This window comes from Sycon ciliatum, chromosome 10, assembly GCF_964019385.1.
Source record: "Sycon ciliatum chromosome 10, ocSycCili1.1, whole genome shotgun sequence".
In the NCBI taxonomy this organism is placed as follows: Eukaryota; Metazoa; Porifera; class Calcarea; order Leucosolenida; family Sycettidae; genus Sycon; species Sycon ciliatum.
Genome location: NC_088652.1, coordinates 8,203,835 through 8,275,677, shown reverse-complemented (window position 1 = coordinate 8,275,677; position 71,843 = coordinate 8,203,835). Strand labels below are relative to the sequence as shown.

Below are 71,843 nucleotides of genomic sequence, written 5' to 3'. Positions count from 1 at the left end.
TGTGCAGATATAGACCAGCATTTGTACATAAATTTCCACAGTTGCTGTTATCCGCCGTCGAATAAGATACAGACACCCATCCTTTCTCCAAAGGAAGTGTTGTCCCACTCACCGTGTTTACAAACTCCGATCCTAATCCATTGCTGGCGGACTTAATCTGAGCCTGGATGGATTTATTCACCAGAGCCGCGAGGAGTGAGGCGCCGTTATCACTCAGCATGTCACCTGGCGATGTGGCAGAAAACTGCTGCAGCTTTGTAGCAAAACTTCGGACTTCATCTGGACTCACTGCACTGTCAATCGCCTACAAGGAAATGTTGAAGAAAAGGAACATTCTGGTAGTAGTATAAGAGTAGAGGCGTATATTGACAGCATTTGCTATGTATAGAATGAAGGCCGCAGACATCACCACGCTACTTGTTCGAAATGTTGGTGTATCAACAATAAAATCCAGAATAGGTTTTTTGAACATGAAACTCACAGCTACAGAAAGATGTTTGGCTTGTGTGGCATGTTCGACCCTAGCCTGGGAAAGGAGAACTGCTTGCAGCAAAGAACCTAGACCTACTGGAGTTGCACAGTTTGTATAGATTTTTGGATCAGATTGTAGCATGCCTGAAGTGGGATTGTAACATCGCATGTAAGTTGTTTGTCAATATGTTGTATCGCACCAAACATCGTCTACGTGTTTTTCAGGGGAGTGAGAGATAAAGAGATAGAGAGAGATAGGGAGAGAGGGAGAGAGAGAGAGACTGAAAGAGAGAGAGAGAGGCAGACAGTGATAGATAGATAGAGGGAGAGATAGAGATAGAGATAGAGATAGAGAGCGAGAGAGAGAGAGAGAGAGAGAGAGAGAGAGAGAGAGAAAGGAGAAAGAGAGAGAGAGAGAGAGAGAGGAGAAAGAGAGAGAGAGAGAGAGAGAGAGAGAGAGAGAGAGGGAGGGAGAGAGGGAGGGAGGGAGAGAGGGAGAGAGGGAGGGAGGGAGAGAGGGAGGGAGGGAGAAAGAGATACAGAGAGAGGAGAGATAATATACTTTGAAGTATATAATTATATAGAGAGAGACAGAGGGAGAGAGAAGAGGGAAAGAAGAGAAAGAGGAGAGTGGGAGAGATGGTGCTCTAATACTGGCTAATTGCTGGAATTCTTACCATTTTTAGGGAAGTGAGGTTCGAGTCTCGTTGCTTGCCCACTTCCTTCTCTACGAGCGAAGATACGACAAAGATCGAAGAAGTAAAGACAGTGATGATCGCCACTTCGGAACAGAAGCCAACTGGTCATCTGTTATCATGCTAATTGGTTGGTAAACAATTTTTCCAAGACTAACATTCAACCACATCCATGAGCAGGAATAGCGAATGTGGTACGGATACGGCTGGAGGCACTATCGCGGACATGGAAATCCGGTCGCACGTCTGGTGGCCCTAGGACGCTGGCCATGCAGCCGTGGGTAAGCAGTACACGCTACGCCGCTGGTCGCTTCGGCCTCAACATGACTGCGCACACTGTATGCAACGTTCTGTACGCGCTGAGGGCGCCAGCCTCGGTCAATCGACTGGATTTCCATGTCCGTGACAATAGAGGGCATGAATCCGGCGAATAGGGGTCTTGAAAAATAAATCTAGCAGAGCTGATTCTGAATAACCTGTTACGAGAACCCTTACCAGTACAGGTTGGCAGCGAGGCTGTCCAGTCACGTGACCATCTTCCACTCTCATTGCATGTAGATACTGCCACGTAAGTATCCTTTCCCTGCCCAGTCACGTGATAACCATCGTCACATGTCAATGTGATGTTGGAGAATGGAGTGGCAGAATCTAGTGGCGATGATACGCCTGGACTGTTTAGCGGAGCTGCTGCTCTCGTCACGTGTAGTCGACCGTGGCCTACACCATTCGGCATGAATGCTTTTAAAGGGCATCCTGGAATCGGCTGCGTGGGCAGAGGATCTGTGCGCCAATGAGAATGAAAGGGCAGCATCATCAACAGACAGTGTGGTACGGTGAATGCTTCAGGGCTTCCTGGGGAGACAATTGGTCTACACGTCATGCCATTGTTTCACCTGTGCCTGAAGTAATAGAGAAAATGAGCATGTTCGGAAATCTTTGAAGTTGAGCCGTTGGGCATCCCATTTTGTCAGTGATTTGATCAAAAGAACTGGTTTCCTGCCGCGCGTATCACCAAGGTAGCGACATCGAAGAGTAACGGTGGGGAAAGGCCTAATGGGAAATTCCTCTCGTTTCTGTGTTTTGTGTACTTGTCCAACAATTTTCCATCATCAATAGCAGATCGCATCACCCGTATCATGTTCGAATAACGATTGTTCGGAACGCTGTTTCTGTGTGTGCACCACCGACCAAAAACCAAGTACATGTACTAATAGATCGTAGACGGAATATTAATTTTTGACAACGACATGCTATGGTTAAGATGGTGTTGTTCCTTTCTTGCATCCTTTCTCTGCGCGCTGCTATGTACATGTACGTGTGGGATGCTTTTTGGAGGAGATCCATAGTATGTGTGTGCGTTTGTGTGTGCGGGGGGGGGGGGGGTACACATCCTTACCTCCAATGCAGCTCATATTCTGGGATGACCATGTGCCGTTCCCCCCGCACTCTACCGACAAGCCAGTTCTTGGGTTGTAGTCCTCAGGGAAAGGCTCACTCTTGCAGTGAAAACTGACGATTTCCAGATACCTACCCCCTGTGATATGCAGCGTTGAGCCTTTGAAGGAGTGATCGGTGTTGCTGCGTATAGTGATGTTACCCGATTGAACGTTGTATATGGGAGGTAGAGCGGGACATCTTATTGCTGCAGGAACAGAAGGCCAGAAAATGACATGTGGAATCATATGGATTCTTTATCACTCATCCTGACCAGTGTCACAGGGAATGCAACCATCTGGGGGATGATGCATTGCGTAATTATGACGCACGTTTTAGTGAGGTAATGATGATGCACGGGCAACCAGCATAATAGCTCTATACTTGATGATGTAAAATCATGTCACATCGGTTCTTGGTTGCACTTTTGGAGCTGGGATTTGACGAGCAGGGGCATAATGGGTTGATGTGAGACCACCAGTGGGACGAGGAAGACATTATGCTATATCACTTCATGTCTTGTATGTTGTTCCACAAAAACTAAAGAAACAAAATATATTACCAATTAGTGAATAGGATAGCAATGAAACATATCAATGGACCGTATGCGGGTTAAAACAAAATGGCGTCACGATTTATTGAAAGTGGTATAGTTGGTGGTACAAGTGTTCAAACCCATTTGAACTTCATACTGTTCGTCTTCTTTTTGACATGCTCTCTTTCCATCGTCCTTAGCTTTTGTTTGTTGAGAGCTGTTTTGGCTTTCTCCTATACCTCTGGGGGATGCCAAGTGATGGTTTTGAGAGGCTGGTGATGGCTGTGAGCGAGAGTTTGCCGATCGGCGTCGTCCTCGCTATAGTGATGAAAATACTAGTTACTGCGCACCTGGCAGATATCAAAACACGTCGGAGCGTCCAGGAGCAAAGGTCTAAACAGTGAACATAATAATTATCTCCAGTGACATACTGTAGCGGCTAGCCTCCAATAGGTAGCTGGCACTAGTCGCTACTGCTTGTTTGACAGGTGCCGCCAGAACCCCTGTTGTGTCATGCTATAGACAGGGGCGTGCTCGGCCCCCCAACTAGGGGGGTGCACAGGAGCCGAGGGGAGCCCCCCCCCGGCCATTTTCTGCAATTTGTTTGCAACCTTTCTTGAATTTGGGGGGTGCACGTGCCCCCGTGCCCATCGCCGAGCACGCGCCTGATAGATGCACATGCCCTATTCTGAGGCATACTGAGGTACTTTGATTTTGTTGACTGCTTGTAGACAGCATCCAATAGTAGTACTCGTAGACCTTGGCTCTTTGTAGGTCAACCACCATCGCATGGATCGATCGGTGACTATGCACTTGGAGGTTGGAATAGCCCGCGCTGAGTAGATCTTGCCATGGCCCGGGGAGTGAACTCGCTTACTCGACTATCCCGGTTTTAGTTAACCAGCATGAGTGGTGCAATTTGTCCATACCATGTTGCGAGCTCACAGTTGTTTGGGCAGGTTTTGAGCTGCACCACGAAACAAAGCGAAATAACGGCGTGACTGTAGAGCAAGGAAGCGGCGAGACGGCACTTCCAGGACGAGACAGGCAGTAGAGATGTGTTCACAGCACGAGCAACCTCTCAAACCCTGCCGGTACTCCACAGTTACAAGAAAATGTCGGACTGGACGACGCGCCAATGCAAACCTGCTACATCCAACCAGGCAGATAGCTGCCAAACCAGCCCAATGTCGACCCACTGCATACTGGCATGTCAATGTCAAACAGATCCTGCAGGAGAAGACTGGGATGATATTGGCGTCCAGTGTACGGACACCAGTCACATTTCCTGCGTCTTTTGCAGCATACAGGATAGACTCATCACTGTAAAGTCCACTACTTCGTTATTTTTATTTGTAGAATACATGACAGGCGTATTCAGTGTGCCCCACAGGACTGCGAGATGCTGCAGAAGACCAGGTTCGACCTTTCTGAACCGCCATTCACCGACGGTGGGCTACACGATGCTGGAGGAACTAGATTCCAGTGAAAACCCAAGATTCCTTTGCTCCTGGACGCTCCGACGTGTTGTGATATCTGCCAGGTGCGCAGTAACTAGTATTTTCATCGCTATAGCGAGGACGACGCCGATCGGCAAACTCTCGCTCACAGCCATCACCAGCCTCTCAAAACAATCACTTGGCATCCCCCAGAGGTATAGGAGAAAGCCAAAACAGCTCTCAACAAACAAAAGCTAGGACGATGGAAAGAGAGCATGTCAAAAAGAAGACGAACAGTATGAAGTTCAAATGGATTTGAACACTCGTACAGCCAACTATACCACTTTCAATAAATCGTGACGCCATTTTGTTTTAACATGAATATCGCGGATTGTGCACTCATAACCATGTATAAACAATTAAAATGAAACAATTCCAGAACGTTTTCGTGTTTTCGTGTGACATTCATCTACTGCTACCATTCTCAGATACACTGCAAAGGTTAACACTACACGCGTTATGCATAACCGCTAGCTGTGCTGCTTTCTCACGCTTCTTTTCATATTACTCTAGCTATATAACTGGTTGTTTTAGTGATTCTTACTATGTGACGATGTTCCACTGATGATGGTCACACGAAAAGTTCTGGAATTGTTTCATTTTAATTGTTTATACATGGTTATGAGTGCACAATTGATATTTTTCATTGCTATTTTACGACTGTTGTCTCCTCGTCGGTTATTTTTAAATGAATAGGAATCCACCAATTAAACCTGAGGATAAAGCGTCAGAAATGTAGGATACCTAGGCATCACCTTACCAGGAGTACAAATAATTTCCCAAACCTGACATTTACTTTAGATCGAAACCTCCTAGAAATGTACCTAACAGCATTCATACACAGCCATTGTCAGTTTGATTTGAGGTGCAAAGTATCCAACAGTGCTAATACTCCAGGTGAGCGCTTGGCCTATGGCTTAACTGCATAGTCCTGAAATTTCTGACCAATTTGAAGGGAAGGTACGTAGAGGCTGAGCAACGGGCTGAAAAACAATATTTAATGCGAGGCATCTAAACTAGAGAGAACCTTACCAGTACAGTTTGGCAGAGAGGCTGTCCAGTCAGGTGACCAACTTCCACTCTCATTGCATGTAGATACTGCTACGTACGTATCCTTTCCCTGCCCAGTCACGTGATACCCAACATCGCATGTAAACGTGATGTTGGAGAATGGCTTGGCAGAACCTGGCCGTGATGATACGTCTGGGCTGCTCAGCGGAGCTGCTTGGTCCGTCAAGTGTAATCGACTCCGACGGTGTGACGACGGAGTGAAAGCCAGCATGAATGCTTGAACAGGACAGCTAGGAGGTGACGGAGTAGTAGGTGGTTCTTACGTGCAAACATCCGAATGAAAGCCAAACACAGTGTTATTGCATGACCCGACACAAGCTCCAATGGCACACACAATAACTAGTAGTGTATGCGCCTAGGGACACTGATCGCGGGACCCTTGTGATCAACTAACAATATTTTAATATAGTGTAGCGTTGCCATGGAAAAGGAGTACTGTATTACCATTCTTTGAACAGGTTTCAGTGGAGGTAAAAAATAAATTAACGCAGTGAAAGGAGTGAGTAGACCATTGCTCCGCTGTATCTGTTCAAGTCGCACATTGCACCTCTTCGCAGTGTCATTGTGTGAATTTAGACTAGTGTGCTGTGTGTGTGTGTTTCGCTTGGTCACTTTCTGTTCCTTGCACTATTTTGCGGCCTCCCACCTTGCTACTGCCTTTATCACACCTGTAGTAACTTTCTTTTCTGCAACCATGAGCTACTTCTGTTATTCTCTACCATCTACCAGAAGTAGGCACTGATCAATTCTGGATTTAAATGGTTCTGTCAAAACGAATCGGTGTCCGTTGGCTGTGGATTGGTTGTGTGTTTATCATTAACTGATATATATTGTCTCCGACTAGAATGTAAATAATTATAGATGGAAGTTGGTGTGCGTTGTCAACTCATTTCTCCTGAACTGTAGTGAAGGTGTAGTGAATGTTCAGAGAGGTGCATTCACACGTTTGGTCTTCAGTACCAATGGCCTCTGGGAATGTCTGCGAGCCTGAAAGAATTTACATGTAGCTGCATGATTGTCATGCATCATTCTGTCGGGCTTGCAATATTCATTGGTCATGAATCATTAAAGATGCAATACCTCTTTAGTTCTGGTCAGGTGGATTGTCACCTGTTTCCGCGGTTGCCAGGCCTCATATTCGCGTAGGCGATCCAGGGCTTTATCATTCCTGGATGAGTGCCGTCTACATTCTTTGTAGACACGCCTCCCGGTTAATATCGACCTACTTTAAAAGTAGGGATTATCTGGAATTTTAGCCGGTTTTTCAGTTGTGTTCTGGAAAAATAATGACCTGCTTTGATAGTAGTGACTACGATTCACCAACAATAGCCTATGAGCATTCGTCGACTTTGGATTATTCTATTCCTCTTTTCGAATAACGTTATCATTGATTTTCAATAAAGTTTTTTGAGTCAAATTTCTCCTGAACTATTCTGCAAAGTATCTCACCGCCGTTGCAGCTGGGACTGTGCGAACTCCACGTGCCATTCTCCAGGCAGTCGACTCTCAAGCCATCTCTAGGTACATAGCCTGCAGGGAACGGTTTGTCCTGGCAACGAAACTCGACAATGTCTCCATATCCGGCGGCTGTGATGTGCAGCGTTGAACCGTTGAAATGATACTCGGTGCGAGCGCCTACGCTGATTGCACCCGATATCACATTGCTTATTGGTGGTAGCGACGGACACGTGTTGGCTGGTAGAACAGAAAGACAGACATGAACAGATGGACCAATATGGCGTTAAGTTCCGCCGTTATCCTCCATGCTTGCCGTGAAGCGCAACTGACATTGCTGATAGGTACGATAGTTCTCCTTGATCTCAATCGATGCTCTGAATACATTCAGAATTGTTAGTGCAAGCTATGTTGATAAATCCCTGCAAAAAGAGCTCAATGCCGCGAGGGCATTGCCAAAAACGCGTTAGCAATAGAACTAGGCTGAAGTAAGTTGTAACTCGGAGTTTCATGGCTATCCGCCAATCCTAGAAGTATTTTAGTATAGTTCTATTGCTAACTTGTATCTTCGTTAGTAGGGCCTACTGCAGTGTCCGAGTGTTAGCTGCTGTCGTGCGATTCCTATAGATCAGGGAGTACACTTTACCTTTACTATTTTAAATTTTATTTTAATTTGTTTACCTAGCTACAACGGCTTTTTTGAATGGCACTTTATCAAGCTACATGTACTTTGTGAATTGGAATTGCAAGCTGCGAGGTAGGAGATCGAGGTTATAATATAATTATTAGCATCGAACCTCAGGCTGCGTTTATACGACAACGATTGACAACAATATGTAGCAGGTACTGTAAATTCTGTAATACATGTAGTTTTCCTCACTGTTTATTTCTATTGCATGATTTGCATCAGGAGATCCCCTCGACAGGCCATAGCCTCTGGGAGATCCTTTAAATAAAAGATTATCACTAAAACAACGATGTGAGTTTACACGGCAACGTTGTACGACGGAAGAGGAACGATATCTCTGTGTTTACTACTATCGTTTACACGACCACGCTCGAAAATGATACCTAAACGGAACGAACTGGAACCGCAATCCAAAGTGTTTTGAAAGTTTTCAAAACGTTTTCGGTCTGGCGTAAACTGTGAAAACAGTGAAAACGATTTGAAACGGAGCGCGCCCATGGAAACTATTCCGCGCTGGACTATATTTCGCGGAAAATATCCAACCCTTGCGCCGGCCATCTCCAACTAACGTGTTACTTCCCGCCCTTGCGCCAAGCCAGCATGTGCTTAAACTCCAGCCTGATCGCCCTTTTTCCGTTTTCGTGTAAACGTTTCAAAACGATTTGCCGTTCTCGTGTAACCGTTTGAAAACGACTCCAGGCCAGCGCGTTTTCGTGCCCGTTTCCTTTCGTTTCTTTTCGTTTCCGTGTGAACGCAGCCTACGTCTCAACACATGCAGCGAATGTTGCACAATAAGCGGATACACTCATAAAAAGAAGGAACAAAAAGTCGTTTTCGCTGTGCAATATGTGTATATAGGTGGAACATACATGTACATATATGGTGTAGCATTTCTGAATTGATTGGTTTTTTTTACTTTTATAGAGTGGCTGATTTCGTGGAGGTCAGGAGATGGTCGATTTAGTGAGGTAATCGAACACCCCATCATCCAACCCTACGCCCGCCCAGCCTATTCTGCAATCTACCCTGCACGCCACCCCAGCCCGAACCTCCCCGCCCTACCTCCACCCATCCCTCACCGAAAACAACGAATACCGTACTCGCGCGATTAGTGCCCAACAATTTTTTCAATGTCCATCACAGATGGGGCATTATTTCTTTTTAAGTCGCCACCCTTACCATAACAGAAGGCAAAGAAAAACGGAGCCTACAATTTACTGTGAACTATCACGACTCAACAGAAAGTGCAACAAGAACTATCTTGATCGTGAAACCACCAGTTCAATGATATAGGCAAGAACATTACCAAAAGAACTCACTTGCACATGCGCTTGGTTACAAGCCCGGGGGCTATTCAAGAGAGGGCATTTTTTCACAGGATCTCAGAGACTGAGGCACTATTCGAGATAGGGCTCTAATCGCGCGAGTACAGTACTCTTTCCTGCCCCACATTAACTGTATGCTTATGTACAATAGTAATGCAATAATTATTGATAATACATACATGTATGAGGCATGCTTTGCCAGCTAGTTGTAGTGAACAACATTTCTTCTGGACATGGGATTAACATCTTTCCTTTTTCTCGGCTGTCTCTCTTTCTGGTGAACCCCAGTTATGGTGTTTTCTGTCGGACCCATGCATTGTGCTGTTGAGGTGTCGAACTAAAAATAGGTAAGTCATAATATTTCTCAATCTGCCGACAGCATGCTGTTTCGTTCTTTGTGAACTCCTCAGCGCAGCACAGAGAAAATGAGGCCGAACCTGATAGCAATGAAAATAACATTTTCAAAGCCAGATTTAAATCAGGCCCGAACGTACCTTGCCAGAGTGCTCAAACTGACAAGTCAGTGAGCTCTGCGTAATGCAAACAGCAAAGGCACTACCCCACATGAGAGTGCTCAACTACTGCAAGAGCAGGAGCGAAACTACTCAATCTGCTCATAATATTATGAGATGCAATCGTGTTTCATGGAGCAGTCCTGTACTAATGTACCAGTACTGCCTTTAGTTCACACCCATACATCTCCTTACTTACCTGAACATGTTGGCAAAGAACCAGCAGAGTCTCCTAACCAAGTACCATCTTCCATGCACCGCATCACAGCCATTCTGGCGGCTCCTCCTCTTCCAGTCACGTGATACCCGTGTTCACATGATACAGTTAATGTGAACGGGTACCAGGCGCGTGCCTGGCCATCTTGTGGAGAGGGGTTATATTCCTTCCTCAGGATTTTGCGTCCATTCGTAACCCGTCCAAGGTACGGAGTAAGCGTACAGTATATTCTCTGTCCTGCACAATCAAAAATTAAACAGATCACAAATCCAAGCATTACTCAGAGTTCAGCAGTGTCATTACCTTGAATTGAATCTTTGAATCTTTTAAAAGCACTCTAGTACTATACTACTGATACACCATATTTTTAAAAACCCTCGTTTGCCACACATTATCATGAGTATGACGTAGTATGCAGCTTCCATTTCTTCAATCAAGGTTTTCCACCCGCTTACCAAGGGTACCCTGCAAAATTAATAGACTTGTCTGTTGGGATTGCCCTTCTTGCTTACATGATCATAACTACATCAACAGCACAATAAATCAGTAAGTGTGATGAACTTCCTATACCTACACTGACACAAAGGCACACAATGAAACCCGTGGGCAAATGCCATTGTGACTCAGAGTTTCATGACTCAACCCATCATCAGACAGTTTTTACGCCGCTCTGCCTGAATCAGGTGTTGAGCACTTTCGCAGAACCTAAGAATACTGCCTCTGTGTATACCTATATTGAGTATTTAACAATTGGTACACGGTCATGATTATGCTGTTTCGTGGAAAATAAATGAATGAAGTAGTTCTTTCCTACCAAATAGTAGAAACAAACACATTTTGAGAATTGTGGCCGCCAACATCTTTTCCACAACTCAGAGTTGTATTGAGAACAGAATGATACGCATTCAACAGGTCCTGTACGTAGTAAAGAAAAGTACAAGTACTGTTCCACTACAGATACTAATAGTCTTCTAATGTGGGATTTTTGCTAGTGTCGGCAGCTTTACATTAATTTTGTTTTCCTCGTTGTGTCGTGTGTCGGCTTGCAGTGCGAGATACACTATTAGGCCTGGGTGAATCTTCCAGTAGCAAGTAGCTTCAGGCTTCTGGACTGGAGAAAGGACATCAGGGCATCAGAAAAGTGTCCTTATTCGCGAACTGTGCTTATACTCGAAGTCTCAATATATGTATACAGATACATGTAGATGGGATTTTGCTCTGGGCAAGGGAATTCTGTCGTTATTCACGAGTTTTCGTTATATCCGCAGTCGTTATTCGCGACTTTTCGTTATATCCGCAGTCCTTATTCGCGAGTTTTCGTTATATCCGCAGTCGCTATTCGCGAGTTTTCGTTATATCCGCAGTCGTTATTCGCGAGTTTTCGTTATATCCGCAGTCGTTATTCGCGAGTTTTCGTTATATCCGCAGTCGTTATTCGCGAGTTTTCGTTATATCCGCAGTCGTTATTCGCGAGTTTTCGTTATATCCGCAGTCGTTAGTCGCGAGTTTTCATTATATCCGCAGTCGTTATTCGCGAAGTTGACTGTAGTAAATGTTTTCATATTGACGTAATCCTTAGCTGTGCTGCGGGATGATGGCCGATTACATGTTGCAGAGCAATTCCATTATACCTTACAGAATGCGGGTACACTCAGGCTGCACACCTGACTCCTCAATGACAGCCTAAAGCCATGCTACAGTACATCCGAAGAATCTTTTCATTTCGTTCTGTTCAGCATTCGCTGACAGCCACAAGCGAATACTATAGCAGTAGTCGTGTCTTTAATTCGCACAGCTGACCTGGACACGAAAGTGCATCATTATTATTCTTGCCAAGTGTCAACGACCGATTATGGAGCGAATCCCGACAGTGCCCAGGGGCAGGTTTACACTAGTTCATCCACGGCAAGTTCCCAGTGCCCCACCCCTAGTATATGTCAATACAACAGTGATCATACTGGTCGAGGATTAAGAAAAAATAACAAATGCAACCTGCCAATCTAGCCAGGCAGCAAGATGAAATCAAGAGGCCTACCTGACGCAAGTTGCACAGCAATGTACGCCATAACAAGAACGAAAATGACACGGCAGTAGATAGCCATACTGGGTGGCCTCTTCCTTGACCTGGTTAGTAGACAATCTGACAGTGGACACAACGTGGAATTTGCCTTCTCAAAATGGTTCGCTATAACACCAGCGCGTCCCTGACCTCACAAGGAATTGTGGATGAACGCGTTACGGATTTTCTGCTTTTTGACGGTTGATATTTTAGTAAGAGAGCGAGTCCTAGACCACACTCCACTACACTGTAGTCACGCGACAATGTCATTGCCACTCGTTTGGAAGAACCGGATGTGTGTTTGCTTGACGTCGACAAGTGTTTCCCCCTGTTTTTCGTGTAAACTGGTCGGTCTTGTTTTAGGCCAGTGCAGCACGTTGTATTGCCAGCATACATGTATGCCTAATGTTAGGATGTTTGGAGAATCACACTAGGAGTACGTAAAAGGCATGGGTAATCCAAGCCCAAGGAAACGGATGCCTATCGGGAAATCTACAAACTTTCCAAATGATGAGAGGTCTGCTGCTGTCTGTTTTTTTTATTTTCCGAGGGAAATACCCCCACACACAGAAGCACATCCTCACATGTCATGCCCATCTTAGAAATGTTGGAGCTGGCACCTTCTCCACCGACTCGACTCCACAGTTGATGGTCTCACAACTATCATCCGGAGAACACGGGAAATCCATCGAACCTTCCACTCGGAAATCCTGCAAGAAAGTACCTCTCCCTGATCAACACACAGTGACTCCGAGATGATTCGTCGCTCATCAGTTGCCGGTAAGTTTGTTATTTTATTTTATAATATATTTTTTATTTACATGAATATGTACTTGTACATGTACATGACTGCTTTCTTTTTTTACTGATGATGGCAATTTTGCCAGATGAAAAACCAACAAAACAAACTGATACCGGTTAGCTTAAATATACCCAAGAAGATTGTGCCTGAAGAGCACCACTTTTAAACTGCTGTCCAGGCCCGAAAACGAACATAGTCAATTCGACGAGAAGCGGTGTGGTCAACCAATACTTTATCTCGGACTTAGTGAGAAATACAGGTCGGAATGTCCATGTCACTAACAAGCAAGAAACTTGAACCGCGTACTTGTAAGTAAATATTGCCGCCATAAGTCAAAAAGACCACTTCCAGAAAATGGCTTCGGATCTGGTGGTGGAGTAACCAGCGGAGACATTTGCTTGCGTGCCCACGGGAGGGGACTCTTCAGGGACGGTCGTTGTGGTGCACGCTGCTTTCAGGACTCGTATTCTTCATTATCTTCAGTTTCCTCTTATATTCATCCCTGTTGGCTGCTTGCAAGAAACATTGTCCGTTATCAGTATATCTAGCAGTAGAGAATGTTAGCAATTTGTGATTGGACAACTCATGTTTCTCGCCTGCTTTTTGTCTTGCAATGTTGCGCACTGTGTGTGGTTTGGGATCTTGTGCTGTCTGTACATGTCGCTTCTTTCCTTTACCAGTTTCACACCCTGCTCAGTATAATGCGCCTATTTTCTACTGAATAAATCATTGACCATACCGTGTCAACCAAATTATGCTATTCAGTATCCCCTTCTCTGGCGAGCGTTTTTGCAGACGAAACAGCTGCTGGAAGGAACTTAAGTATCGGTTCTCGTACCCATTCGCTATTGGAATGTTTGCTGCGTGTAGTGGCTTCTGAAGGCATGGTGGTGACAGTTGATGATAACACAATTTGCCCTGCTCTTCGCGCTTCAAGGATGTCGATCGGTGTACGCTCCAGTTTACCAGTTTACCAGCAAACACGACTTCAGGCCCCAACGTAAAAGTATCCCCCTACGTCACACCCAGGGTGTGATGAAAGCAATTGAGTTAAACCCCTTTCCGGGTTTATGACGAGTATACTCGTTATGCAGACCATAATGACGAGTATACTCGCGCTATACATGTACCTTTTGTACAGGCCACGTACCGTACGCACTGATAGATCACTGTACAAACAGCGATAACTCTAGAACGGATTATCGCATCGCAAAGATCTGTAGGTCATTGGAACGGTCTTGGAAAGGACTTTCCAGAGGTGTTTTCGGTGTGGCCATAGCTCAACAAAAGATTGAGCGGGGATAAATTGAACGCGCGACTTCGATGTGATCTTTTTTCTTACTTTCTGTCTGGCGATATTTTTGCGACTTTCAAATCATTCAAATCACTATTATCTCCACATCACCATGTTTTTATTTTTGTTCATGTTTTTTCACTCCATTGTTGTGACTTCCTCTTGGGAACGGATACGAGAATAATAATAATAATAATAATAGCTCTGGTTGCTGACCGCCCTTGGGCTTGCAACTCGCTTCAATATTCTTTCAATTTTAGCCCCTTTCTCTCGCTCTCTCTCTCTCTCACTCTCTCTCTCTCTCTTCATTGTGTAATCCGTATTGTCTTTCCTAGTTCCCAAGTCTGTGTCCTAAGCGTATGCCACCTCGTCGAAAATGGAGCAGTATTGATAACCGAGAAGCCCTGGAGTGCCACTTCAAAGCCATCTGGCCAGATAAGCTCGGATACAGGAAACGGCAGCTTGCTAATTGGACAGAGCGGCGACCAAACTATGCTATAACCGAGCAGTCTTGCTGGCCAGATATCCCTTATCAGCCGAAAGTATCTCTCTCTGGTCGAACAAGAAGCCATTGCTCAGCAGCTCGTGGAGCGAGGGGAGCTTCCTAGCGCGTTTCTACAACGTTACCACGCAACGAATCACCAGGGAGAACCGGAGCCCTGCGGGTCCAGCGCTGCTGGCGCTACTGGCACTACGCGCACTGATGACGCCCAGGCGGATCCTCGAGCCGCTGACACTAGTAGTAGTACTGGTGCTGGTGCTGGTGCTGGTGCTGGTGCTGGTGCTGGTGCTGTCAGTGATGTACATGTGCCTCCACCCAACTAACTTGGACGGTGAGTCAACTGTCACTGGATCAACGTGTTAACACGTTCCTGCCTTGCATGCTGATGCACTTGGCGCTGCGGACGGTGGATGTGGTGGTGTGTCGTGCACTGCGGAGAGCCCTTGCACAGACTGCAGAGCACAGACTAATCGTAGCTTATCTGCTTGCCTAGCTAATGCATGTAGTGCTGGTATCATTGACTCTAATGACAAACAGCTCGTGTGGGCGGTCAAGCATATCTGTGTATGTATCAAGGCTGCTGGGGTGGAAGACACTTGTAGGGTCCTTGGTGGGCTGGTAGCCAGTGTACAGCGTTTGGGTGTTGATGAGAGGCCAAAGCTTGCAGTCCCCAGGAAAATCCCATACCTCCGTCTTTCAGCTACTGTCGCGAAAATCAACTGTGGCATCCGTCAGCTGGTTGCTGCTAGTGAGTTTGACCTGTCCATAGAGTTCTTGAATCATGTTGCGTATGCTGCTGCTGTTCTCACCCTACTGGTTTGTGGTATCCCGCCGGTTCCGGCAGCGCGCATGAGTTCGCCGCAGCCGGAGGTTCCGGGTTGGCAACGCCGGTTACAGCGAAAGGTTGACGCCCTTCGGAAGGATGTCTCTAGACTGACAAGCTACCTGGCATCTGACAACCCGCAAATGTACGAGCGCTACCCTGTGGGAACTCGGCACGCTGCTGCTTCACTTCTAGGAACAAAGAAATTGGAACTTCTGGCCCTTGCGGGTCGAATGCGCAGATACAAAGCTGATATGAAACGAAAGCAGGAGAATCAGTTATTTCGCTACAATGAACGTCAATTCTATCGTAACCTGTGTGCCAAGAAGGATAGTGACCCCGAGACCCGTCCATGTATGGATCAATTGGAGCAGTTCTGGAGAGACATTATGGTCTCACCCTTACCCTGTGCGTCGTCAGGCCTGGATCCAGCGTGAAGGCACGTACGCAGAGGCCATCCATGCCCAGGAATCTGCTGTCATTACTGCTGACCTTATGTCTGCTGCGACCTCCAAGATGCCACACTGGCGTGCTCCTGGTTGTGACCAGATCCCGCCATTCTGGATTAAAAAATTTACTGCTCTCCATCCAGCTCTACTTCGAAATTTCCAGCTGCTTCTGGATGGTGAGCTGGATGCCCCAGCATGGTTTTCACTGGGCCAGACGGTCATGATCCCAAAGAAAGGAGACCTAACCCAGCCGCAGAATTGGCGACCAATCACCTGTCTGCCAGCCATGTACAAGCTATTCACCTCCGTGATTGGTGAGTTGATGTGGATCCATATCCAGACCAATGACATTCTGGCCCATGAACAAACTGACTGTACTCGTAACCGAGGAGGCTGCACTGACCAGCTGCTGATCAATGCTATGATTACCCAGGATGCTAGGCGTCATCACCGCACCTTGGCAATGGCTTGGTTGGATTTTAGGAAAGCGTTCGACAGCCTATCGCAGGAGTGGCTAGTCGAAGTCACACGTCTGTACAAATTCCACCCCAAGATCACTTCACTCTTGTCTGTGCTCTCATCGCAGTGGCGTGCCCGGCTGCGCTTGGGAGCTGACATGAGTGAGGCAATACCGATCCGGCGAGGCATTTTCCAAGGTGACTCGTTATCCCCTCTGCTCTTCTGTCTTGGATTGAATCCAATATCAGGTGAACTCAGCAGAAGTGGCTTTGGATATGCGTGCGGACTTCAGCGGACAACAACCGTATCCCACTTATGGTACATGGATGATGTGAAGCTGATGGCCGCAACCAGTAAGCAGTTTAACTCAATGATCAACATAGTATCGTGCGTTGGGAAATCCATTGGAATGGAGCTTTCTCCAGCAAAGTGTGCTAAGCTTGTGTGCCCACATGGTGCTGTTGATCCAGATCAGCCAGCAACTGTCACAGTAGATCAAGCCTCCAGCATTGCCTCCTTGGCGGACGGCTCCGTGTATGCCTACCTTGGCATAAGGGAGTGTTTTGGCATGGCGGAACAGTCTGTTAAGGTGGCCACCACCAAAGAGTTCAGGAGGCGATTGCGGCTGGTGACCCACACATCTCTCAACGCCTGCTACCTCTCTCGTGCTATTAACTCTTATGTCATCCCAGTGCTGTCGTATGGCTTGTGTATTGTGCCATGGACGAAGGATGCTATTGCAACCTTCGACAGGAATGTCCGAAGTGCGCTCCGCGCAGTGGGAGCACACCACCCACGATCTTCCACCATCCGCTTTCACCTGCCGAGATCTGAGGGCGGCCGAGGGATTGTATCCGTTGAGCACCTGTTGGAGAGGAAATACATCCGCCTGTCTAGGTATCTCCAGGCGCACTCTGACCTGCCGCTGATTGCTGCGCTGCATGCTCATCATGAAAATCTTCCGCCTACAAAGTCGATCATCTCCCGGGCGGCCACGGCAATGGAGCACTTCAACATCCTGGACATCGGAGGTGCAACAACTGACGTTGTTAAATCTGCTATCAGAACCTCCACCCAAGCTTCTCTGCGGCAGAAGCCCCTGCATGGTCGCTATTGGCAGAGGAGTGGCGGAGTATTGGACATGCCTCTCTCATTCAACTTCTTTTAAAAGTCTCCAACATTGCGTCCATCCACTGAGTCATCCGTATTTGCTGCTCAGGATCAGGTGGTTAATACCAGGAACTACCAAAGATCGGTTATTGGCGACACTTCCGTGGTGGACGTGTGCCGTTTGTGTGGAGGTCCGGGGGAGACTGTTGACCATATTTTGGCATGCTGCCCCGTGTTGGCACGGACGGCATACATTACTCGCCATAATCGTCTTGCCGCTATAGTCCATCGGGCACTCTGTCATCGCTACAGACTGGTATCTCCTGCTCCCCCTGGCCACTTGCCACACTACGTCGAGGATAGTGAAGGCCGTAAGTTAATGTGGGAAATGCCAATCCCTACAGATAGGATGGTTGGAGCGAATCGGCCGGATCTTGTGTGGGACGATGGCAAGTCAGTCCAACTTATTGATGTCAGTGTGCCACTGGATCATAGAGTAACACTAAAACATGCTGAAAAGAGAGCGAAGTACTTGCCCCTCGCAGCGGAAATGGGGCAGATTTGGCAGCGAGAGGCAGTGTCCGTAGTGCCCATCATAGTTGGTGCTCTTGGTGGCCTGACGAAGGAAGCGGCTACCTCAATTAAGCAGCTATGTGGAGAAGAGCGGCACCTTCATGAACTGCAGCAGGCTGCTATCCTTGGCTCGATGGCCATTCTAAGATCTGTTTTGGGTGCAGCATAGGGCTCTTCGCTGTCCCTGGTGGGCTTTTTATGCTCTGTATGTTATTGTATTCGTTTTATTTTGTAATTGAAACACTGTGGTATTTCTGTGGGTATTCGTATTTGATCTTTCTGTGGGTGCGCATTGGAGGTTGTGCCCAGTGATGAGCTTTGCCGGCCTGAATTTTTCGCCAACTTCTGATGCTCCCCTTTCTGCAATACCTGTTGCCATGATACCTCTGAGCTTTAATGCCTGTGATGGTACATGCGCCTTTCTCCCTTCCTCTCTCTCTACCTTACTTTTTTCCATATATTATTCCGTGCTGCTTACCTTTGGCTATGATAAGTCCGGTGAGTTAGTGTAATACCTCCAATTTTTATTTTTATTTTCAATTTGGAGTGGAATAAAGACTCATAATAATAAGAAAAGGGTTTGCTCCCCACACCGGAGCTCGCGCTATTCCGCCGACTTTACTTGACACTTGACTGACTCACGACTGCCATCCAGAGCACACGAGAAGTCCATCGAACCTTCGACTCGGCAAACCTGCAAGAAAGCACCACTCCCTGCTCAATACACAGTGTTTCGGGGAATTCACCCCTCATCAGTTGAGCTTGAGTAGGCTGAGGAAGATTGTGCCTGAAGAGCACCACTTATATAGTGCTCTCCAGGCACGACCATCACCAGGGATACAAACTTACAGAGACGCTCCGTTTTCAGCGCGATAAACACCTCGTGAGCACCAGATAGCAGCATGAGTCAGTGTCGCTCCTGGACGGTGAGACAGACGTCGAGGCCTACTCAAGCTCAACTGATGAGGGGTGAATTCCCCGAAACACTGTGTATTGAGCAGGGAGTGGTGCTTTCTTGCAGGTTTGCCGAGTCGAAGGTTCGATGGACTTCTCGTGTGCTCTGGATGGCAGTCGTGTGTCAGTCAAGTGTCAAGTAAAGTCGGCGGAATAGCGCGAGCTCCGGTGTGGGGAGCAAACCCTTTTCTTACAAATCATCGCCGAGGTCGCAACCACTACTTCGTATTGTTGTGCCCAGCGCGGGCTTGCGACTAGTTGGTTTGGAGGTGACAGCGTTGCGAATGACCGAGGGTCCTCGACATCTGTCTCACTGTCCAGGAGCGACACTGACTCACGCTGCTATCTGGTGCTCACGAGGTGTTTATCGCGCTGAAAACGGAGCGTCTCTGTAAGTTTGTATCCCTGGTGATGGTCGTGCCTGGAGAGCACTATATAAGTGGTGCTCTTCGGGCACAATCTTCCTCAGCCTACTCAAGCTCAACTGATGAGGGGTGAATTCCCCGAAACACTGTGTATTGAGCAGGGAGTGGTGCTTTCTTGCAGGTTTGCCGAGTCGAAGGTTCGATGGACTTCTCGTGTGCTCTGGATGGCAGTCGTGAGTCAGTCAAGTGTCAAGTAAAGTCGGCGGAATAGCGCGAGCTCCGGTGTGGGGAGCGAACCCTTTTCTTACAAATCATCGCCGAGGTCGCAACCACTACTTCGTAATAATAATAATAATAATAATAATAAATCATTCAAGGGGATTTCCCAATGATAATTATGTGAAAGGCAGCATGCCGTATGAGTACATCATTTGAATCGCTTGAATCTGACGAGCTCGATGCAGTTTGAATCGTAGTTCTACGTTGAGTATGAGCCCCAAACCGAAGGAAATTGTTGAGCGTGGTCTTGATGCCAAACTGGCGCACAGTAGGGACACTGTTGGCGAGGCTAGGGGCGTCATTGAGGTGCTGTGTGCTCTGAAAGTACGTGGAAGATGACGATCCGGAAAGGAGCTATCCAGTAAGCCATAAGTTGTGAAAATCCGTTGAGAAACAAAAGCGTTGTGACAATTTGTTTGTTGCTATGTCCACAATTGTACTGATGCACTGAATTTCAGTGCCTAGACGTAGTAATGCACTGTGTGACCCTGAAAGGACAACGACTAGAGCTCCCTATTTTGATACTGAATTAGAGGTCGTTGCGTGCACTATTTATCTAACTTTCTAATGTTCAGGGTTGGATTTACAAATATCCTGCAAAAAACATTCCGGAATGTTCTTTGGGACGATATTAACTATTACAGTACTTGTAACAGCTTTTGCGGGGTAATGGCGTTCCTACGGATGTTGAAACATCAGTCTAAATGAATTTCAAGCGAGCCGTGACAGCTTTGGATTCTAGTTGTTCTCGCATAATAGTATTCCGGCTTTCCGCATCATGTAAGATTCTTGCGAATAGAATACGATTCAATAGTCCTATGCCTGCGTGAAGTCCATATTAATTGTACACCGTTTCTGCACTGTTGTTCAATTCCTCAACACGTTCATAAAAGGCACTTTGAAGGAATTGTAGCAATACAGTAAACCCTGTGACTGACGACCACCCCCTGGGGACAGAGAAAGCGGTCTTCAGTGGCAGGTGGGCATTTTGTTAGAGGTTTGCAACGCACACCCATACATGTACATGGATGAATGTGACACCGTCCGTGACTGGCGAAGTGGGCTGTAGCACCAGGCTGGTCGCTAGTCACGATGGTCTTGAGTCACAGGCTTTACTGTACATGTACATGTACATCACGTGATGTACATGGCTACTTGAAAAACACGTGATGTACATGTACATGTACATCACGTGATTTTCAAGTAGCCATATACATGTTACTTCCAACCGCGCTGCGAACGCCAAGAAAAAGAAGTACCGTCAGGCCTCGGAGTACCTCTGTGGGTCGTTCACACCACTGGTTTGTTCCACGGATGGGGTGCTGCATCCCGAATACGCCAGCTATCAGAAGCGACTTGCTGGTCGCCTCACCCTCAAGTGGGACAAGCCATTTTCAATCATCATGGCTTGGGTGCGAATTCGCACCCAATTTGCAGTTTTCCATGCAGTCAACCTCCAGCTACGCGGGTCCAGAAGGCGCCTGACAGGCCTGTCGACGCAGGATGGTGCTGGGGTAGGCGTCGGCCATTCAGAACTGAATTTCGTCCGTTTTACGTGGAATTTTTGGAGTTTTCCAATGTATTGTAGTTGAATACGATTATACCAATAATCTACGTGGAGATAATAATTTTAATATAGCTATGAATAGGATGAAGGCCGCAGACATCACGCAACTACGTTACTTGTTCGACACAAACAAACAAGGCCGGTCCTGGAAGCTTGTTCGACATGTATTTACTGTGTATTTTATAACAAAAATATTATTGAAAACCCATAATCGATTTTCTTGTTCCTATCATCAGTGGGAAAAATACGGAACTAAGGATACAACCAAAGAAACTGAAGTTAAGTACTGTAAATAGAAATGTGTTAGAAATAACAACAAAATACAACTTAAAATCTTGTAGGACGCATCACGCAGCTTCATAAGTAAAAAATGGGTTGTGAGCAACACTGGCTCACACTCAAGTCACTGCTTTTCACCAGAAAAATATTATATTTCAACGTTTCGGTCATGAAATAACCATCATCAGGAATGAAGTGGGCACACCGGTTAGGATGGGTTAATAAATGAGGAGCGCTGCAAACTGATAACAAATCACACCTGCATGCACTATGACGAGAGAGAGAACAAAAGGACAAAACATCACCAAAAAAAACAGGTGTAGAAATAACGCAATACGCGACAACTCTAAATATGGCACAGGTACAGGCAACAAACAGAATGTACATGTGCACTAGGTGCGTGCAGACATGTATTGCAGGCGCTAGCAACAACAGTAGCAGTAACAGTTCACTAGTGCAAGGGTGCAAAACCACCACTATCCAGGAAGAGCGAGTATCAGGGCCAGAAATAATGACAAGGCTTCACCAGAGACTTCACAGGAGGTCCCACCCTGCGTTATTGTTTATGCTGGGGCTCGTGTCGCCAATTTGTATTGCTTCGCGTATTCTCCTCCTGGCCCGATCCTAGCGCCAACCTAGCGCCCCCGTTTGCGATTATCTTCATGCAGGACCTCGAAACCTCGCTGTTGCTAAACTCGCCTGGTGCTCCCGTACTCTACAAGCGTTATATTGATGACATCACCATGCTGTGGACACTGGGGGCCGCGCTTCTCAACCAGCTGATTGCATTCTTCAATACCGCCAATGCGAGCATCAAGTTCAAGTTTCAATCTTCGGAGGAAACTGGGTCGGTTGACTTTATGGACACGACTATTCATGTCTCCTCCAAGGGTGCAATATCATTCGAGCTGTTCCGCAAAGCTTGCCACAGTGGCCTCGTCTCAGACTTCAACTCGTGCGTTCCGCAACAGCAAAAACTCGCCATCGCGTCTTCGGAATTCCTCCGCGCGGCCCGCCTTTCCTCTGATCCTGCAGCCCGCCAGCGAAGTGAGCAAAAGGTTATTGAAACAGTAAAATTCAACAACTTTCCTGACAAAGTTATCGCGACTGCTCATGAACGAGCCAGACGTCCTGCTAAACAAAAGAAAGACTATCGATCCACGTTGAAGTTACCATTCAAAACGGATGCCATCCACTACAGGGTCCACCGTCTTCTAAACAAATACAATCTAAATGTACAGATAATCTACAAGAATGCAAGGCTTTCCAACAGCGTCACTAAGTCCAGCCTCACTGGACCTTGCTGCCGTAAGTGAGTGGATCCCGCTGCCCCGAGGCGACGAGGAAGGCCTAAAGCCGCCTGCGTTGCATGCCAATCGAGCGAGGTAGAATGCACAAGTCGCAACGTGGTTTATCGTCAGACCTGCAAGTGCTCGGAGAAGTATGTTGGAGAGACCGGCCGTAGTGTAGCAACGCGAACAAAAGAACACAATGATAACTCACGCAACAAGACGTCTGGAAAAGCCCTGGGCGAGCACTACCGACTTAACCATGGCGGCGAGGTACTGCCGCTTGGCGAGTCGGCATTCACAGAGGTTCGCGTCCTTGCCACTGAGTCGGATCGGGCCAGAAGGAGAATACGCGAAGCAATACAAATTCGCGACACGAGCCCCAGCATAAACAATAACGCAGGGTGGGACCTCCTGTGAAGTCTCTGGTGAAGCCTTGTCATTATTTCTGGCCCTGATACTCGCTCTTCCTGGATAGTGGTGGTTTTGCACCCCTTGCACTAGTGAACTGTTACTGCTACTGTTGTTGCTAGCGCCTGCAATACATGTCTGCACGCACCTAGTGCACATGTACATTCTGTTTGTTGCCTGTACCTGTTCCATATTTAGAGTTGTCGCGTATCGCGTTATTTCTACACCTGTTTTTTTTGGTGATGTTTTGTCCTTTTGTTCTCTCTCTCGTCATAGTGCATGCAGGTGTGATTAGGTATCAGTTTGCAGCGCTCCTCATTTATTAACCCATCCTAACCGGTGTGCCCACTTCATTCCTGATGATGGTTATTTCATGACCGAAACGTTGAAATATAATATTTTTCTGGTGAAAAGCAGTGATTTGAGTGTGAGCCAGTGTTGCTCACAACCCAATTTTTAACAAAATACAAGTGCAATAAAACCACTAGAGGAAACGCAAAAAGGTAACAATATTACGTCACCAAAGACGAGAAGGCGCTAAACGAAGTGTCAACCTACGAATACAACTTCAGTGCAACAACGTGCTCCTTCTGCTTACACAAAACAGGCTTATGAATACGTATACAGACTTTCAACTGTTGGACATAACGCGCACGACACAGTACAGAAAAATGAGAGTCATCATACACACTAAGACAGTCAGGACGAGATAACAAGTGTAGATACACAGCTGACTTCTTACGATCAACACATTCATCCGCCTCATCTCGCTCCTTCCCACCCGACTCCTCCTCGTCCATCTCATCATCCTATTCCTCGTTCTGCTCGTCATCCTCACGATCATCATCACTACCATCCTCTGCCTCGTCCTCTGTTTCCTCACCAACCGTTTCGTCATCCAATTGCTCTTCTTGCTCTTCTATCCTCTGATCACCTGTCTCATCCTCCGTGTCTGTACACTTGTCTCCCATTTGCTAGCTGCTCGTCCCGTGAGCGGAGTTGTTCCTCCAGCTCCGCTTCACTCACTGACTCATGATCCTGCTCGACCTTAAAAAAAAAAAAACAAAAAAAAACACCTTTTTTTCTAAATACCGAGTGGTAGGCAAATTGAGCGCTCTGACATGGACAGGCCAGCTGTCCATTTCCAGTGTCCAAAGACTGTGAAGCATCTGGACGTAGCAAAGGCAATTCAAGCCTGCAGTCTCTCGCTTGGAGATGTCATCCAGATCGACCTGCACGGCCGGCCCGGGTCTTGTGTTCTGACCCTGCGTGATTTCGCCACCAGGGACAAGCTCGTCGCAGCAAATCTGCAGTTGGAGGGTAAGAGCATTGACGTGCTACCGGGAGATGGCACAGTATCCGCTACCCGTGTTTACATTTATGGTTGCGAACCCGCATTGCATCTGGGCCACATAGAGTCGGCTTTGGGGGAATTTGGCGAAATTGTCGGCAATATTGATTGCGAATTTGTCACCGTTGAGAAATTCAAAATTCTCACGGGGGTACGACGGGTGCTAATGATCCTGAAGAAAGGTGTACCCTGCAAGCTAAGCATTCAGAAAAGGTCGTCTTTGTGGTCCACTTTCACGACAATAACACACACAGAAGTCTCTGCTGTGAGCACGGTGGCTCGGCAATGGCTTTATTTATTGATATTATATCCTCTTCTTGATTTTTTTTTTTTTTTAATAATTGGATGCATAGAGATAAGAAAAATAAGCACAAGATACTGCTGCTAGTCGCACAGCAAAGCACACAGAAACGACAAGATGTTGCAATGAATGTAACAACACCCGTCCAAGCTAAAGGACCTACATCCCTGCCCCAGGACGGTATCTTGAAAAAACCCACACACTCACCACACGGTCATCATCCAGCTTCAGTTCAATCACAATACAGTAGTATTCTTCCCATGCAGATTCAATTGAACTCCCCTGGCACTAGCTATACAATCTGAAGCTGTACGTAACCATACAAAGGCCCGCGACGCACACACCACCCCTACGTTTTTTAAACTAAAAAAGAAATGCAGTCGTAACTGCCACAGCCACATGGCCAATAAGAAAGCCGATAAGATTATATCGATAAACACACACCCAGAAGTCAGGGGTGGGAGGGTGGGATACAAACTGCACCAACGAAAAGCCACTGCGAAGTGACAGGAATGCGGTCAAGCACAACATTTTTGCTGACGCAAAAAGTTGCAGGGAAATCCCAAAATCAGTGCGATTTTACATGAGCCCCAAATGTTCAAGTTACCCACAAAGACACAAGCTTTCCAACTCTCTTTGGCCGTTGGAAAGCGTACCGTCTTCGTGGTCCACTTTCACGACAATAACACACACAGAAGTCTCTGCTGTGAGCACGGTGGCTCGGCAATGGCGACAGAAAAGGATAGCCTGGGTGCAACATACTCCGTGTTACCTGTCAAGCTGTGTCCTCCGGTTCGGCGGCATAGCGCTTGCCTAGATTCCAAATGTTTGGCAATATGAGCGATGGATTCGGCCAGCAAGGCAGACTGCACTATCCATGTTCCTGAACACCACTCTCGTTAACTTCCTCCTCGCGCAGCATCTATAGAAACAGCTCTCAGCCCAGGTATACGTCATAGAGTCACAGAGACGTAAAGGCCATGGTAAATGGCAAGTATGTGTCTCGCCATACAATGGCTGGCCCAGCTGCTGATGTGATTGTACCAAGAACGTCTTTATGTAGGCCCACGCCCCTACTGTATGGTCAGGGCATCGACTCGGTAGGTACCAAATGGCCCCCTGAACCCAGCCATTCTTCGTGCCCTTCAGACCACTGCGATAACCACACAACTAAGTGCAAGGTTAAGACGAGATATGGCACCTCCGTGCCCCAAGCCTCCACCTGTGAAAACACACAAGTTACAGAAGAGAAGCACAAACACCACACACAACTGCAGGCCAAAGGAGGTACTGTATTTCTCACCCATCTTGTATGAGCTCAGCACAGGAGACTATGGTAAGATCATACCATCCCCCTTTCATGCCACGCAGGAGTTTTCTCACAGTGCAAATTCACATTGTCACTCCAGTCCAATACTATCCCCACCTCATTTATATACTAGTATAGTTATACTTTCTCAACTCTCTGAGACTGCCTACAAAAATAATGATTGTTTATCTGGGCGTTCTCTAGCCCAAGTTTCAGAAAATGCAGTGCCATGCCGACAGTGTCTTTTAGGCATGATTCTCTCTCATTCATTGCCTGCAGTCATTCACACCTGCCAAACTGTGCTGCTTCCGCAATCTCTCTCTCTCTCTCTCTCTCTCTCGTGCTCTCTCTCTCTCTCTCTCTCTCTCTCTCTCTCTCTCTCGCTCTCACTCATTGCCCAAAGGCATTCGCACCCACCAAACTGTGCCACTTCGGCATTAGCTCACTCACTCATTGCCCGAAGGCATTCACACCCACCAAACTGTGCCACTTCGGCATTAGCTCTCTCACTCATTGCCCGAAGGCATTCACACCCACCAAACTGTGCCACTTCGGCATTAGCTCTCTCACTCATTGCCCGAAGGCATTCACACCCACCAAACTGTGCCACTTCGGCATTAGCTCTCTCACTCCTTGCCCGAAGGCATTCACACCCACCAAACTGTGCCACTTCGGCATTAGCTCTCTCACTCATTGCCCGAAGGCATTCACACCCACCAAACTGTGCCACTTCGGCATTAGCTCTCTCACTCATTGCCCGAAGGCACTCGCACCCACCAAACTGTGCCACTTCGGCAACCTGTGCCACTTCGGCATTAGCTCTCTCACTCATTGCCCGAAGGCATTCACACCCACCAAACTGTGCCACTTCGGCATTAGCTCTCTCACTCATTGCCCGAAGGCATTCACACCCACCAAACTGTGCCACTTCGGCAACCTGTGCCACTTCGGCATTAGCTCTCTCACTCATTGCCCGAAGGCCTTCACACCCACCAAACTGTGCCACTTCGGCATTAGCTCTCTCACTCATTGCCCGAAGGCATCAACACCCACTAAACTGTGCCACTTTGGCATTAGCTCTCTCACTCATTGCCCAAAGGCATTCACACCCACCAAACTGTGCCACTTTGGCATTAGCTCTCTCACTCATTGCCTAAAGGCATTCACACCCTTCACACTTCTGAGCCACACTGGAGCTCTCTTACACTTCACTGACAAGGAAAAGGGGTAAGAATAGGGTACCAGATATCCGGTAATCGCCTACACAACTATTGCACACTTTTCAGTGTTTGTTTCATTCAGGCTCCTTATCCCTTATTCATTCTTCCGTAGGTAGCCGTATACCTTATAATAGTTGTGTTTTTTCATGTCCATGGATCATAGTGATGTTACATCATGGATTTGGCGTAGGGCAAAGCACCGAGAATTACGAGTAACTATAACCCTCACACAGAAGCTGCACGACCCACCAGACCCCTACATCATATTCATCTGCTTGTAAGAAGCTTGTTGCATGGCCTAACCACTCATTCAATGCAAATTGAATACCTTATGCCAAAAATAGATATTGTTTATCATCAAGTACACTTGCCTGATGGATAATTCAGCCGAGGTGGTATCTGAGGGAATTGACATGCCCTTGGCACATGAATGGCTATCCTGCATCGCACTTGTCAGATTGCCGCTGTGGGTGATACCGGACTTTTCTTGATGCCTAGCCGCTGCCCAAAACTCGGCTAGCCTCCTCTGCTGCAATACCGCTACTAAGGCAGCCACATCAAATCCATCCACTTCCGCGCCACTCCAATACTGCAGCATCTCGGCCATCATGGTTTGATCATTCTTCACGGCCTCCAGACTTAGATGGATGCCGGCTCTCGCACTACACCCAAATCTCTTGCTGCTCATGGAGGGGTTGCTTGCAGACCAGTCGGGGTGTTGCTGTTACTTACTGGACCCCAGAATAATTGTGAAAACCTCTCCACTCGTTCATGTGGCCGCAGAGCCCACGCAGGGGCAGCACTGTCCGGTATATCCATCATTACCGTGATGTGAGAAAAACTCGCTGGCAAGTTGCAGCAACATGTGCGACTGAAGGCAATACACGACATACGTATATACAGGTACCGACCGACCGACAGTAGTCGACATATACGGCGGACCGCCAGCAGGAAATTAGTGGCTGACTGGCTGCTAAGGGCAAATATGGGTGACCCGCAATATACTGTCTTCTGAACAATGTGCAAGTGATTACTTATAGGTCACAGACTGTCTAAGTCTGTCTGTCATACGTCCCATTGACCAACAGCAACATTCCAATTTGGCAGACCTGCAGCAGGTGACACGATGGTTGGCTGACGGGCAGAACTGGACGAATCATTCGACAGATTCCCCGCAGATGATACTGTATGTGATGGACCAGAAGTAGCAGCCATGGCCAAATTTGGCAGACTCGCAGCAGTTGACACTGGGTTTGACTGACCAGATCAGAGGCAGCAACGAAGTAAAATTGTAGTTGGCTGAACAGCGTTAAAGGACACATTTGGCCGCCTCTCTGTAGATCACCCTATATTTGGATGAACAGCCGTAAGAGGCCGTACACGACATGCTTGGCCAGCAGTTGATGTCGACGTCGAGGACTCTGGCTGTCCAGCAGATGGAAAAACCGGCCGAAGCAAAAAACTATCCTGCCTACGGCTACGGCCCAACAGGGTGAATATTTGACTTGGCAACAGCTAAGCAACAAATCGTTCAATCACGTCTTCCCTCTGACCACCAGCATCGATTTTCTTTCCTGCTGTAAATCTACAGTTGAAGCCCTGTTCCCGTCGAGAGAACACTCTTCCATGATCATGATAGACCCAAAAAATTCACACAACTCCAAAATACAAACTGCACCAACGAAAAGCCACTGCGAAGTGACAGGAATGCGGTCAAGCACAACATTTTTGCTGACGCAAAAAGTTGCAGGGAAATCCCAAAATCAGTGCGATTTTACATGAGCCCCAAATGTTCAAGTTACCCACAAAGACACAAGCTTTCCAACTCTCTTTGGCCGTTGGAAAGCGTACCGTACCGTACACATCACCGCGACCAGATACAGACGTGCTTTCGCTGTGGTGTATCTGGCCACCAAGCACGTGACTGTCCTGCACGCCCAAATGCTGCACGTACACGTACGCATCACACTTCGTACTCCACTGTCGTACAGGGCCAGGCTGCGGACCGTATGGCGGATGACAGTCCGGATGTACTCGTTCATGTACAAGAACCCACTGGCGCTGAACCAAATCCAGGAGCTGCGATAGCAGGCGAAGCAACAGATAGCAACTGCCCATGTCCACCAAAAGGTTCAACCACACTAGAGGGCTCGAACCAACAACACCAGCAGCAGCACTGCGACAAGCGACCACCAAAGGTCTCTAAGATACCTGTACGGCAGGCAGCTTATTCTGTACCAGTCGCCACGCCAACAACCCTGCCAGCAGAAGAGGCTACACGTGGAGTGCCGGCATTTCCGCTCTCTCGTGGGAAGGGGTGTCACTCTTCACCTGATGACGAAGGATTCATCCGCGCATCAGGCAAGCACACATTCAGCGCAAGAGTCCTGGCATTCGACCCCCAAGTCGCATGGGCAAATGAGGCATCTGCAAAAGAGATGCACCGCCTTGCCCAACGTGTGAGGAGTCGGCGAGGAAGCCAATAACCGGTAAACTTCTGCTTGTAATCTCGATTCTATGCTAGTCCTCGTCATGATTGTTCTTTTTCTTACTAATTACTACTTTTCACTGCTATATCGTCTTTAAATCCACACGCTCAGGTATTCTCTCCACGAGCTGCCACCATCAGTTTTCCGGTGAGCACCCAGGATACCCGAACGCTTAAACTAGGTTTTTTGAATGTCTGTAGCTTGCGCTACAAAGTAGATGAAGTAACGGCACTCCTCCGGGTGCAGGACTTTGATATTTTTTGGATTGGCCGAAACCTGGCTGGATAGCACTATTGGTGACGGAGAAGTAGCTATTCCTGGATACAGCCTCACAAGGACCGATCGCAGTGGCAGGCGAGGGGGCGGCACGTGTATCTATTACAAATCCACCCTGCCAATCAAACCACGCCCAGATCTAAGCGTAAGCGGCTTAGAGCTGGTGTGGGTTTACGTACAGATACATCGACAGCATCACCGTGTCGGCTGCGCCTACAGGCCCCCTGACACATCCGTGGAGTTTTGGACTGATTTAGAAAGTGCCATGCATAGTGCTGGCTCTTCAGCCACGTCTTTAACGGTGTTGGGGGATTTCAATGTGGACTTGTCCGCTAATCACCCCAATCATCAGCGAACCCATCTACAGAGCCTGTGCTGCACGTTCGACTTAACCAACTGCGTGGATGCAGTGACGCGCATCACTCCAAGTACGCCGAAAGGCACCCTTATTGACCTTGTCCTCACGGACAGGAAGATGGTATCCAGCTGCAGGGTGATACCTTGTCTGATCAGTGATCACAGCGCTGTGCTCGCCAACCTGAACATTTCAGTTCCTCGTGCAGAGACTCAATCGAAGCAGGCCAGGCGGATTCGGAATATAAGTATCCCTGAGTTCAGAATCGCTCTGGAGCAAGAACTTCAGCATTTCCCTTCCCTTCCACAGTCGTCAAGCGTGGATGATACGTGGCATGATTGGCACTCGCGCTTTATGACTGTCCTGGACAGGTATGCTCCAATGAAGACTGTACCACCGCGCCGCAAGCCTCTACCTCCATGGTCCGACCGTGAGACGTATCAACTCATCAGGATACGGAATAGGCTGCACACGCGCTGGCTCCGGAACCCCGAAGATATGGCACTTCACAGTGCATTCAAACTGGCTCGGACGCAGGCATCTAACGCGATTCGGCGCAAACGAAACTCGTATTTTCATCAGACATGTCAATCTGCAAACCCTCGTAAGCTCTGGCAGCTCATCAACAGCCTTACAGGCCGTACCCGAGCACAACCGGATCCTACATGCGACGTTGAAGAGGTCGGCAATACGTTCCATCAAGTTGTGACCGACGCCAATAGACCTCCCATATTGGCAGAACCTCAGGGGCCATTGAGAGGGGAAGTCCTTTCGGATTTTCGAGGGCCTGATGCAGGTTCCGTTTACGAACTGCTCCGTAAAGTCGACGCCAGAAAAGCAACCGGTAGTGACGGGGTCCCAGGATCGTTGCTGCTCGCCACTGCCGACATCATCGCACCAAGCCTCACCCAACTTTTCAACATGTCCCTGAAATCGGGTATCGTTCCTCGGGCCTTCAAGCTAGCAGAGGTTCGCCCCCTCTTCAAATCGGGAGATCCTGCTTCCCCTGGGAATTATAGACCAGTATCTCTACTACCCATTATTTCGAAAATCCTCGAGCGGATTGTACAAAACCAGTTACAAGGTCAGCTTTCCCGTGTTCATGCGCTGCCTGACACGCAGTTTGCGTACCGGCATGGCTACTCAACAGAAGATGCATTGGTTGTCCTGACGGACACGCTCCTGGAGGCCCGCGATCGACGCCAGGTATCGGGAGTGTGCTTTCTCGATCTCTCCAAGGCATTTGACAAAGTCATTCATGAGCGTCTCATTCAGGACCTGTTTGCTTTAGGAGTGACAGGCAGACCCCTTCGCTGGCTCATCAGCTACCTCAGTGAGCGGACACAGCGAGTTTGTTTCGGGGCCAGCAGCAGCACAATCACCTCTTGCAGCTGCGGTGTGCCCCAGGGATCGGTGCTTGGCCCGTTGCTCTTTAACGTGTACACAAGAGATGTTCCTCAAGTAGCCCAATCCGCAGCCACGATCCAGTTCGCCGATGACGTCGCAGTATATTGTAGCGCTGACACGACTCCGGCTGTTGCCAGTACGCTCTCCACCGCAGTCTCCTCCTTGGCTGCATGGCTGGAAGAGCGAGGACTGATTCTGAATGAGAAGAAGAGTCAAGTTCTCACAGTCTTTCCTGGTAGAGACGCTGGACCCCGGGTCACAGTCCTCTGTCGCAGCCAAGCTCTGCCGACAGTCACCAGCGCGAAGTACCTTGGCGTCATCATTGACGAGGGGCTGAACTTTCAGCAACACCTGAAAGCCATTACAGCAAAGGTGTCCCGCAAAGTAGGTGCCCTCTGGCGGACTCGGAGATGCTTGAGCCTGGCGGCCCGAGTCACCTACTTGAAGTCCGTGGTGATGCCGGATCTGACCTACGCATCAAGTTGTTTCTTGTTCTGTCTAACTGCCCAGCAAGCAACGGATCTCCAGACGCTGGAGAACAAAGCGGTTCGTGCAGTTTTTGGCGCTCGGCCATACGACTCTGCTCAACCTCTGCTCCAACGGGTGGAACTCTACCGAATCTCAGAGTTGCACAAGCAAAAGGCGCTATTGCTCACCTGGCGATGCATCCACGGCATTGCGGGGAACCGGCTCTGTGGACTGATTTCAAGGTCACCAGATCGGCGTACCCGCTTGCAGAAGGACATCGGAGCGCACATACCACCCGCCGCAAGCCGCGCTGGTCAGGCTAGGTTCTCTGTTGCCGCTCCCAAGCTGTGGAACGCACTACCCAGCGACATCCGCACCATCCCCCAACGCAGTGTGTTCAAGATGTCAGTCATCCCACATACGCTCGCTCCATGAAACGTATCACCCATTATTCCAGTCACTGTTGCTGTCGCATCCACTCGTATGTCGCATCCACTCGTCGTCCACGTCCACTGATGTCGACCGAGGTAGTTCTCTTGCTACTGTGTAATAGTGACATGTACCCAGCTAATGTCTCTGCTTCGTTCAGGGAATTCAGAATAGGAAGTCTGCTGTACCACCCGCTCTTTTCTTTTTACTTTTAAAAGTGATTATTTGTAACATGGAAATTTGTTCCTTGGCTAACCATCTGAGTTCTTAAAGCTATTATTCATTTTCTGCTGCCCCCGGTTATTTCTTTTATTAGTATTATTTTCTTTGCCTTCGCTTTCTTGTTATTGGGCAACTTGCCCGTTAGAATCTGCGAAGTAAAATAAACAACAACAACAACAAACAACAACCTTCTTTCTGTTGGTATTGTCCACAACGCGCGGTCCTTGGCCGCTTGTGGCATAAGTATCTGTGGAGTAGTTTGCTGTTGCCCTCCGAGGTCTCTGGATTAATGTGGGAGCCGTGGCAATTCGTGTGAGAGTTGGTGATCCCAGCGCGGGTGTAGGTGGGTCCACTGCAGCCCCCGCCACAAGAAGAGCCGTTGGCGGTTCTGGTGGTGGCAAGGGCAACGGTGGTGCTGCTGGAGTTGGTAACTTGGGCAGCCTAGCCCTCTCACACAGTACCGCATTTTGTGTTGGCTCAGTCTGTACCACTGGCACAGGGGGTGGGTTCTTGCGCGGTCGGCCACGTTTCGGCCGCTTGGATTTAGCTGCATCCGGCTGAATATACGTAATCTTGTTACCTTTTTGCGTTTCTTCTAGTGGTTTTATTGCACTTGTATTTTGTTGTTATTTCTAACACATTTCTATTTACAGTACTTAACTTCAGTTTCTTTGGTTGTATCCTTAGTTCCGTATTTTTCCCACTGATGATAGGAACAAGAAAATCGATTATGGGTTTTCAATAATATTTTTGTTATAAAATACACAGTAAATACATGTCGAACAAGTAACGTAGTTGCGTGATGTCTGCGGCCTTCATCCTATTCATAGCTATATTAGAATACAATTATATTTTATCTTTCATGGCATCTCTATTTTTTCACGTCTACATGACTTTATCTTGTCCGCAAAAGAGGCCGTTACCCGCAAAACTAAATGTACATGTACAATCTCCCTTGCCATTGCCATTCTCCTCATCAACCAGGGAGGGGTGGAGGACACCGAAGTCGAAGTCCTTAGTATCAGTACTCAACCCCATGCTGCATGTATGTACATTTACCTTTGATATTCATGTTCTTTCCATGATTTTTGTACTTTTTTTAAGTGACTGGATGTGCATGTACATGTATATTTGAAGAGTAACTCGAAGAATGCGGGAACGTGTGACTGTGCCCGGCTGATCCCATTTCACAGAGGTAGCCACTTCTTCACCGCTCTGTACGGTGCATTATTGGATTGATTTTTATTTCACGGATCCTCCAGAGGCAAATAGATGCCTATCGAAGGGAGTCTCCTATTAAAGTAAGTATGCCGAATGTATGTTCGTAAGGGAGAAGAGGTAGAAGAAACATTAGAATATAGATTACAAAACAAGTAAATTCAGTACTTCGGGTAGTACATTGCATGCTAATCATAATGAGAATTAGAAAGGCAGCATTGCGGACTACTATAACTGACATATACACAAACTATTGAAACTATCATAGATTTGGTTAGCCTAGACACAAAAGTCAGGAATATCTTTCAAAGAAAACATAGAATGCGAATGATACCGACGAACAGCAATATTAAATTTCGCTGTTGTAGAGAGTGAACGAATATCTTCAGGAAGTTTGTTCCAGGCAACACTCAAAGAAAAATCCAGCATTCCCTCACTAGTGGGACCATTGTTATTAAACTAAGGCCTGTTTTGGACTTCCCACACTAAATAACGAAAACAAAACAAGCAAACACTACATTGTATTGTTGAAGAATCATACATTAATATTATTAATGGACTTTTTGGCTTTACAGATGATTTTGTTGGCTCGCCTTGTACTTTTATACTTCAGTACACAACATTGGATATTCTGTTACGGCCGCATCATACATATTATTATCGTTGTTATCAAGCACGTAGAAGGAGTTGGCCTCCAATGCAAGCTAGGAATGCCTACAGAACTCAAGTAGATGCTCATTCAACTACTTGTCAATTTTAACTACATTGTAAGTGCTGAGTAAAGTGTAAGGCACTAAGGGGAACTGCTACATGGCACTGCTACTGTCGAAGACGTGATAAAAGTCGTGAACACCGGGCTGTGAGAGCACTTCTAAGTCCTATTGTAGTGTCTGCCAGCCTGCTCGTGTCTGAGGCACTTTGGGCTTACAACAGAAAGTGATACAGGCTGTCAGCACTAGCGGGAGGAAAACAAGCTCTTGGGCTTAGACTCTTCACTTCATAATTCCACACAGCAATGAGAAAGAATGATGGGTTTATATAGGCCAGAGGGAGAGAGCAGCTGGGAGCGAGTGCAAAAGATTACTAGGAAGACAACTGTTGAAAGATCTAAGGAAAAGCCATTTGAATGTGTGTGAGCTAGGGCTGAACAATAACATGGATTCGGGGAAGAAAGCTGTTGGATGCCTAGAACTGGGAAGGTATCTCGCAAGGGATCAAGAGGGTCAGTGATGGGGAATGGACTATGCAGGAATCAATGTAATGTATTAGTACAGCATGAACGCAATAGGTCATGCGGCCGTACCGGTCTTGCAAGCAGGGCTATCTAGTCCTAAGTGGTTGCGCGTGAGAAGCACTTAGCTAGAATGTTCCTGTAACTACTGGTAGAGACTTGGCTGTGTGATCACTGACAGTCAGGGATACTACACTATTACACAACCCTCGAACGCTTACACGTACGAAAATCGAACATACATGTATCTCAGGCGACGCATTTATCAAGCCTCGCCTCGCCTACACCTACATGTACATGTATTTGAATCCAACGTTAGGCTTCCGGCAGTGATGCTCAATGAAATCCGATCGTGTTAGTCAAGTACGCATGGAGCGCTGTGCAGGTCTCTACCTGTACCACACACCTGAGGAAACTAGGATGTGCGTTTCTGGCCATCCAGGACGGATTTCACTGCGCTGCCTTTTGTGTTTCTCTCTTCTCGTCCTCTCTAAATTTTGATATTTTTACCGAAAGAAACGTTGACCCAAATCAGGATGCTCATGAGGGCCTTGCGGAACAAAGACGAGCTAGTGTAGCGCGGCTCAACTTTCTTCAGAGACAGAGCTTTATATATGTTCCAAGACCAGGAGAGTTCAGGTTACATATTCATGTAGAAACCAGCAACGGTTTAGACCAATCAGGAGACAGAGAGATGGCACGGATTCGGCCAATCAGAAGACATGTAATTGTAAAGGAAGAAAGTATAAAAAAAGGAAAGCTTCTCAAAAGGGTAGGTTCGAACCTCACTTGCAACGAAAACGTACTTGTAGTTATTAAAATACTGTACAGGCTTTAAGGTACCAGACTGGTCGTAAAATCCCTGAATATCGAATTTGTAAATTCATATCGGGTGCTACATCAGTTGAAAGAGCATGAATAGCTGCAAAATCTCTGGATTTTTGGCTCGATCTGACCAGCCGTTCAAGAGTTATGGCCGAAAATGTGCCTTTCCAAGGAAAGATATTAATTTTTTGTTGCACGCTGTCATTTTTGGCAGCACTGTATTTGAATGTGAGCGGACCGTGCGCAGTCATGTACATGTGAATGCTGTCACGGAATCAAGACCAGCCGGCAGTGACCTGGTTTACATGTACATTGCGCAAAGCAGGCTAGTGTGACTGACTATAATTATGCACTGTTCTCAACCAGTGATTTGCCACCACACCTCTTGATACACTCCGCCCCTCAGACACACACAGCAAGCCAGCTAGCAGAATGCGTAGGCACTGGACACTACCATCTGCTTGCAAGTACATTGAGATGACGAATGTGTGTAGAGATCACGTGAGAACGTAATGAAGGGAGGTAGCGACTATGTAGAAAAAGAGGCAAGTAGGCGACAGATAGAGAAAGACAAGATGGTACAGTAGTTGGCCTGGGTGATACCACAATGGTGTCTATCATTCACAACGCAACACTCATCGGCGAGAAGCTAGCACCAAGCTGGAGTACAAAGCACGCAGTGAAACATTATGCGTCGTTCTGCAAAAGGAACCGTACAAAACTCTAACCCGGTTCCTGAACGGAACGTTTACATGCATGTAGCTCAGCACTCGGTTTCTGAACCGTAGCACACGACTACATGTACATGTCAGTACAAATTAGAAGTTTGTTTAGGCAGTGAATACAGACTTTAGAGAGAAAAATATTTTCGAACTCGTGCAGACCAGGCAGCAACACTGCTAAGACGGCGGCTATTACCGCCAGCTTATGCAAGCACAGTAGTTAACATGTTAGAATTTATTTCATCCTAAACTCGCAGATAGAATGGCGTTCCTCCTGGCAGCTAATGTCGTTCAACAGGCCTGTGCTAGCTGTAATTTCCACACAGTCTTCGCCGCTCGGGCCCACGTTGTTTGGTTCACCCACATCAAAGTTATTGATCACAGCATACTGGTCGCGGCTATCAACAAATTTCCCCTCCGTTTTCATGTCGTTATATTGCAAGAAGCATCTTCCTGTTACCAATGGACGGAGGAAATTCTCCAGGGCGATGAATTCCTGCATATTCCGCGGGCTGGCTAGATCTCCGCGGAACCGTTGGCAGTTGACACGGGCATCCTGCCTGTTCAATGGGTGCTTCACGAACAGGTACGTAACCGCGCCATTTTCTTGGCGCTCGCAGCAGTGTACCTCTGGAGAATTTAGAACTTCCTCCCACAACACCGCGGTGTGGTTAGCATTTCCGAACCGTCGTGCCTCCGCCTGCCGAAGTGCAAGATTAATCTCATCTTCTTCCAGGGAGTCCAAGAATTCTTCGGCATGGCGCTTGCTTTTCTTGGAAGTCATTTCGGCGGCCAGAGTCAAACAGACCAGGTACAATACACACGCCAAAGAAAGACGAATCATGTTGCCAGCCGTAGTTCAACGTTGCAAATCGTGATGGCAAACTCTTATTTGCGTCGCAGGTTTCAAATAAGCGTCACACGCGGGTAGAACAGGGGCTGACTTGGTTTCTTTCTGTCACCACAGTGGCGTTCAGCTCCCCTTTTATATTCTCCGTAGGTTTCCGTTGGAGATTGCCCAGCTCAACGCTGTTCTAGCACAAAGTGCGGGTCTATTGTCTGGTCGGCTATGCAATATGCATTACTTGAGTGACCATGCAATGTGAAACACAACTGTGACGAGCTCCATGTTGCCTACATGAGATGATAGTGCAACGTCTTGGTTCCAAAGAACACTAGTGGCGAGCCGCGTGCAAGGCTCACTGGCAATACTGCAGTATCAAGTCAAGTGGGCATTTTGGGACGGAGGAGGAGCCGAGACATTTTCAGTAAGAGCTACTATTCGAATCAACCTTTACATTAACATAATATAATTATACAAGTACTTTGGAGCAACTACGTATTATGCCGCACGTACATGTATATGGAACAGTGGAGACACACGATCAAGGTTAACGGAGGGGAATACAACGTATTAGTCCAATATGCCAGCCAATAGTTTTCAAAAGGCATTTTCCACGGGGAGGACTGATAGCGATACTATGTATGATGTTGATGACGTCATTGTGAATCACAGTACCCACCATGACTCTGGTCGAATGCCATGGTAACCAGCTTCTTCATCCAAACATCCAACTGTTTCAATAGCGCGTTTAGTCTCATTGCGATCTCCAACAGACAGAGCGTATCCAGGACTTTAGAGCTTTCTGACAGGTCGCTTTTCAATAAGCTTCACGCATGAATGCTGGTTCAATAACAACACCAGAACATGTTTATGTTGCCTTGTTTCCGACAGACCAGAAGAGGATAGTAGAGCGCCATGCTGCATGATTGCACGCGTACTCTGTTATCTAACTCGGATGGTGAGCCAAATAAAGTAATGGTGAAAAAGGAGAAGGACAAAATGTTACGAGTTATGACTAACTGTCCACCAACGTCACCAGATCTTATACAGTCTGCGAGTACGACAAAATGGCACAAAACTGACAAGGAGTACTGACACATTCGGCGACCTGACACCTAGCTCCAACACTCCTCCAAGGCACAAACCAACAACCTTCCAACTTGGAAGGCTTAGGTTAGTCATAACTCATAACATTTTGTCCTTCTCCTTTTTCACCATACTCTTTTATCTCCTTTCCCATACATGTATTTCCCATTTGCTCTATCCTTTAGACGGTCTGCTACGTATTATTATTGGACACGTACAGAATATCATGTAAGTGCTTGCCTCTCGGTAGTGCAGGAGCACTTCCACGTCATATTGAAAGCCATGGGATTCGGGTTAAAGTTACCGCCATTAGCAAAATTTAATTGTTCAAAAAGGTAGTTTGACGTTAAATTTAATCTCAAGCTACAGTGCTGGGAACTGAAATCCGATCCCCTGAGCAGTGCGATCACATCGCAAAGACCCAACGAAAAACTAAACTACGAAATGGAGACCGCTAGAATGTGAACGCATCACTAGCAGGGGTCTGATTTCACTTGCGAGCGCTGTACGTACATGTACATGTACTACAGTAGAGTTTCGATATGTCGCTGGATTTATACAACTTTGCTTATCTCTACCTTTCCCACAATTATTTGGTATTTTGTTTTTTTCCTACAAGTAGTGAATCCATTGTTATTACTTGTAGCAAGTAGGCGTATTGACTCCTAGTATTACAAATATATAACAAAACCCAATACAAATTTGCACAACTCTCCTTCTATACCGTGTCTAGACCCAGACTTTCTCATTATGACAGTGCACAACATGCATAGAGCCACTGGCAAATGATCGTCACACTATTGTTGCAGCGTGAGGCTAGGATTAGGCACTGGTGGATTATGCCGGCAGAAAAATTGGCAGAATTCAGTACTTTTTCTGGTAAGTTTCATGCATGTTTGGTATGTGGATAAAGAAATGGAGCAGAATTCGATGAATTGCCCGCCATAAGGTTTGTATGGTTCTGCCAATTTTACTGCTTTTCTTATACTGGTATGTAGGAATTCCCCAACAGAGAACAGATGCTGCTGTAGGTTTTACTAACCTTTACACCGATTTTCGTGGTAGAAACGTATTGAAATGTGACCATTCAGCAGAATAAAGTCATGTTCAGTACATCCTCGGTTTTTGATATCGCAACACAATGATGGTGATGAGGAATTGAAACAATTTTTTGGTTTTTAGCGGACTAGCTAGTTCAAAATGCATACAGTAACGGCCATGCTGAGTACTGTGATCTACAATGACCTCTTTAACCTCATTCACAGTATCATTAAACATTTTCTTACTGAAGGAATCGCTTATTTAAACTGATGACCGACCTATTGGAACAATACGTTGTATTCGTATCGGATGACCCCATTATGGTATCTCTACAGTACGGCTTCAAACGTGCACAGAATAACTGTCGCCTCAATGAAGATGTCAACAAAAGGCAGATTCTACGTAGGAATGGACTCGCTGGAAATGCTCTCCGCATTCTGGCTCCTCCTGCACCGTAAAAAGACCACTTGACCTGACACAGCAGTATTATGAGTGAATGCTACACATGGCTCGGAACTGGGACCCTCGGGTCCCATGCAATGTATTGCCATCACAGGAAAGGAACACAGAGCTCGTTACAGTGTTTTTAGCTGAAGCTGAAGGGTTTTTTAGCTGAAACATGCCGTCCAAGCCACCTGATGGCTCTTTCTTCAACACAAAACGGGTACTTGTTTGATACTCGGGCATTGTGAGTGGAGTTTTCAGTTCTGCACGTCCCCTGAACGTGTTCTACATATCCAACTAGACAATTTGGAGATCAGATGCCAACACTTTTTCTACAACAGCGTGAAGCCGTGTACTGTTGCCAATTGAATCCTGTCATTGATATAAAAGGGGAGTGGAAAGCCGATGTATAAGTAGTTCGGTCACAATTCTGATTTCGTTTTATAACTCTCATCTACACACTACGACAGCATTGTTAGCCCACTAATCTGCGACGTCGATCCAGCCAGTGCGGGAAACATGATTCGTCTTACTTTGGCGTGTGTACTGTGCCTGGTCTGCATGACTCTGGCTGCCGAGATCACCTCGAAGAAAAAGAGCAAGCGCTTTGCTGAACTGTTCTTGGACTCCCTGGATAAAGATGAGATTGATCAGGCGCGCCAGCAGGCGGAGGCACGACGTGCAGCCATCGGCCATACTATTGCGAAGAAAGTCAACAGCACATTAAATGCGATGCAGAGGCGCGAGCCAAGAACAGATCAAATGACGCTGGAATGCTGCAGAAGCCAAGAGAGCGGACTTCTTATCTACCGCTACGAGATTCGCCGTTTGACCCAGCAAGCGGCCCGCGTCAACTGCCTACGAAACGGCGGAGATCTGGCCGCTCCCCGCAACATGCAAGAATACCTCGCCTTGGCGAAGCTCTTCCTGCCATTCGCTGAAAAGGGTGGTGTCTTCTTGCAGTACAACGATAAGAGAGCGGAGGGAACATTTGTCGACAGCCGTGGAAATGCCCCTTGGATCAGTAACTTTGAGGAGGGTGAGCCGAATGACGCTGGTGGTGACGAAGACTGTGTGGAAATGAACGGGCGCACAGGGGAGTTCAACGACGTTGGCTGCAAGGAGGATCGTCATTCTGTCTGCGAGTTCAGGATTAAGTAAATCCTAAAATTATAACTCCTGTACATGCATTATGTTGCTAGTACTAGCTGTGGTGGTAGCAGCTATGCTGCCTTGTCTGCACGAGTTTGAAAGTATCGTTCTCTCCCCGAGGTCTGTATTCACTGGCTAAACAAACTGGTAATCTGGGCTTACATGTACGGATGTGCTATGGATCGTAAACCGAGTGCTGAGGTATGTGAATATTCTACTCAGGTAGAGTGTTACAGGTTTCTTCCGATCTTACTGCAGAACGACGCATACTGTTTCACTGCATGCTTAGTACTCCAGCTTGGTTGCAGCTTTTGTCCATGAGTTTTACCTTCTGAGCTATAGGAACCCAGGCCAACCACCATACCATCTCATCATTCTCTATAGTTCCCCTTCTTGCCCTTTTACTCCATGTTCCTAGCCTGTCTCTGTTACATACGCACGTGTTCCGCACACGCGTTGGTCACCTCAATGTACTTGCAAGTAGATGGTAGTGTTCAGTACCAACGCATTCCGGCTGGTTTGCTGTGTAAGTGTATGGTGTACTCGTATGGTGAAGGCATCGGGTTCATGTACGCCTTGTTACTGTGGTGGCATAAATGCGCATGTACAGTAGCGCTCACTGAAATCCGACCCAATGTGCAAAGATGGCGCCCTAAACTTCCACAGCCCTTTGTCGCCCTTGAAGTGGAATGAATGCATCTGGACGTACACATGTACACATACAATGACGTGGTCGGAACTGGTCCAGGCCGCCAGCTTTGCACTTTGGGGCAGATTTCAGTGAGGGCAACGGAAAGTTATAACCTGGCCTTGTTCGTGTCCAGAGTGAAGGTGTATCTGCCTGAGGTACCTAAGACATGTTAATAATTTGGAGAACTTAGTACTGTGGCCATCAAACACATACAATGTAGCTGGGAAGGGGAGGGTGGTTGGCACTCGGGTTGCATAACTCGCATGTACATTTGTAGCTCTGAAAGTGCCAAGTACATGTATTGCACACCAAGTGTTAAGCAAAGCAGATGACCGTGTGGATCATACATTCCAGTGAAAGTACATTAAAATGGTTGGCATATTTCTGAGATCCTATCTCATGTACATGTATGAGAAACTTACAAAATAATAGTGGTAGGAATTATTCGCCTCACTTGTATATTTTCAGATTTTTCGCAGGGCGTAATGGGAGGTAAATCCGCATTGCGGTGAGCCATGAGCACATGTATCAATACTCAGTGTTAGTAACCATGTGTAGCGTGTATCCCAATCTAGAGGCATGAGAGTAAATAATCACAAAACATGCAGTGGAGCAGGGAGTCGTCAAATATTTGACGACTCCCTTTAGCGGAGTGTACGAACTGTTGCTACCATGCTTGCATCACAGCACACTAAGGTCATGTTTTGATTGGTTAAACTGGATTCAGATCAGATTCACTGGAGCAGTCAGAACAACAGATCCCAATCTACCAGAACAGCGGATATGTTTGCCAGAAATATAGTAGAACTCATGATAGCTCATCGTGCCTAGAACTTCAAAATTTCCACATAGTTCAAAATTGCCTTACGTTGCTCAAGATGCGTAGGCGAATACAAACGGAGAAGAAGCTTGGACGACAAACAAAAATTCAATCATGGAAGTGGAGACCACTATGTAATGTGCCAATTACACATAAACCTACATGTACATGTACAGGTACATGTCCATCACCACGTCCTTTACATACAATCCCAGATAATGCCAGAATTGCTTCAATATACAGTGTTCATGAATAATAAAAAGTAAACTCATTGCGTAGCCCCCTATGTTTTGTCCTTTTCCTCGTTTCTTTTTGTTCTCCACCTGTGTCTAGCAGGGCTGTGTCAATAGTCAAAAAATAAATAAATGAATAAAATAATAAAAGAAAGCCCTGCCAGGTTTTCATTGGGCTTTGCAACTTGCTCTGGCTGCTCCAGCCTTCAAGGTCGGAGTAGTCAGAACATGTTCCGAACACTCTAAAACCTCAGTTCAGAACAATCAAACGCGTATGTTCTGAACGATCCTGTTCCGGATCCGAGCAATCAAGCGCCCTAAAGCTGGCTTTGCCCTGTGCATGAGAGCCGCGAAGAATGTATCATTAATTTTGCCATTCATTGATCTCCACGTCAACCCCGAAGACCAGACAGCTTGGCCAACTAGAGTGTTGCAAAATATTGGTTTCAAAGAAGTCAGGGACAGCTTGGAAAATGCTGTCGGCTGATAATGTTCCATGATCTCGGTTTGATCTCCCTGATCGCGGACGGGAATTCGGTCACTGGGCGCAGAATGGTAGCTTTCACACACCAAGGACATTAGCTGGGGCAATCAGCAGTGTCAGCAATGCCTAGCACTTGACTAGAGTAAAATACTATACATCTGTGCACGTACAATAATCTACTTGAGTCCTACATGCACTGACAGCTAGTTTTCGAGATCAACTACCTGTTGGTACTTCAACTCCACTACATTCCGTGCTGGCTGACTTACAATGTCGAAATGTAGATGGCACTTGTCGGCTAAAGTACCAGCCTGATCTAGTATTGCACATTCATCTACATGTACAACCATCTACATGTACCTTGTACCAAGGTACAAAGTTACAGGAGAGAGGAAGCCGAAATGATGACACACGGTGACAGCAGTTTAAAATGCTGTTGAGAACAAGTCATACATGTAGATAGGAACAAGTAAATAGCAAGAATAGCTGCTGCTCCCCCCCCCCCCTGCTCGATGTGTAGGTGGTACGCTCAGTATCACGTGACTCCACGGAGGCAACTCACAACCAGCAGGCTGGTTTGATGAAGAAAGATGGCCAATGTCATATCCGAAAAGGGGACACACTGATAGAATGAAAGAGAAAAGAAGACGGAAAATCTACCTATGAAGAAAAATGATTGAACGAACACGATATCAAAACAGCCATGTACTGGCAATGTTTCGGGAAGATATACATGTAGAAGGGTAGCTAAGCTAAGGCAGAAGTAAATGAGCGATATGACTAATACAAGTACTTCCAAAATATAAAAGTAGAGGTATAGCACTGTTCACGATGAGAGTCAACTCAACAATAATATTGGGGTTGGTGAAAGTTGTACATAGCAAGATGGAACGGGAAACGAAAAAAGGTAAACATGGAGAGTAGGTGCAAGAAGCGAGAAACTAACTGCGAAACAATAACGTGCATCGGAAAACATATCAAACTGACCCGACAGCAGAATTATAGAATTCTGAACTGACAGACAGACAGGCGTTCTTGTGAGCATGGAGTATCGTTAAACATGCCAGTACCACCATCCATCTCCACACAGTCTTCACCGCCCGGACCCACGTTGTTTGGCTCGCCCTTCAGAAAGTTGTTGATCACAGCGGGCCGCCCAGAGACATCTACGAACCTTCCCTCGGTTTTGACATCATTGTAAAACAACCAGACACCAGGAACGCCTGTGAATGGGCGGATGAGATTCTCCAGGACAATGAATTCTTGCATGTTGCTTGGACTGGCCAAATCTCCACCATTCCGTCGGCAGTTTCGGCGCGCTTCTCCACGGGTCATGGGGCGATTCTCGTAGCGGTAGATCAAAAGTCCAGTTCTGGAGTTTCTGCAACACTGGACAGTCATTGAAGCTGTTCTTGCCTCGCGCTTTCCCACAGCACTGGAGGTGCTGTTGACCCTCTTGGCAGTTGTATAATCACCTGCTGCACGTCGCTCCTCCGCTAGTTGACGTGCCTGATCAATCTCTTCTTCGTCCATGGAGGTTAAGTACTCTTCAGCATAGCGCTTCCTCTTATCCGCGGTAATGTCGTCAGCCAAAGTCATTGAGACCAGGCAGAGAACAAACGCCAGAGGAATGGTAAGACGCATCATTATTATCCTACCACTGAGGGGAGAGACGATTGCTGATAATAAACAAAGCCGGCTTTGAACAACAACAGCTCTAAAGGTAGATACCTTAACTGTTGTGCTTGGTTTCATAGAGAAATCAGCTCAACACGACACTTTTATACCAGATTGTTAGGGGGTTTTGTGGCTACAAGGCGATGTCTACATGTCCTTCGAATGACTCTCCGGGGCGCAGCATATACATGTAGACCAGAATGAGCAGCTGAAACTGGGAGAGCTTTTTGGTAAGAGCGAAATGAACCTTAGAAACCCGCAGGCAGACACGCCCGCACACACACACACACACACGCACACACACACACACACACACACACACGCACACACACGAAGACACATAGAAAACACATATCCTGCACAGGCAAAGTATCCTGGATCGACTGTGTCTATCTCATCAAAGATGCTATGCATCTGCTGTGGCAATGGGCGTCATGACAGGGCAGATCTTACCGTGATTGCTGGTCTAATGCCCAGGGAAGGGCCAAGTATCCTTGGATTCCAAATATCCACAGGTGTCCTCTTACCGTACGTATGCCTCACCTAGACAACAGCTCCTAACGTTGAGTGTTTCACCTTGTGCTGTCCTTTTCTTTCCCAGTCTCAATTCCCTGCCACTTTGACCTGCTGGGTTAGAATTAGTTTTTGGAGCCATGATGACTTTCCCGGAGGCCATACAATGTTCTGAATGTCTGGCACATTTGTGTATGTAATTGTGTATATGCTTCGCTGTAGTTCTGGACTTGCGTACACGATCCCTTTGGAAGTGATATGTCCTTTACTGCACTGTTGCGGTGTGATGAGCACACAATATGCATTTCTCGCCTAAGCGAGAGGGATTAGGAACCTGGTCATCGGATGTGTTTTCACCGTCCGTGTACGGTTGAGTCAGGCTTAGTTTTCCGAACCCCTGGTAACGCGTCCTTCTTCGCCGATGCATCGTATACGGCGTGGAAGGTGTGTTTATCAGACCCACCAGCAAATGGTCAGAGATAGAATATCCCATTCACTATAATTATCTATGCTTCCTTTGCAAGTTTATCTTCCCTTCTGTTCTTTGTCTTGCCTTTCTCAGGCAGTTTTGTTGAGACTCACCAGTGGAAGCTATCCAATTTTTGAATACGGTTGTTATTATTTTGTACACGTTAGTCTCAGTGTGTACGGGCTGCTAGAGCCGTCGCAATAAATTCCTGGCAATATCGATGCCATGGCTATAGTACCATGGTACCGGCACAGCATTGAACTATCTGCGGTCCTGCGCTGCAATGGTCAAAACATGTCCCGAACACTCTAGAACTTCAGTGCAGACCAATCAAACGCGTGTGTTCTGAACGATCCTGTTGCGGATCCGACCAATCGAGCGCCCTAAAGCTGGCTTTGCCCTGTGCATGAGAGACGCGAAGAATGTATCATTGATTTTGCCATTCATTGATCTCCACTTCAACCCCGAAGACCAGACAGCTTGGCCAACTAGAGTGTTGCAAAATATTGGTTTAAAACAAGTGAAGGACAGCTTGGAAAATACTGTCGGCTGATTATGTTCCATGTTCTCCGTTTGATCTCTCTGATCGCGGACGGGAATTCGGTCACTGTGCGCAGAATGGTAGCTTTCGCACGCCAGGGACATTAGCTGGGGAAATCAGCATTGTCAGCAATGCCTAGCACATGACTAGAGTAAGATACTATACCGTATACGTCATATCTGTGCATGTACAATAATTTTTATCTACTTGAGTTCTACAAGCACAGCTAGGTAGTTTTCGAGATCTACTACTTGTGGGTACTTCAACTCCACTACTTTCCGTGCTGGCTGACTTACAATGTAGAAATGTAGATGGCACTTGTCGGCTAAAGTACCTGCCTGATCCAGTATTGCACATTGATCTATATGTACACAGGCGCGTCGGAAGGACTTTGGAAGTGGGGCGGCCATGGAAAAAATTTCAAAAATTAAAGCCAATTGCAAGCATTTCCGGGCATTTGGTGCCATTTCAGTGTACGGTAACTACAATGAAAGACTTCTTGATTCTGCAAAAAACCAAGAAGATGCTACGATCGGGGACAAACATTACCCTCCCCCGGGAAAAAAATTCAAAAATTGAAGCCAATTGCTAGCATTCCCAGGCATTTGGTGCCATTTCAGTGTACATAGACTTTTGATTCTGCAACAAACCACGATCGGGGACAAGGATTTGCCACGTTTGCGCTGAGATCATCGCGCTTTGTTGCAGTGTGCTAAAAAAAATATATAAAAAAACGCCGAAAAAGTGGGGCGGCCATGGCCGCCCCGGCCGGTGCGGTTCCGACGCCCTTGTGTACATGTATATTGTACCAAGGTACAAAGTAACACTGTTACTAGTTACAGGAGAGAGAAAGCCAAGATGAATACACACGGTGACAGCAGTTTACAATGCTGTTGAGAACAAGTCTTACATGTACTACGTAGTAGATATGAACACATTTAAGGGCAACTAGCAAATGGCAAGAATGGCTGCTGCCCCCCCCCCCCCCCCCCCCTGCTCGGTGTGTAGGTGATACACTCAGTACCACGTGAGGCAACTCACGGAGGCAACTCACAACCAGCAGGCTGGTTTGAGGATGAAAGATGGCCAGTGTCATTTCCGAAAAGGGGACACACTGGTAGAATGAAAGAGAAAAGAAGACGGACAAACTTCCTAGGAAGAAAAATGATTGAATGAACACGATATCAAAACAGCCATGTACTGGCAATGCTTCAGGAAGATATACATGTAGAAGGGTAGCTAAGCTAAGGCCGAAGTAAATGAGCGATATGACTGATACAAGTGCTTCCAAAATATAAAAGTAGAGGTATAGCACCGTTAACGATGAGAGAGAACTCAACGATAACATTGGGGTTGGCGAAAGTTGGACTTAGCAAGATGGAACGGGAAACGAAAAAAGGGAAACATGGAGAGTAGGTGCAAGAAGCGAGAAACTAACGTGCGAAACAATAACATGCACGGTAAGACTTATCAAACTGACCCGACAGGAGAATTATCGAATTCTGAACTGACAGACAGACAGGCGTTCTTGTGATCACAGCGACCCTTTTATACCAGATTGTTAGGAGGTTTTGTGGCTACAAGGCGACTACATGTCCTTCGAATGACTCTCCGGGGCGCAGCCTATACATGTAGACCAAAAGGAGCAGCTGAAACTGGGAGAGCAGGTGGTTGTCAATGAAACTGTCTGAGAAAAATAAGACAAAGAACAGAAGGGAAGACAAGCTGGCAAAGGAAGCATATATAATTATAGAGAATGGGATATTTTATCTCTGACCATTTGCTGATGGGTCTGATAAACACACCTTCCACGCCGTAGAAGACGCGTTCCCAGGGATTCGGAAAACTAAGCCTGACTCAATTGTACACGGACAGTGAAAAAACATCCGATGACCAGGTTCCTGCGCCCTCTCGCTTAAGCGAGGAATACATATTGTGTGCTAATCACACCGCAACAGTGCAGTATAGGACACATATGCACTTCCAAAGGGATCGTGTGCGCAACTCCAGAACTACAGCGAAGCACATACACAATTACATACACAAATGTGCCAGACATTCAGAACACCGTATGGCCTCGGACAAAGTCATCATGCCTCCAAAAACTAATTCTATCCCAGCAGGTCAAAGTGGCAGGGGATTGAGACTGGGAAAGAAAAGGACAGCACAAGGTGAAACACTCAACGTTAGGTGCTGTTGTCTAGGTGAGGCATACGTACGGTAAGAAGACACCTGTGGTTATTTGGAATCCAAGGATACTTGGCCCTTCCCTGGGCATTAGACCAGCAATCACTGTAAGATCTGCACTGTCATGACGCCTATTGCCACAGCAGATGCATAGCATCTCATCAAAGATGCTATGCATCTGCTGTGGCATTGTGTAGCAATGCAGAAGAGCGGGCTAGAGGAAGGGAGAGTTGGTTCCTAGTGGAGTTATCCCGTCGGAACGAGTCAAATGGTTTAAGATGCGGGGGTATTTTGGAAAGTCGAATACGATGGATAAGACAGCACATCATGATTCATCGTCTTTCTAGGAGAGGTCTGGTCGAGGATAACATAATTATAGAGAGCGACACTAGAAAGGGACTTGGGCATATGATAAAGAATCTTAAGGAGGGAACGATTGAGAGTTTCCAGTTTCTGCTGTTGGGCAATAGATAGATTTGTCCAGGCAGTACATCATCAGTAGTCAAAATGTGGCAAGATATATGCATTATAGAAAAGAACACGACAGCTGTCAGGAAGATGGGCGCGGTGTGAGTATATTATACCTATGGCTTGACTAGTCTTCGAACATATGTGATGCGGGTGACGTCTTTCACTAAGAGACCTAACAACAGGTAACGTTAAAACAGAACATTGAAAATAAGTGCAGAGACTGTACAGGTCTACGCTGGAAAATGCGTTTGTATTTATTTTGTGATTGAAGGGTTCCCAGGGTTGGAAACACACAATACGTGTACACTGTAGTTATCCTAATAGCGCCGTACGCCGACCCGGAGTCGTACATGTACATGTACATGTACAAGTAGGTTGCCAGTGCATGTGATGTGCTACAGTAGCTGTAGCCTGCATTTACACATTGTGCAGTACATGTACCGGTAGATACACTCTCGTGAAAAACGATCGTGCAAATCCCCTGCTACGAGACTTAGCATGAGTTTGCAAGCACGAAATGCAGTGGCATCCCAGGCACAAGACGAATGTTAAATCTCGATTGTACAAGCCGCCGGCACCACTACTGCTGTGGTAGGATGTAAGGTCCTCCGACACAGCACACACACACACAGCAAGGTCAAGTCTTTATATATAGTTATGATCCATTAATCTTACGCGTTTCTGCCTGTAAGGCTTCGTCAGAGACAAGGATGAAATGACATGAATAAAGACTAGTAGTTATATAGGGCTTGATTCTATGTGCCAGATGGGTGCTTGGGCGGTAAATGCGCTATCAAGCAAGTTTAAAGGCGCAATAACTTGAGTTGCAGACAGGTGTAACAAATGTCAAAAAAGTTGTACAAGTTGAACTAATGTACTAAACCGTAAGACTGGGGGTCAAAATATGCGGTCATAGTACCAGAATGTTTGTACAGAGTCAAGATCATGCAGAATCAAAAGAGAGTGTGATTTGGAGGAGTGAGCTGTAGAGGATATAACCCGAGTCAGAGGGTTATACCGGCTGAATATAAATCCCGACTGCGATAGCAGGAGGGATTTATATGAGGGTACGGTATAACCCGACTACGAGGGTCATATCCTACTTATGCCAGGTACCCCTACGCATTTCCAGAACAACGAACCTATTTGGAGATCTCCTACATCATGCAGTACATGAACATCTTCTGATGGTTATCAGTTGTCAATTGAAAGAATGGTCGAGCAAGGTCAGAAGGAGATTCCTCCGTGGATGTTTGGCATAAGATTTCCTTTCAGTTCCAGTGCATATTGTAGCATCTTCATGATCTTGTCTTGAGTCGTGAGCGGTGCGGTGCGGAAGTCGACTGAATTGCTGCGGTGCTGGAGTTTGTCGTTGAATCAAACTACCGTCACTAGTTAGATTACAGCTTGGACTCTTTGGGAGTAAGTGTTACTATAATTATGGTACAGTGCTGATTTTCACATGCGGCATCTCATAATCAGTTTTGCTTGCAAGTAGATGCATGTGCATACACTGTTTTGTATCACATTTCAATCCAATCTTTTGTAGCCTTTTCCAATCGGGTTGAAGTACATGTACACTGGTATTATAAACTTATTTACGAAGGAGACAGTCCGTTGATGATCTTCAACTCTTCGAAGTACAATGTACATTGCTGACCCATTCGGGATACTTCGTGGTTATTCGACGTTCTTTATCCTCAGATTCAGTATAACAGAATACTCTGTAGACGAATTCCAGGTCATTCTTCTTTTCCATTGTGTACTGTTCCTCGTCAGTGTGCCGTTCTGTGTGGAGTGTACACGCGCATGTGGTGTCCGTTGTGTCTGTTTATGTATGGTCCGTGCGCTGGAGTACTGCCGCCGTACAAGTTCACTGCCTTTCAGGCAGTGAACTTGTACGGTGGCAGTGCCCTAGCGTACGTACCGTGCACCGGGATTTATATTCTATATAAATCCCGCGCGGGATTTATACTGGCCAATATAACCATGGCTAGACGAGCGCTGATTGGCTGAAAACAGGCCCTCCGTACCGTACCATGGTATAAACATGTATATACACCTGGCACCAACACGTATAATATGTGCGTGTATTACTTTTGAAGTAATTAATTTCCTGTGCAAACACAGAACGATACTTTTTTCAAATGGCTAGGCGACTATTTTCACATGAGTGTTTGTACAACCTGGAACTTACCTGTAGATCGTTTGCTGAACATAGTGTTCCTCAACACTGGCAACAGGATAGCCTGTGGCAATGTTCCTATGAAAGAATATGTTTGGTACTTTTACTAATGCCTCTCCTTGACCATGGACTTCACACTGCCGGTCACATCATGTAAGCCATGTCTTGATCATCTGATTAATCCTGTCCGTTCCAGACGGGAACTCGTTGCATTTGCAGTTGGTGAGCATAGATATCATACCCCGATGAGAAGGACTGAGATACCTTTGAAAATCCGTAAGGGGAGGAAGGATAGTCATTGCAGGTCAGATATACAATGGTAACTGGGACCGAAAATGCAAATTTCAACTTCTTTTTGAAAGCATTTGATATGAGTAAATGACACTTTATAGTGCTGATTTCACCTGCAGCAGCTGCATGTACAACACGCCAACCACAGCTACGTTTACGAAGTGCTCATCTCTTTGTACCTGCCGATGCATGACTACCCCCCACCCTGCCCCGCCGGCAGTATCATATCTTTAATTAACTTGCTTACCAACATATTCCGCAAAAGTTGTTTCCTGTAAAAGAGGCCTTAAAATGTAAACAACATACTTGTTGAAATAAAATGTATAACCTGTTATACTACAAAAATCATGGAACACCCTCAGAACATTTCAATCTGGCTTCTATCCTACGTCCTGGGTTCCTAAAACCAACTCGTACCTCATTTATTTAAACCTCCCCAACATTTGTTCTGTCCTTCGTAGAGGCAGCTTCCTGCTGACCATCACCCGCCTTTAAATACATGAACATGCATTACTTGTTTTGTCACGTCATCATGGATCAGCTTATGCGGAGGCTAGCCAAGCTTGCTTAGCGATGCCAACGCAAAATGTAGAAAAAATAATAACCGCTAGAGGACTAAAGAACAGAGCGATGTGATGGTACTTGTTAACATCTCTATCGACTTACAGTGGTTCATCAGTGTACTTCGAGGATGCTACCTGTTCTCTGATTATAATGCTTCGTGGTTGCCAAAGTACCCCCTCCTCCACCCTCCCCCCCCCCCCCCCCCCCGGCCACCACCCTCTGCAATCACAATACCCACTATAGGGCTGAGCAAACAAGACCACTGTGTAGGTGGTATGCTCGCTACCACGTGACTTCACGCAGGCCACTCGCAACCATCCGACTGGTTTGATGATACGATTTATTATATTATTTTTATTAGAATGACTACATCACGTGGAAAGATGGCCAATGTAAGATCCGAAAAAAAGGACACACCAATAAGATGAAATAGAAAAGAAGACAGACAATCTAACGAGGAAAAAAGCCAATTGAGTGAACAAGATGTCAGAAAAAACAATAAATTAATAGCAATGTTTCGGTGAGGGCGGGGGGGGGGGGAGGGTGGCTAAGCCAACAATGGATGAACGCAATGATCTAGACTTGCTAAGGATTAGAGGGATTGACCTAGAGCACTGTTCCCAACGACAGACATCCCAACAACATTATGTGCTGTTGGTGTAACGAAAATGTGACACAGCAAGGTGCAAAGGGAAACGAAAATAAAAGAGGAGAACATGAAGAGTAGGTGCACGAATCGAGAAACTAACGCGTGTAACATTCACATACATGTACATCACAAACCTTAGCAAACTGACCCGACAGCAGAATTATCGAATCCTGAACTGACATACAGACAGGCGTCCTTGTGAGCATGGAGCATCGTTAAACATGCCAGTACCACCATCTATCTCCACACAGTCTTCACCGCCCGGACCCACATTGTTTGGCTCGCCCTCCAGAAAGTTGTTGATCACAGCGGGCCGCCCAGAGACATCTACGAACCTTCCCTCGGTTTTGAAATCATTGTAGAACAACCAGACACCAGTAACTCAACCATGATGCGTCTTACCATTGATCTGGCATTTGTTCTGTGCCTGGTCTCAATGACTTTGGCTGACGACATTACCGCGGATAAGAGTAAGCGCTATGCTGAAGAGTACTTGGCCTCTATGGCCGGAGAAGAGATTGATCAGGCACGCCAACTGGCGGAGGAGCGACGTGCAGCAGGAGATTACACAACTGCAAAGAAGGTCAATAGCACCTCCAGTGCTGTGGGAAAGCGTGAGCCAAGAACAGCTTCAATGACTGTCCAGTGTTGCAGAAACCCAAGAACTGGACTTTTGATCTACCGCTACGAGAATCGCCCCATGACCCGTGAACAAGCGCGCCGCAACTGCCGACGGAATGGTGGAGATCTGGCCAGTCCGAGGAACATGCAAGAATTCATTGTCCTAGAGAATCTCATCCGCCCATTCACAGGCGTTCCTGGTGTCTGGTTGTTCTACAATGATTTCAAAACCGAGGGAAGGTTCGTAGATGTCTCTGGGCGGCCCGCTGTGATCAACAACTTTCTGGAGGGCGAGCCAAACAACGTGGGTCCGGGCGGTGAAGACTGTGTGGAGATGGATGGTGGTACTGGCACAGAACGGAACAAACGCAAGGGGAATGGTAAGGCGCATCATTGTTATCCTACTACTGAGCGAAGAGACGATTTTTAATAATGAACAAAGCCGGCTTTGAACAACAGCAGCTCAGAAGGTATCTGGTGATCATTAACTGTTGTGCTTGGTTTCGTAGAGAAATCAGCTCAACATGACCCTTTTATACCAGATTGTAAGGAGGTTTTGTGGCTACAAGGCGATGACTACAATGTCCTTCGAATGCCTCTCCGGGGCGCAGCATATACATGTAGACCAGAATGAGCAGCTGAAACTGGGAGAGCTTTTTTGTAAGAGCTTAGAAACCCGCAGGCAGACACACGTGCACACACACACACACACACACACACACACACACACACACACACTACTACTAATACTACTACTACTACTACTACTACTACTACTACTACTACTACTACTACTACTACTACTACTACTACTACTACTACTACTACTACTACTACTACTACTACTACTACTACTACTACTACTACTACTACTACTCCTACTACTACTACTACTACTACTACTACTATGTACAGCTACCCTATCGGGCCACGCCGCTCCCAGAAGCGGGAGACACACACACACACACACACGCACACACACGAAGACACATAGAAGACACATATCATGCACAGACAAAGTATCCTGGATCGACTGTGTCTATCTCATCAAAGATGCTATGCATCTGCTGTGGTAATGGGCGTCATGACAGTGCAGATCTTACAGTGGTTGCTGGTCTAATGCCCAGGGAAGGGCCAAGTATCCTTGGATTCCAAATAACTACTGGTGTCTTCTTACCGTATGCCTCACCTAGACAACAACTCGTGACGTTGGGATGTTTCACCTTCTGCTGTCCTCTTCTTTCCCAGTCTCAATCCCCTGCCACTTTGACCTGTTCGGTTAGCATAAGTTTTTGGAGCCATGATGACTTTGCCCGAGGCCATGCGGTGTCCTGAATGTCTGGCATGTTCGTGTGTGTAATTGTGTATGTGCTTCGCTGTAGTTCTGGACTTGCGTTCACGAGTCCTTTGGAAGTGCATATATGTCCTTTACTGCAATAGTGCGGTGTGATGAGCACACAAAATGCATTTCTCGCCTAAGCGAGAGAGCTTAGGAACCTGGTCATCGGATGTTTTTTCACCGTCCGTGTACGATTGAGTCAGGCTTAGTTTTCCGAATCCCTGGGAACGCGTCCTTCTTCCCCGATGCATATTCTACGGCGTGGAAGGTGTGTTTATCAGACCCACCAGCAAATGGTCAGAGATAGAATATCCCATTCACTAAAATTATCTATGCTTCCTTTGCCAGTTTATCTTCCCTTCTGTTCTTTGTCTTGGCTTTCTCAGGCAGTTTTGTTGACTCACCAGTGGAAGCTATCCAATTTTTGAATACGGTTGTTATTATTTTGTACACGTTAGTCTCTGTGTGTACGGGATACTAGAGTCGTCGCCATAAATTCCTGGCAATACCGATGCCATGGATACAGTACCATGGTACCAGCACAGCATTGAACTATCTGCAGTCCAGCGCTGCAATGGTGAGAACATGTTCCGAACACTCTAAAACCTCAGTGCAGACCAATCAAACGCGTTTGTTCTGAACGATCCTGTTGCGGATCCCACCAATCGAGCGCCCTAAAGCTGGCTTTGCCCTGTGCATGAGAGACGCGAAGAATGTATCATTAATTTTGCCATTCATTGATCTCCACTTCAACACCGAAGACCAGACAGCTTGGCCAACTAGAGTGTTGCAAAATATTGGTTTCAAAAAAGTGAAGGACAGCTTGGAAAATACTGTCGGCTGATTATGTTCCATGTTCTCCGTTTGATCTCTCTGATCGCGGACGGGAATTCGGTCAATGTGCGCAGGATGGTAGCTTTCGCACGCCAGGGACATTAGCTGGGGCAATCAGCATTGTCAGCAATGCCTACAGTACATTCATCGGAAACTGGCCCGCTGGCTTTTGAAAGTTGGATTTGGGCCGAATTGAGGATCAAAACCCCACTTTAAATCTCACAAATCTGGGTTTTGGATCTGCTTCTCCATACATTTTGCCATGGCATACCTGTCCTAATTTTGTAAAACCTGGCTGAATTTCTATTTCCCTGTTCTTGGACTTTTCTGGCCTCAAATGTGGCAAGGAGTAATTGCACGGGTCACACAATGCAGGATGTACTGTTGTTTTCACGATATCTTAAACTATGTGAGAGAGACACCAAAAGGTTAGGGTGCCAGTTTCCAATGAATGGACTGTAGCACTTGACTAGAGTAAGATACTATACGTCATATCTGTGCATGTATAATAATCTACTTGAGTCCTACAAGCACTGCCCGCTAGTTTTCGAGATCTACTACTTGTGGGTACTTCAACTCCACTACTTTCCGTGCTGGCTGACTTACAATGTAGAAATGTAGATGGCACTTGTCGGCTTAAGTACCAGCCTGATCCAGCATTGCACATTGATCTATATGTACATGTATATTGTACCAAGGTACAAAGTAACACTGTTACTTGTTACAGGAGAGAGAAAGCCAAGATGAATACACACGATGACAGCAGTCTAAAATGCTGTTGAGAACAAGTCAAACATGTACTACGTAGTAGATAGGAACACATTTAAGGGCAACAAGAAAAAGGCAAGAATAGCTGCTGCCCCCCCCCCCCCCCCCCCCTGCTCGGTGTGTAGGTGATACACTCAGTACCACGTGACTCCACGGAGGCAACTCACAACCAGCCGGCTGGTTTGATGATGAAAGATGGCCAATGTCATTTCCGAAAAGGGGACACACTGGTAGAATGAAAGAGAAAAGAAGACGGACAAACTACCTAGGACGAAAAATGATTGAACGAACACGATATCAAAACAGCCTTGTACTGGCAATGTTTCGGGACGATACACATGTAGAAGGGTAGCTAAGCTCAGGCAGAAGTAAATGAGCGATTTGACTAATACAAGTACTTCCAAAATATAAAAGTAGAGGTATAGCACTGTTCACGATGAGAGTCAACTCAACAATAACATTGGGGTTGGTGAAAGTTGGACATAGCAAGATGGAACGGAAAACGAAAAAAGGTAAACATGGAGAGTAGGTGCAAGAAGCGCGAAACTAACGTGCGAAACAATAACGTGCATGGTAAAACTTATCAAACTGACCCGACAGCAGAATAATAGAATTCTGAACTGACAGACAGACAGGCGTTCTTGTGATCACAGCGACCCTTTTATACCAGATTGTGAGGAGGTTTTGTGTCTACAAGGCGATGACTACATGTGCTTCGAATGACTCTCCGGGTCGCAGCCTATACATGTAGACCAGAAGGAGCAGCTGAAATTGGGTGAGCTTTTGGGTAAGAGCGAAATAAACCTTAGAAATCCGCAGGCAGACATGCCCGCACACACACACACACACACACACACACACACACACACACACACGCACACACACGAAGACACATAGAAAACACATAATTAGACCAGCAACCACTGTAAGATCTGCACTTTCATGACGCCCATTGCCACAGCAGATGCATAGCATCTTTGATGAGATGGACACAATCGATCCAGGATACTTTGTCTGTGCATGATAATATCATGCACAGACAAAGTATCCTGGATCGACTGTGTCTATCTCATCAAAGATGCTATGCATCTGCTGTGGCAATGGGCGTCATGACAGTGCAGATCTTACAGTGGTTGCTGGTCTAATGCCCAGGGAAGGGCCAAGTATCCTTGGATTCCAAATAACCACAGGTGTCTTCTTACCGTACGTACGCCTCACCTAGACAACAGCTCCTAACGTTGAGTGTTCCACCTTGCGCTGTCCTTTTCTTTCCCAGTCTCAATCCCCTGCCACTTTGACCTGCTGGGTTAGAATTAGCTTTGGAGCCATGATGACTTTGCCCGAGGCCATACGGTGTTCTGAATGTCTGGCACATTTGTGTATGTAATTGTGTATGTGCTTCACTGTAGTTCTGGACTTGCGTTCACGATCCCTTTGGAAGTGCATATGTGTCCTTTACTGCACTGTTGCGGTGTGATGAGCACACAATATGTATTTCTCGCCTAAGCGAGAGGGCTTAGGAACCTGGTCATCGGATGTTTTTTCACCATCCGTGTACGATTGAGTCAGGCTTAGTTTTCCGAATCCCTAGGAACGCGTCCTTCTTCGCCGATGCATCTTCTACGGCGTGGAAGGTGTGTTTATCTGACCCATCATCAAATGGTCAGAGATAGAATATCCCATTCACTATAATTATCTATGCTTCCTTTGCCAGTTTGTCTTCCCTCCTGTTCTTTGTCTTGTTTTTCTCCGGCAGTTTTATTGAGACTCACCTGTGGAAGCTGTCCCATTTTCGTATACGGTTGTTATTGTTGTGTGCACGTATGTCTCTGTGTGTACGGGATACTAGAGTCGTCGCCAAAAATTCCGGGCAATATCGATGCCATGGATATAGTACCATATTCTAGCACAGCACTGAACTATCTGCAGTCCAGCGCTGCAATGGGTGTACATGGATACACACAGACCCACAGCAGGGCATAGTCATAGCATGTGCCGTGCCAGTATTTGTTTTGTATTTACGGATTCTCCACAGGCCTCAGCCTATCTCGAGGGAGTCTCCGCCAACAGCCTATGAAGAAGAAGAAGCTGAGGAGAAAATAAAAAAAGATTGAAAGATGCGAGGTGGTAGTAATTTAGTTAACACAGTGCTTAATGATATCGCATAGCGTTTCGTGACTCATGTGGATTTAAAACGTGATATAGGATACTGAACGATTCAGCACTCCAGAATGTGTCACACAACTGCACTATGGACATGCTCAAAGAGGCTTTTGCTCCGCGTTTCTCGAGTAGCGCCTCGAACAGTACGGCATTACATACATTCAGGTGACGTAATCAGTACTGCAGTGCATTCATTCATGTGACGTAATCAGTACTGCCGTGCATTCATTCAAGTGACGTAATACACTTAGCTACATGTACATGTATACGATTCTCGTTACAGTGTGGTGCTTGATGCGGGTGACGTCTTTCACTAAGAGACCTACCCACAGGTAACGTTAAAACAGAACATTGAAAATAAGTGGAGAGACTGTACAGGTGTACGCTGGAAAATGCGTTTGTATTTATTTGTGATTGAAGGGTTCCCAAGGTTGGAAACACACAAGACATGTACACTGTAGTTATCTTAATAGCGCCATACGCCGACCCGGAGTCGTACGTGTACATGTACATGTACACGTACATGTACATGTACACGTACATGTACATGTACGTGTACCTGCCTTGCTCAAGTACTAGTAAGTTGCCAGTGCATGTGATGTGCTACAGTAGCTGTAGCCTGCATTTACACATTGTGCAGTACATGGTACCGGTAGATGCACTCTCGTGAAAAACGATCGTGCAAATCCCCTGCTACGAGACTTAGCATGAGTTTGCAAGCACGCCATGCAGTGGCATCCCAGGCACAAGACGAATGTTAAATCTCGCTTGTATAAGCCGCCGGCACCACTACTGCTGTGTGATTTGGAGGAGTGAGCTATTCACACATGGACCAACACGTACAATATGTTCGTGAACTACTTTTGAAGTAATTAATTTCCTGTGCAAACACAGAACGATACTTTTTTCAAATGGCTAGGCGACTATTTTCACATGAGCGTTTGTACAACCTGGTACTTACCTGTAGATCGTTTGCTGAACATAGTGTTCCTCAACACTGGCAACAGGACAGCCTGTGGCAATGTTCCTATGAAAGAATAATTGGTACTTTTTACTAATGCCTCTCCTTGACCATTGACTTCACACTGCCGGCCACATCGTGTAAGCCATGTATTGATCCTCTGGTTTCTGTTGAAGAAAGTAAATTATCCTGTCCTTTCCAGACGGGAACTCGTTGCTATTGCAGTTGGTGCGCATAAGTATCATGCCCCGATGAAAAGGACTGAGATACCTTTAGAAATCCGTTAGCGGAGGACAGATTTTCATTGCAGGTCAGATTTACAATGGGATCTGGGACGGAAAACGCAAATTTCAACTTCTTTGTAATAGACTCAGATGGAGAGCCAAGGTTTACTTTATACAAAGAGAAAGACCAAGCAACTACAAGTTACGCTATACTGTCCACCAACACCACCTGCCGGAGCCTGGCTAGACCCCCCCCCCCCTGCCCCGCCGGCTGTATCATATCTTTAATTAACTTGCTTACCAACATATTCCACGAAAAGGATTTCCTGCAAAAGAGTAGAAAATAATGTAAACAACACACCTGTTGAAATAAAATGCATGACCTGCCATTCTGTCGTTCTGGGTTCCTCAACCCAACTCGTAGCTCATTTATTTAAACCTCCTCAACATTTGTTCTGTCCTTCGTACAGGCAGCTTCCTGCCCGCCTTTAAATACATGTACATGCATTACTTGTTTTGTCACCTCATCATGGATCAGCTTATGCGGAGGCTAGCCAAGCTTGCTTAGCGATGCCAACGCCAAAACGCAGAAAAATAAAAATAAACACTGGAGGACTAAAGAGCAGTGTGATGTGATGGGACCTGTGAACATCTTTATCGAGTTACAGTAGTACGATTAATTAATGTCAACAGTGTACATGGACATGGAGGATGCTACCTGTTCTCTGATTATAATGCTTCGTGGGTGCCAAAGTACCCCCCCCCCCCCCTTCCCGGCCACCACCCTCTGCAATCACAATACCCACTATAGGGCTGAGCAAACAAGACCGCTGTGTAGGTGGCAGGGTCGAATTCACTTGACTCCACGCGGGCCACTCGCAACCATTCGACTGGTTTGATGATACGATTTATTACTTTTATTAGAATGACTACATCATGTGGAAAGATGGCCAATGTAAGATCCGATAATTGGACACACCAATAAGATGAAATAGAAAAGACGACAGACAATCTAACGAGGAAAAAAGCCAATTGAGTGAACAAAACGGCAGAAAATTAACAATACAATGGCAATGTTTCGGTCAGGAGGGGGGGGGGGAGGGTGGAAGGGTGGCTAAGCCAACAATGATTGAACGCAATGATCTAGACAGGCTAAGGATTATAGGGATTGACCTAGAGCACTGTTCCCAACGACAGCCATCCCAACAAGATTATGTGCTGTTGGTGTTACGAAAATGTGTCACAGCAAGGTGCAAAGGGAAACGAAAATAAAAGAGGAGAACATGAAGAGTAGGTGCACGAATCGAGAAACTAACGTGTGTAACATTCACATACATGTACATCACAAACCTTAGCAAACTGACCCGACAGCAGATTTATCGAATTCTGAACTGACATACAGACAGGCGTTCTTGTGAGCATGGAGTATCGTTAAACATGCCAGTAGCACCATTCATCTCCACACAGTCTTCACCGCCCGGACCCACGTTGTTTGGCTCGCCCTTCAGAAAGTTGTTGATCACAGCGGGCCGCCCAGAGACATCTACGAACCTTCCCTCGGTTTTGACATCATTGTAAAACAACCAGACACCAGGAACGCCTGTGAATGGGCGGATGAGATTCTCCAGGACAATGAATTCTTGCATGTTTCTCGGACTGGCCAGGTCTCCACCATTCCGTCGGCAGTTGCGGCGCGCTTCTCCACGGGTCATGGGGCGACTCTCGTAGCGGTAGATCAAAAGTCCAGTTGATGGGTTTCTGCAACACTGAACCGTCATTGAAGCTGTTCTTGCCTCACGCTTGCCCACAGCACTGGAGGTGCTATTGACCTTCTTTGCAGTTGTGTAATCACCTGCTGCACGTCGCTCCTCCGCCAGTTGGCGTGCCTGATCAATCTCTTCTTCGTCCATAGAAGCCAAGTACTCTTCAGCATAGCGCTTACTCTTATCCGCGGTAATGTCGTCAGCCAAAGTCATTGAGACCAGGCACAGAACAAATGCCAGAGCAATGGTAAGACGCATCATGGTTGAGTTACTAGAGGAAAGAATATATTTCTGATAATGAACACAGCTCGCAATAGGGACTGAAGGTTGGAATTGATCAATGAGGGTTTCGTCTCTGAAGTTAGTCAGCTCGTCATGGTCCTTTTATACTCCCCTTCGCGAGATCTTTGACAAGGTCAGATGCTGAATAGTTCCAACAGCTCTTTGTCCATGTAATATCCTCAAAATGGACAGTTGACGCTGGGGGGAGCCTTTGGTTAGAGTAAGGAGAAGCCATACGCAAACACGCACAGAATGCACACAGTCTGTAGCATTCACTAGTTGAGGGCATGGCAAAGTGGAAAAGTGGAATACAAAATGACTTTCACCAATTTAGTGTCTGTCGATTATACTTCACTGCAGATGCGGTGTTACTTCTGTCAGAGTCGGGGCGCCGCTGCGGTGAAATTATACTTCATTGCAGATGCGGTGTTACTTCTATCAGAGTCGGGGCGCCGCTGCGGTGAAATTATACTTCACTGCAGATGCGGTGTTACTTCTATCAGAGTCGGGGCGCCGCTGCGGTGAAATTATACTTCATTGCAGATGCGGTGTTACTTCTATCAGAGTCGGGGCGCCGCTGCGGTGAAATTATACTTCACTGCAGATGCGGTGTTACTTCTATCAGAGTCAGGGCGCCGCTGCGGTGAAATTATACTTCATTGCAGATGCGGTGTTACTTCTATCAGAGTCGGGGCGCCGCTGCGGTGAAATTATACTTCACTGCAGATGCGGTGTTACTTCTATCAGAGTCGGGGCGCTGCTGCGGTGAAATTATACTTCATTGCAGATGCGGTGTTACTTCTATCAGAGTCGGGGCGCCGCTGCGGTGAAATTATACTTCATTGCAGATGCGGTGTTACTTCTATCAGAGTCAGGGCGCCGCTGCGGTGAAATTATACTTCACTGCAGATGCGGTGTTACTTCTATCAGAGTCGGGGCGCCGCTGCGGTGAAATTATACTTCATTGCAGATGCGGTGTTACTTCTATCAGAGTCGGGGCGCCGCTGCGGTGAAATTATACTTCATTGCAGATGCGGTGTTACTTCTATCAGAGTCGGGGCGCCGCTGCGGTGAAATTATACTTCATTGCAGATGCGGTGTTACTTCTATCAGAGTCGGGGCGCCGCTGCGGTGAAATTATACTTCACTGCAGATGCGGTGTTACTTCTATCAGAGTCGGGGCGCCGCTGCGGTGAAATTATACTTCACTGCAGATGCAGTGTTACTTCTATCAGAGTCGGGGCGCCGCTGCGGTGAAATTATACTTCACTGCAGATGCGGTGTTACTTCTATCAGAGTCGGGGCGCCGCTGCGGTGAAATTATACTTCACTGCAGATGCGGTGTTACTTCCATCAGAGTCGGGGCGCCGCTGCGGTGAAATTATACTTCATTGCAGATGCGGTGTTACTTCTATCAGAGTCGGGGCGCCGCTGCGGTGAAATTATACTTCATTGCAGATGCGGTGTTACTTCTATCAGAGTCGGGGCGCCGCGGCGGTGAAATTATACTTCACTGCAGATGCGGTGTTACTTCTATCAGAGTCGGGGCGCCGCTGCGGTGAAATAATACTTCACTGCAGATGCGGTGTTACTTCTATCAGAGTCGGGGCGCCGCTGCGGTGAAATTATACTTCACTGCAGATGCGGTGTTACTTCTATCAGAGTCGGGGCGCCGCTGCGGTGAAATTATACTTCACTGCAGATGCGGTGTTACTTCCATCAGAGTCGGGGCGCCGCTGCGGTGAAATTATACTTCATTGCAGATGCGGTGTTACTTCTATCAGAGTCGGGGCGCCGCTGCGGTGAAATTATACTTCATTGCAGATGCGGTGTTACTTCTATCAGAGTCGGGGCGCCGCGGCGGTGAAATTATACTTCACTGCAGATGCGGTGTTACTTCTATCAGAGTCGGGGCGCCGCTGCGGTGAAATTATACTTCACTGCAGATGCGGTGTTACTTCTATCAGAGTCGGGGCGCCGCTGCGGTGAAATAATACTTCACTGCAGATGCGGTGTTACTTCTATCAGAGTCGGGGCGCCGCTGCGGTGAAATAATACTTCACTGCAGATGCGGTGTTACTTCTATCAGAGTCGGGGCGCCGCTGCGGTGAAATTATACTTCATTGCAGATGCGGTGTTACTTCTATCAGAGTCGGGGCGCCGCGGCGGTGAAATTATACTTCACTGCAGATGCGGTGTTACTTCTATCAGAGTCGGGGCGCCGCTGCGGTGAAATTATACTTCACTGCAGATGCGGTGTTACTTCTATCAGAGTCGGGGCGCCGCTGCGGTGAAATAATACTTCACTGCAGATGCGGTGTTACTTCTATCAGAGTCGGGGCGCCGCTGCGGTGAAATAATACTTCACTGCAGATGCGGTGTTACTTCTATCAGAGTCGGGGCGCCGCTGCGGTGAAGACACAATGGCAACTGTTTTTCATTTAAAATACCCAGGAAAGGACCAAGCATTCTTGGATTGCAATCACTGCTGGTTTCTAGTTACGGAATGTCTCGCCTAGTCAAGAGCTCATGACGTAGGGATATTTCACCAAGAGGGGTCCTTTCCTCACCCTGTCTCAGTCGTTGCCACATTGCAAAGCTGGGTTGGTGGAAGGTATTGGAGCCAAGATACTTTCGTATGGCCACACAGTGTTCGTAATATCGACGTCTGATTTTATTTACATGTATCCTGCCGCCAATGAGGTTATCCCAATCAGGCAATCACTCAATACTATATACGTAGGTGTGAAGCATCACCTATTACCTGTTTGAGGCAAAGTTGGGGAATGCCTTAATAGTTTTCAAAGCTGGTCACGCCCTTCTCCTCCATGCACACACACACACGCACATGCACACGCAAGCGCCCATGAACTCTCTCTCTCTCTCACACACACACAAACATACATACATTCATACACACACATATACACGCACACGTTGCCCGTGGAGGACCTGGGATTTACGACATGCCGGCACCCCGGACAAAGTCAATGGGCATGGATATCTTGACTCCGCTCATCCCCAATAGCATCATGAATAGTTTTGAAACTCGGATACTGAGCAAATAATGTTCGCGTTTTAAAAGAAGAGACTTGCCTCTTTGTCGCACTATCTCTCTGTATAATTATCTCGTTACCTTGGCGGACTGTTCTGTCATAACTGCTAGCATATGGTTTTTTTACCTTTACTAAAATGTAAATAGTTTTGAATGACCCCTATGCCTATGGTGTAGTGATCTGCTAGCTGAGCAGTGCTCGTTACACTTCGATCCTTGATATGAGTGACGTCTTTCACTAAGAGGTCTGCCATCAAGTAACGTTAACATGACAAAATAAATGGAAAATCTCACATACTGGTAAACGCTCTAACACGCGTGCGCTTCCATTATTGTTTATCTCCGGGTTCCCCAGGTTAGCATGCATAGTACAGTGTGCCTCTCAATGGTGCAGTGCGTGTCGTGGCCCTGATCTCAACTAGCGTGCTTGTGTAGCCTTCACCACTCAGCACAAGAGCGTTAGTACTACCAGTCTCTTGTACGGGCAAAACCAAATTTGATGTTTAGTGCCACAGGTCGAGTGTGTTACCCAGCAGTACGCATTGTTCACATTATGCATATCGGAGACACCTGAGAGTTGTTGTGGGTATACGCTACCCACAGATAATCAGCAACGATGACCTCCACCGCAGAACAGAGACACAGCCCCTAACTGTCCTGGTTAAAGCTGCTCGGATGCGACTACTCGGTCACATCTGCAGACTGGACAAGGAGTCCCCAGCACAAATGGCCATGACATCATACTTCCGGCAAACAAAGGACGAGAAAAAATTCCGTGGCCGGCCGCCTTCCACACTCCCAACAATACTGAGAACGGACCTCGCAACAAAGGGAATGAAGCTGCAGACGGATAAAGATCTCTCACACATCAGGGACCTGGCAGAGGACAGAGCAGTATGGCGGCAGCTTTTCCGCACCTGAGCCTGCAGAGGAATGCCCGGATTTGGCCAAACGGAACATGACATGATGTATGGTGAATTCAATGGACAATCTGATATATTTCTTCAATATCCTTTGCCTCCTGTTTCTTTTTCCCTGCCTTCGACCCCGCTGCTCTGTGACCCTTCCCTCGCTTTCTCTTGTCCTTACTATCTTTTGACTTGTTGAGCGGCCTGAGCGAATGCTAGGGGTGGATGTGTAGTATGTCGATTTGTTGATTTATGTAGTAACACACCCTGATGCAAACGCGGAGAGGCAAATAATAATAATGATAATGCATAGTGCGAACACGGTGTTTGTACAAGCCACTTGGAACCAGTGAGTGTTCACACAGAAAATCCAGTTGCATGCCAGGCATGTAAGGTGTGGTCCGCGTATCCAGAAAATTTGGGGATCGGGGGAAATTTGATTTAGGCACCAACTTAAGTGGCATAATTACATGCAGGTAGATGTTACTTGAAAGTAATATTCTAAAGGTCAAGGTATCGATTGCCGCACGGGATGGAGTCCGCCCTGCACACCCAGAAAATCATACATGTACCAGCAGTTAAATGGACAGGTATACGCACATGGACATGTAACGCACTAGCAGGCACTCCGCTAACGCAAACGCGCATGTGCACAAGGAGATAAGCCGAAGCTGGAATCCGAGCCGCTTGTAAATCTAATAATTATTGTGTAGGCTTTCTGGGAGACTGTAATTGCAATATAAGATGAGTACTTTCCCAGTTTGTAATGCGAACATGGCAGCATGCGGTTGAAGACCATTCGCAACCAGCTCTAATTGAACCATACTGCGCCCACTGCACAGCATTCTTTCGGATCTGTGGAGAGTTGGCCGTTCCCAGGGCATTCTAAGACCTGCCACCATAGCATTAAGGATATACTGGCGTCGCCTTTTCGTACTAATGGAGACGTAGGGTGTCTAAGCCAAAAATACTAAGAGGATCCTGAAGCAGTCGGCACCTCCCCGTTAAAGAGAGTAGCTAGCATACAGTATAAAATGGGCAGCTGAAACAACAGAAACCAAACCAACAGTTGATCCACATCGGTCATATAATTAATTAGTCGACATTGACAAAATTAACCTTCAGAAAATATTCTCTACTTTCCAGTGAAGTGAATATGATGCGTCTTACCATTCTTCTGGCGTTTGGTCTGTGCCTGCTCTCAATGACTTTGGCTGGCACAATTTCCTCAGAGGATAGCGGAAGCTATGCTGAGGTTCTCTTTGACTCCCTGGACGAAGAGGAGATTGACAAGGCACATGAACTGGCTGAGGAGACTGCATCGTATGCGAGCAAGAGCCATGCTGAGGAGTACTTGGACAACCTGGACGAAGAAGAGATTGATCAGGCACGTCAAGTGGGTGCGGAAGCACATTCAGCAGGTGCAAAGAAGGCCAACAGCACCTCCAGTGCTATGGGCAAGCGTGAGGCAAGAACAGCTTCAATGACTGCCCAGTGTTGCAGAAACTCCAGAACTGGACTTTTGATCTACCGCTACGAGAATCGCCCCATGACCCGTGGAGAAGCGCGCCGCAACTGCCGACGGAATGGTGGAGACTTGGCCAGTCCGAGCAACATGCAAGAATTCATTGTCCTAGAGAATCTCATCCGGCCATTCACAGGCGTTCCTGGTGTCTGGCTGTTCTACAATGATGTCAAAACCGAGGGAAGGTTCGTAGATGTCTCTGGGCGGCCCGCTGTGATCAACAACTTTCTGAAGGGCGAGCCAAACAACGTTGGTCCGGGCGGTGAAGACTGTGTGGAGATGGATGGTGGTACTGGCATGTTTAACGATACTCCATGCTCACAAGAACGCCTGTCTGTCTGTCAGTTCAGGATTCGATAATTCTGCTGTCAGTTTGCCAAGGTTTGTGATGCACGCAATTGTTGGCCACGTGAGTTTCTCGATCCTCTACCTCCCCCCCCCCCCCACCCTCTCTCATTCTCTCTTATTTTTCTTTCTCTCAGTTCTATTTCTTATATTGCTATCTGCAACTTTGTTTCACAGCTTATGTGAATCAAGCATTGTTGACTGCTAGGGTGGTTATGGCTGTTAGCGGTGCATTGCATGTACTTCACTCCATCTGCCATTGGTGAAAAATCATGTCATTAGCGGTCTTTCAGTGCTAGCCTTTACCCCATTCCAGTTCCTCCTGAATTAGAATCAAAGTATTGAAGTTTCTGAGGTTGAATTTCATTGCATTAAAATGTATTGCTTCATGCCCCCCTCCCCCCCCCCATCCATGTTTGTATTGCCATCCCATGGTTTCTTCGCCGTGTCGTTTGCATTCACCCACGATTTAGTCATTCCAATGCCTGCAATCCAATCTGGTCTCTGTTTTTGTGACTTGAGTGCTCCCAGTCAGTTTTTGGTGTGCGTGTGATGTAGACAGTGCTCGTCTTTACTCTGCATTAAAACATAATCGGCTTGGGTGAGACTCGGCTAGAGGCTGAGTGTCCCGCATCCGTATGAATGTCACCACCCATCCTTTAAGGAGTTAAGTAATCTTATATTAAACTCTCTTATTATTGACCCCCACGGAAACTTGTGATCTCTAAGCGGTCAAATATGTATAGGATATTGACCAAGACGAGGTCTATATGGGAAATATAGGCCGAGTAAAAGACCGAGGTCCGCCGAGGTCTTATATTGACCACTTAGTATTGACCACTTAGCCCTCGGCGAGGACTTTAAACTTTTCCCTCAACTTAGAAAAAATCAGAACTGAAAGAAGAAAAATCTGGAGTCAAATGTTGGGATTTGAACCCAAACTGTCAGATTCTCAGTCAAAGAACTTGGGGAACATATGTACTACAAATGACAACTGAAAAGTTCTGTTTACAGAGAAGTAATGTCCAATGTAAACGGCATATGAACATACTATGTACTTCAAGTACTATTACAATAGTATTCATTTCTTCCTATAAACAAAGCTAAAAACAGCTTAGGTATGCTATGTCATGATAAATCTATTATCGCCCTCATAATCGGTCAAGATATGAAATATATTGACCTCTTTAATCGTGCAATAATAGATACTTAAAAGGTAGTTGCCCATCGGATTACAGTAGGAGCAGGTACGGATTTCCGTGATCCACATTATTGATGTTTGCTGAGTTTTGATGAAGACGGAATACCATTTTAAAATTCGCGTCTCCCAGAACGTTCCCGCGTTTAAATTCACCACCATCTTTGCGCTCTGTGGCCAACCACATACATGTACATGTACATTGTACTTGTGCATACACTCATTTGCCCAACTTTCAAAGGCTTACCCTCTGGATATGTAACAAAATGTGTTCCAGAACTCTGTTTAATTACATGCACATGTATTTCATTACGATGTAGGTTGACCCAATGCTGTAGACAGCAAGCTGGTTCGGCCTTTTAACCCTTTATTGGCCGGTTAAAATATAAACAAGCCCACGCAATCGCCAAACCTGTAACTAAATTGGACGTAACTTTAGTTTGCACTGGACAAATTCCACGATCTTGGGCATCCTGGAAAGGCCTTGACGAGAGGAGCGCAATGAGCCTACACTGGACTCCACGGGATGCACTGGCCCAGCGCTGCAAGCCAGGGAAGGCCCACCAGCGCTGGGCTCACGCTCGAGATCTATCTCTATCCACCATTTCACTCCTGTTGCTCGTATCAGACTCAAACTTTCCGTAGACACTCCCGGGAACCTGCTTTTGAAGTTGAATCGGTGTAGCCTTGTCAACAGGTGACGCAAGCAGGAAAAATCCCGGCTGTTGACCCACGCATCGCACTCTGAGCACAAATTTCCCGGGACCAATATTACGAGTGCTATAACTTACGAACCGCTCATTGTATCGCTTTGAAAATTGTTTGAGGCGACAGCTGAGAGTTTTCTCTTCGACCTACATATTTCGATCCCTCCGAGAGATTTGACCAAGTTACGATAATTTCAAAATGCCTACCCCATCGAACATCGGTGTTCGATCAATGTATGGGCCAGCCAATAAAGAAGGGCCTCCGGAAGCAGTTTTCAATTGGTCCGGTCGTACCATTGTCTTTTACACTTTGTGTATACTGTATAACATGGCGGTAGCGTAGGCCCTCCGCAGCTGTAAACATGCAGTGGTTGCCACAAAGTTGGTCCGGTATTAACCTGACCAACCGGACATGTGCTGGCGGGCCTGAAAAGTACCCAATTATTAGGTTGATAAAACACGTGTCCGTCTACACGCGGCGAGCATCACACGATTTATCCAAAATGTACAGGCTGTACTGGGTGTTAGCGGCCGTCATGAATTCACTTCGGGAATGGGCACGATATTTATACTTTTAATACTTTTCTTTACAGTGCTGCTCACAATCCGCTCACGTGAATCACCATGACCAGTTCACATCCCAATGTTCGCAAGTCTAGTGCTGCACAGCACCCAGCGTGGCATTCATTCCACTGACCGGATTTCTGTCCATCTAGAATGTAGCTACAAACTGTTATGTGACATCTGGAAAATCCATCCTGTCTCACCAACACCTTCAGTTCACGTCTCTTGCCTAGTCGATTCGTGGTGATTATCTTTTTTAGCAGGCTCGTGTATCATTACTTCTTGTACTGTACAATGTACAAGAATGTCCAATACTTGATCAGGCTGGTACTGTAGCCAAAATGTGCTATCTACATGTGCATCTATGTCAGCAATTGCGCAAACACGGAAAGTAGTGGAGTTGAAGTGCCCACAAGTAGTAGATCTCGAAAACTAGCTGCCAGTGCTTGTAGAACTCAAGTAGATATAAACAATATTGTACATGTACATGTACATGCACAGACGTGCATATTAATCTAGTCTAGTGCTAACCAATGTTATCCTCGCAGCGTACTTAGCACTTTCAGAGCGAGATGCGAGTTTAATATGCAACACGAATACCAGCCACCCTCCCCTTCCGAGCTGCGTGTACATGATGATACGTTGTATGGAGGCCAAAATACTTACCACTACAAAGTCATAAACATGTACATGTAGAGTTTACCATTACTCTGTACATGTAGACCTACCATTACTCTGGACACAAACAAAACCAACAGCAGAGGTGGTTGAAGAGTAAAATAGAACGACCAGGTGAGAAATAACGAAAGTGACAATGTTCACCGTACTCGCCCGATTGGAGCCAGTCTCAAGGATCCAGTGAAAAAATACAGCCCTCCCTTGAATAGTTCCCCCCCCCCTCCGGTCTTGTAACCACACGCATGTGCAAGCAATTAACATTTTATTGGCCAGCCCATACATTGATCGAACACCGATGTTCGATCGGTTAGGTTGGTTGGTATATTTTATTTTACTTCGCCAGAGTGAACAGGCATTGCTGCCTTCTTGCCTGGACAAGTGGATGGTCCAAGCTCTCACAAAAAGACGAAGAAAGGAAAGAAACATTACATGAGAATGTGAAGCATGCAATCTTATAAGAGAAAATTCCAGGAGAGTGTGACGCATGCATGATGAAAGAGGAGAGATTGATTCGAGATAGAGATAGATAGATAGGGAGAGAGAGAGAGAAAGTGAGTGAGAGAGAGAGAAAGAGAGAGATAGAGAGAGAGACTGCTTTATTGCCTGGACAATTGAATTGTCCAAGC

At 46.6% G+C, this 71,843-nt stretch overlaps 7 protein-coding genes across 7 annotated transcripts in view; 3 read left to right on the top strand and 4 right to left on the bottom strand.

Moving 5' to 3' along the window:
* Positions 1 to 12,090, bottom strand: part of LOC135825781 (adhesion G-protein coupled receptor D1-like) — a 23,311-nt gene extending 11,221 nt beyond the window's left edge. The window contains exons 1-8 of the mRNA XM_065338403.1: positions 11,938 to 12,090; positions 9,885 to 10,139; positions 7,155 to 7,400; positions 5,667 to 5,963; positions 2,563 to 2,808; positions 1,662 to 1,946; positions 1,149 to 1,198; positions 113 to 304 (exon numbers count right to left, since the gene is read on the bottom strand). Of these exons, the coding sequence (XP_065194475.1) occupies positions 113 to 304; positions 1,149 to 1,198; positions 1,662 to 1,946; positions 2,563 to 2,808; positions 5,667 to 5,963; positions 7,155 to 7,400; positions 9,885 to 10,139; positions 11,938 to 12,004 (1,638 nt within the window). The 5' untranslated portion in view covers positions 12,005 to 12,090. The remainder of the gene's footprint in view (positions 1 to 112; positions 305 to 1,148; positions 1,199 to 1,661; positions 1,947 to 2,562; positions 2,809 to 5,666; positions 5,964 to 7,154; positions 7,401 to 9,884; positions 10,140 to 11,937) is intronic.
* Positions 12,091 to 37,175: 25,085 nt separating this feature from the next.
* Positions 37,176 to 37,724, bottom strand: LOC135826607 (mannose-binding protein C-like). Its single transcript, XM_065339211.1, has one exon. It carries the CDS (start codon positions 37,722 to 37,724, stop codon positions 37,176 to 37,178), a length of 549 nt encoding a protein of 182 aa, XP_065195283.1.
* A 2,875-nt stretch (positions 37,725 to 40,599) lies between these two features.
* On the top strand, positions 40,600 to 41,690 carry LOC135825771 (mannose-binding protein C-like). The gene has a single exon (XM_065338389.1). The coding sequence runs from the start codon at positions 40,875 to 40,877 to the stop codon at positions 41,514 to 41,516; it is 642 nt and encodes a 213-aa protein (XP_065194461.1). The 5' UTR covers positions 40,600 to 40,874; the 3' UTR covers positions 41,517 to 41,690.
* A 3,044-nt stretch (positions 41,691 to 44,734) lies between these two features.
* LOC135826605 (pulmonary surfactant-associated protein D-like) lies at positions 44,735 to 45,334 on the bottom strand. The gene has a single exon (XM_065339210.1). It carries the CDS (start codon positions 45,332 to 45,334, stop codon positions 44,735 to 44,737), a length of 600 nt encoding a protein of 199 aa, XP_065195282.1.
* Positions 45,335 to 53,670: 8,336 nt separating this feature from the next.
* On the top strand, positions 53,671 to 55,353 carry LOC135826604 (C-type lectin domain family 3 member A-like). The gene is made up of 2 exons (XM_065339209.1): positions 53,671 to 54,283; positions 55,286 to 55,353. Exons 1-2 carry the CDS (start codon positions 53,671 to 53,673, stop codon positions 55,351 to 55,353), a joined length of 681 nt encoding a protein of 226 aa, XP_065195281.1.
* A 6,215-nt stretch (positions 55,354 to 61,568) lies between these two features.
* Positions 61,569 to 62,216, bottom strand: LOC135826603 (pulmonary surfactant-associated protein D-like). Its single transcript, XM_065339208.1, has one exon. It carries the CDS (start codon positions 62,214 to 62,216, stop codon positions 61,569 to 61,571), a length of 648 nt encoding a protein of 215 aa, XP_065195280.1.
* Positions 62,217 to 67,356: 5,140 nt separating this feature from the next.
* Positions 67,357 to 68,085, top strand: LOC135826602 (mannose-binding protein C-like). Its single transcript, XM_065339207.1, has one exon. The coding sequence runs from the start codon at positions 67,357 to 67,359 to the stop codon at positions 68,083 to 68,085; it is 729 nt and encodes a 242-aa protein (XP_065195279.1).
* The last annotated feature ends 3,758 nt before the right edge of the window (positions 68,086 to 71,843 follow it).

Excerpts from the sequence above, each read along its gene's own strand:
- LOC135826603 (XM_065339208.1), bottom strand. The coding sequence starts at position 62,216 with ATGATGCGTCTTACCATTGCTCTGGCATTTGTTCTGTGCCTGGTCTCA.
- LOC135825771 (XM_065338389.1), top strand. The coding sequence starts at position 40,875 with ATGATTCGTCTTACTTTGGCGTGTGTACTGTGCCTGGTCTGCATGACT.
- LOC135826604 (XM_065339209.1), top strand. The coding sequence starts at position 53,671 with ATGATGCGTCTTACCATTGATCTGGCATTTGTTCTGTGCCTGGTCTCA. Across the intron at positions 54,284-55,285 it reads GAACAAACGCAAGGGGAATG|TTCTGGACTTGCGTTCACGA; the intron begins GTAAGGCGCATC and ends GCTTCGCTGTAG.
- LOC135826605 (XM_065339210.1), bottom strand. The coding sequence starts at position 45,334 with ATGACTTTGGCTGACGACATTACCGCGGATAAGAGGAAGCGCTATGCT.
- LOC135826602 (XM_065339207.1), top strand. The coding sequence starts at position 67,357 with ATGATGCGTCTTACCATTCTTCTGGCGTTTGGTCTGTGCCTGCTCTCA.
- LOC135826607 (XM_065339211.1), bottom strand. The coding sequence starts at position 37,724 with ATGACTTCCAAGAAAAGCAAGCGCCATGCCGAAGAATTCTTGGACTCC.